A 72,089-nucleotide genomic window follows, 5' to 3' on the forward strand; every position below is an offset into this window, starting at 1 on the left:
TATTTATTACTAATAAGATAAAACACAATGCAAGTTAAAACAAAAAGTGTGGTGATGTCAAGGTTGCAGCCAGATACACTTTTCTGAAAGTTTGTTACTGTTTTCATCTTGAGTTGCTCTTATGGGCTTTGCACTTGCCATATACTTAATTTTCCCAAACATATCCACTCATTCTGCCCATTTACCATTGAGAAAGCAAAGTCCAGAGAGTTTAACAAGCTGACCTAAGTCTCAGAGCTAGGAAGAGGCAGTGCTATGATTTGACTGTTATTGAATTAAGAGCCCTATCATTTTTTTTGGCTGAGCCACACGACATGTAGGATCTTGGCTCCCCGACCAGGGATCAAACCTGCGCCCCCTGCATTGGCAGTGCGGAGTCTTAACCACTGGACCACCAGGGAAGTCCCAAGATCCTTATCTTTTAACATCTACAAGTAGGTAGCAACGCAGGAATTTGAACTCAGGTCTGTCTGAGCAAAGTCTATATTTTTCACTACTATTACTCCTTCAGACATCTTCCCAAGGTGAAAAACCCAGAGTCTGATCAATGTGGTTTCTTTTTGTAGCCACAGTTAACAGGAAAGAAAAAATGGATTTTTTCGCTGACAATCGAACGTCCATTTCTTTTTCCCGAAACGGATGGATTTATAAGATCCTTGGCTACGTTCATGACTTTACTGAAAGGGCCCATTCTAAACCCAGAACATCGATAAAGTGTATCTTCATTTTGAAATTTGTAAGGAAGCTTCCAAAGATACTAAATGACAAGATAATATGAGGGAGATGTGGCAGACAGGTAACACAGAGAGGCAAAAATAAGGCCAATTAACACAAGCATGAAATAATACATTTGCCACTAGCAAGTAACTAAAGAAGAAATGACTTAAAATAACTTTTAGTAGTGCCTAATATTCTAAATTTTTGTAAGCAGAATTTGAAACTCATAATTTTCATTGGGTTACAATTTAATGACCATTAAGTACCTTCTAAGTCAGTTACATTTTGACTTCCTTTGAGTTTTAAAAACTTGTCCCCGAAACCTTTCCTTTCCATGCTTATATTTCCCCTCTTCAAACTTTGGTTTTGCATTAAAAAAAATCTTCTATTTATTTTCATTCAGTTCAGGGTGAGAGACAAGGGATTATTTCTCTCTCGTGGGGTTACAGCACCAGTGTCAAGTTTAATTGAATGACTGAGGAATGAATCGAATGGCAGCAAGTATGAATTAGTCCAACTGCCAAGGAACAGATTATAAAACTAGTCATGTGATTTTAAAGCAGTCCCAGGTTTCAATTTTGGAAAGCTGGATTTAAGAGTAATTGAAATCAATGCCTAAGGACAGATGGAGGAAGAATAAAGTCTTACCTGTTCTGCCTTCATCATATTAAATTTTAAACCCACTATCCCCAGCCTCAATTGCAGGCAAAATTAGCTGGAAAGCTTGAGAATGGGACATTCAGGAGTCTGGAGGAATTGACAAAGAAGGGAGAACCAAAACTCTCATTGGGTCAAACTGTGCAGAGGTGGATGGAGAGTCCACACCGCCAACTTGAGAAGTGTCCCTGTTCCCCTCTGAAACCCATCAGACCTGGACAGAGAGATGCTGGATTTTATTATTGTTTATTCCTGACCTAGAGCCAAAATAAGCCCCCAAACTGAATATCCAGCTTTGCATCTAAGGCATTTTGGTGTCTCCACTGTGGCAAAGGAAAACACATTTTTTTCCTGTTGCTATGTATATTGGCAAATATCCTATCCAAAGAATTGTGCTCCAAGAACTCTGGAAACACCTGCCAGCAGAAAACTTGGGAGCTTTGTTTAAACAAGTGGACCTGCCAACTTTCCAGTACTGTTGACTTTGCAGGACTGAAAAACGTGGACTATTTTAAAACCTACTTGATGGATAACAGGAACTGGGTCATGGAGATGAGGCACAGAATGTGCCTAGAATGATGTTTATCTTTTTTTTTTTAACTTAAATATTGCATAGTCTGAGCCGTCTGCAAGGACACACAGAGTTCATCTCCCTTCGGAACTGAACCCACCATATGCCTGTGAATGGGGAGAATGCTTGGGCCGAATTCAAGATATTTGGCAAAACAGAGTTTCCAGGAAACACTGTGGTAATCCAAAGCACCGGGCTCTCTGACATGTACAGTCATCAAAATGATGTCCTTTAGGTTATCATGAATTCGTAGATTTCTTTTGTGGTATCTTATGCAACCGTATTATCAGTCACCCAGTGTGGACACTCTTAAGTCTTAGTGGGCAATGTAATTCCAAGTCTGAGTCCTAATTGGACTCTCATATGACAAACAGTTCCACTCTCCTCACCCCCTGTCAAGTTGACTACTATAGGTGCTTGCCCAGTAGGCAAGATGCTTTCTTGGAGTAGTAAATAAAGGCATTTGGATGTATACATCTTAATGGTTGGCAAAAAAAATGCCATGCTCAGGACAATAGCATTTAGTGGCATTTGTTTTCATTCCAACAGGCAGTGCACGATTGTTTGAGAGTAACCGAGGTGAGCAGAGGAGGTGGAAAGGATGCCAAATCCTCACCTTGCAGAGTGTAAGGTGGGCCCATTGAACTTCAGCTGTTTCCTTGGCCAAGCATGACATGGTGAAGTTTTTTGGAGGGACCAGTGCTGCTACTCCAAAGGTTCATCGACCTGAGGATTCTGGTCTGCTTTGTGTAATTGGAAGAGTGTTGAAAACCTTCTTCTCAATGTGTCCATCTTCTGACCTGCCATGAAAGTCCTAGCATTTTGAGTTATTCCTTCAGATTAAGTTTCCTTAGGAAAGTCACTTTGCATCTTAGATCCTCAGTTTTCTCATCTACAAAATTAGGGAATTAGACTATGTATCATTTAGCTATCACCATGGTAAGACTTTATACGGAGGGTCCACAGGTCAATTCTGCCCCACCTGCCATTGGCTAAAGCAAGTCACATAAGCAACCCCAGAGTCATGGAATGTGGAAATATGCCCCATCCATGAAGAGGCCATGGCAAGGGTGTGGGACAGGGAGGGAATTGGGGTCAATAATTCAATCTACCACAGACTGGCTTGGTGGGTTCTAAACTTTTGGGTTCTTATAGCTGTAAAAGAGAGTTCTCAAATACATTCTGTTCCAGGATCCCCAAATTTAAAACATATAAAGCTACAACCATTCTGCATGGCCTCTAGGGAATTCCTCGGGCATTGGATTTAAAACTTATCTCATATAAGTCTCATGCTATGAGCTTGTACAAATTAAGGTCCTGTGGCCTCCTATAAGATATTCTGATATAGGAGAACTGAGATGGGGGTCTAGGAAGTTTCATTTTTAATTTAAAAACTCCAGATGATTTGGATGCCAGGGCTTTGTGGAGCCTGACTACTCTAGGATCCCAGGGTTCAAAGGAGCACCTCTGTTTTGACAGCACATGTGAGTATCAAGTACCAGCACTAATTTACTGACTACCAGCACTGCTTTACTGAATTGGGTGATATATGTCAGCTGAAATATATTACTGTTCCCATCCCAGTTGATGCTTTTGGCAGGGACAATAGGTCCACAAGCCAGTAGAGGATGTGGCAGTGGAAAAAGAGCAAAGGCATCTTGTCAAGGTGTGAATATCTCAGATTTTGTTTACAACAACAATCCTAAACAGTAAAGGCAAGTGAGGGTCTTAAGCATTGTTTCCAGAAGGTCAGAGTTAATATACGGTTATCCCTGGCAGTGGGAAACTCAAGCAAAAACTCAGTCATTTGATGTATCATTCAGCATCCCACCAGAGAACAGGAGAACAGAACCAGTAGGATGGGATCCTTTTCTTTTTTCTCTCTCTTTATCACTCTATCTTTCTATCTATCTGTCTCTGACTATTTCTGTCTCTATCTACTTTCCCAATTGGCAGATGTGGGGCGTGGCTATACATATCTGAAATCCATAGGGCAGGCTGGAACTCGGGCAGGATCTGACACTGCAGTCTACAGGCAGAATTCCTTCCCTGCCAGGGCAACCTCAGTTCTACCCTTAGAGCCTTTCAACTGATTGAATCAGGCCCAACCAGATTATGGAGGATGATCCCCTTTACTTAAGTCAACTGATTGTGGATGTGAATCATATCTACAAAATACCCTCATAGCAACACCTGGATTTGTGTTTGATTGAATAACTGGGTACAGTAGCTTATCCAGACTGATACTTAATATGGACCATCAAGGTTGAGGATTCTTCTTGATTTTTGTCACATTTTTATGTTACTTATATTCCTATTTAATATTTTTTATTAAGGTAACTCGTTTCCTTCTAATTTTAGCCTCCTCCTAAGCAATAATAACTATGAAATTCCTGATTTGATCTGCTAGTTATGTAGATTATAAAAATACTAAAATTAATTATAACTATTAAAATGCCACCTTAAATAATTCACCACACCCTGTTGGAAATGCTAGACTAGTCCATCAAATCACCTGCCACAGAGCTGGGTTGAAGAGTTTGCTACGATAAAAGAAGGAATTTTGATGAGCAAAGGAAAGTCTTCAGTCAGTTGCTCAACCTTGGCATGCACGGCAAAGTCCAAGAAGATATTTTCTATTAGAGAAACCCTTGGTCAAAGCACATGTGTGAGTGTCTGGGGAGTGGGACTGAGACATCTCTGCTGAGGAAGAAGGATGGAAGGATGCTGAGGGCTTTCTGACAGTTTCATAGATTTTTGAAGAATGACTTTAGCTACTTATAACTTTAGAAAGGCTATGTTGCAGAGAACTTGAAATAATTTATTTCATCAAGCTGAAGTGACAGAAGATGAAAAAGAAATCACCTTTGCCGTTAAAACCCTTATAATCTAGTGGTAAAGAGGAATATCAAAAGAGGACTGCAGACCAGTGTAGAATATGCTGCTGGAGGCCTGCAGGGGTGATGAGGAAGGGGGTGAGGCAGTCAGGAGGGCTGCCTGGAGGAGAGGCTGTCTAGTTGAGGCTCAAAGAATGACTGGAATTAGCCTGGTGAACAGGACCTGGGTGTTGGGGGTGGGAGGAGCATTCCACATAATGTGGAAGCATGAACAGAATCACAGACTTGAACTTGAATAGTGTGTGTGTGTGTGTGTGTGTGTGTGTGTGTGTGTGTGTGTGTGTGTGTGTATTTAGAGGATAGGGCTAGGGGTGGATACAATACAGAATCTGCATGACCACTGGTGCCTGAAGCACAAAGCATGGGGGTGGGATGATGGGAGGGGAGGGTAGAGAGGTAGGCGGAAACCAGGTCTTCCTGATGAAGTCCATGATGAAGAGCTTTCTCTTCAGCTGCAGGGAAGTGCTAGATTTCCCAATGGTCAGATCAGGCACATGCTTTAGATACCAAGGAGTCAGAAGAAGGACAACTATTTTATTTTGAAACAGTTTGTACATTTTTTAAGTAAAAAGTAGTTATTTTAGGAAAAAATATAAAACATTGGATTTTCTTATACTTTACTATTCTGGCATTGCTTTTGTTTTTGAATTACATCTGGCAGGATGGGGGTAGGTGGGAGAGTGTAAGTCGGGTGTCATGACTGCAGTGTTATAGCTTTTCGGGATGGGTTTTATGTATTTATTTATTTTGAAAATTTTAATTGAAGTATAGTTAATTTACAATGTTATGTTAGTTTCAAGTGTACAGCAAAGTGATTCAGGTATACATATATATTTGTGTATATATGTACACAATCAGATTTGGATGTGTTTTCTCATATAGTGAACAAAGCCATCCTATTTTAGCAACCTCTCCCATTGTCTTAAGGTTTTTGTTTGCTTTTGTTTAGTGGCTCTCTGCTGAGAGCATTAGGAAATGTGTGTCAGTGTTTCAGTTTGTCACAGTGATTGGGATTACTGATGGTTTTTAGTGGGTACAAACCAGGGGTGTTCCTATGGACTCAATTTTGTGCCCCCCCCATTCATATGTTGAAGCCCTAGTCTTCAGTGTGAGGGTATTTGGAGATGGGGCCTTTGGGAGAGAACTGGGTTTAGGAAAGGTCTGAGCCCCCATGTGGATTAGTGTCCTTTCAAGAGGAAGACACCAGGTCTTACTCTCGTCCCTGTGTGAGGACACAGCAAGAAGGCAGCTGTCTACAAGCGAGGAAGACGCCTCTTACCAGATGCTGACATCTTGATCTTGGACCTCCCAACCTCCAGAGCTATGAGAAATAAATGTTTGTTATTTAAGCCACCCAGTCTGTAGCATTTTGCTGGAACAGCCCAAGTAGACTAAGACAGGTGTTATAATCTTCCAGTGTAATGTGCAGGACAGTCCCACATGACTGAGACTTTTTCTGCCCCAAATGCCCAAAGTGAGCCCATTTAAACACTGGTTGTTGGATCTGTACATTTGAACCTGGGGAATAGTCCCACAGGTCAAAGTGTCCGATAAAGCTGAGTTCCTTCAGTGCTGTGGAAGGCTTCTGAAAAATCTTAAGGGTCTACGAGAAAGGAAGAGATAGATAAGGGGTAAGTCTGAGACAAAGGTCAGAGGTCACAGCACCTTGCTTAGTATCTTTACTACCCTCTCACATAGGATGGATATGGAGTTGTCATGGGTATTAGAATACTGGGCAGAGCTGGCTTGAGAAAAGTGATTTTTTAGGCTCATATAAATTGCAGTCAAAAAAAGAAAAAAAAAACACCTTGGAGATAGATGGATGCACTGTCCCACCTGTGCCCCGTATACTCATAGTCTCAAGGATACTGAAATCTTCCTGGTTACAGTTGGTAACATTTGTCTTCAGGAAACTGACGTTTGTCTTCAGGACCTCCAAGTGGTTCCAGTACAGGAAAGAGGGTCCTTGTAATGGTAACAGAATATCTGTGAATGGGTGGGTGAGAGGAGGGAGGCCAGAGTCCACGTCGGGGGACATGGTGGGTCCAGTGAACTCTGTCCCCTTTGTGCCCTCAGCCAGGCTTCCTCAGGTCTGCGCACACTGTGGGCCTCACTGGACAGGAGGTATTTTGCTTCCCTTGGATAAATCATGTGTTTTAAAGCAAGGAGGGGAGACACTGTCCCTTTGTCAGTCACGCCCCTTCCTTTGGTGACTCAACACGTTACTGAGCAAGGGAGATGGGAAAGGTCCCAAGACATGCCTTCAGGAGTAGTGATCCTGGCTGACGCCCTGCCCCTAGAAACAGCCCCTGGAATTTACAAACCAGAGACTAAAGAAGGGGGCAGTAACTCTTTAGAGTTACTCTCACCGCGTACACCTCGGGGAAAGTAGAAATGTTTTCTAAGGGAAAAAGGCACTACAGATCATCAGTCGTGTTGCTAGAGAGCTCCACATCCTGCCGGCCCCAGTTGCCCCCTTGTCAGTGCCGATAAGTGTAGCCCATGCTTTTATTTTCTGAAATATCCACAGTAGTTCAAGCGCCCCAGCATCACGTCAAGTTTATTTTGAAAATGCCGAGGTCTCCGCGGAGACTTGGGGCAAAGAAACATAATTAAAGGCCTTTATCAATTTTCATATCATCTTGTCCTGGTTTTACATAACGCTCTTGATGAAAGCAGAAAATAGCAGTAAGTAATTAGTTTCTTCGGATAGAGAATTCTGTGGGGCTAGGAAATTGCACGGCAGCAAGTTTGAGGAGCCATCTGTCCTATGGTCTCGAAGTCCTGAAAGCTCAGAGAAGAGGTCGGCCACTCAGTCCTTTTCCGGTATGTCTCTGCTTGCGGAGGGGGGGGAATGAGGCCAGTTATGCTGTAAAAGGGCCCCATCAGTCCTTGCCACTTTCTTCTGCTTCCAGCCCACATACACTTCTGGTGTTTCTCGGCTTCGTTATTCGGGTGAGGTACCAGCATCCAAGTGAGCTGAGGGCATCATTTTCAAAGCTGCCCTTTGAGAACAGGGAGGGGGGGATGGTGGCCCAGCCCACAGGAAATGAAGAAGCTGATAGGCCAGGTCTTTGGGCTCCACACTGAGGCCGGAACCAGGACACTTGTTCTTGAGGACAAGAACTACTTTGTAAAGAATAACCAATGTACCCGCAGCCCAGAAGGTCTGTGCTTGAGCACAGCCAAGCCCCGAAACTCATTTTTCCATAAATAAGCCTTGGCCTTAAACATAACTCTCCTTCGACGCTCTGGTGATTTCATGGACCAGGCATGCGGGGTGCCCAGATGTATGACTCGCTCAGCCTCATTCACTGGGGAAACTGACCTTGTCCTTTGATTTCGTCTTAGCACAGATGTCATTTGTCAAAGATGCTCAAGGAGGTTGCTTGTCTGTAATTTATCTCTTAGGACCCCGGCTCATTTTGGGGGTGACTGTCCCTTCCCCCCCATCACAGTCACACCCTCTCAGGCTCCTTCTCAGGGACCGGGTGTTTCTTTAACAAAAACTCAGACTGCCCCTTCGGGCTCTTGGATATTTCCATACCTAAATGGCTTGAGGTTTTTATGACTTGTTATGAAAAAAAAGGAAAAGACTTGCTGTCTTCGCTGTAATCTTTTTAATGGAAGATAATTCCAAAGACAAACAGCAGTAAAACAAGCTTATTTTCCTGCCAAACATGATACAGGTTTGACGGGCATGTCTCATCTCTCCTGCTGTTTGGGAGAAAATGGGGTGATCGCTCAGGAGAAAAGCTGGATCTGAGAAGAAGTGCTTCATGAAATTCAAGGAGTGGAGGGAGGTGCTGAGGCAAGACAGACGTGAGAAAACGACACACTTCCCTAAATTTGACTTAGCTCAGCTCTTTTTGCAGTGGTTTCAGACAGATGGCAGAGGTCAGTCTCATCTTCCATCAGCTGTCAGCCTCTGAGACCGTCGTGAATTCCCTTCTAGATGGTCTGCTAGGTTTTCTATAACTGGGCACCAGATCTTTTGAATTTTTTTAGGCCATCCTAATTTCAGTTGCTCTATCCCGCAGTTTCTATAAATATCTTGACTTTCTATGTTTCAATGTTTGTTCAATTCCGATTCTTTATTAAAGGAAAATGTGCATATAAGAACACAAACCTTAACGTGTGCGTCTTGAGATTTGTACACACGTACACAGACAGAACATTTTCAGCCTTCAGTGAGGTTCCCTTTTGCCTCTTCCCGGTTCCAGAAACAGCCATACTTCTGGCTTTTATTATCATCATTTTGCTTCGCCTGTTTTGAACTTCATATAAATGGGACCACACAGTGTGGAGTCTTTTGAATCTGGCTTCTTTCACCATGAGACTCACCCATTGTGTTGGAAGCAGCAGTAGCTTGTTCCCTTTGACGTCTGTGTAGTATCCTAATTTATAAACATGCCAGGACTTTTGATGGGGAAACACCTTGGCTTTAATGATGGACAGTTTGGTCACCATACCTACAGGATATCAGACATTATCAAAGAGTGGGACAAAAAGAACAGGCATTCAAATATGATAGCGGGGTTCAAACACCCATTGTCTCTGCCATACACTACCTTTGAGCCCTTGGCAAGTTATTTAATTTATCTGAGCTTGCCTTACATGGCAGGGTATGTTTAGTATCTGCTATTACAGAGCATACTCCGAATGGGATTCTGGGAATTGATTCCAAGGATAAGGGCCCCAAAGATTTCTTATTTCCAGAAACACATACAAATTATTCACTGTTCATCCAACAAGTGATTGTGAAGCAACCACGATATCCCAGGTGCTGTTTTAGCAGCGGATCGGACAGTTTGTCCTCATGACAATTAAGGAAGCTAGATAGCAAAGAAGTAGACATTTAATGAACAAGATCATTTTGCTATCAATAAATGTCAGTGTAGAAAATAAAGCAGGCAAAGAGGTAGTGTAGTGGGTGTCAGGTGCTGTTCTAGATCAGGAGGCTGAAAAGACCATGTGGAGGAAGTCATATTTAAGTAAAGAGCTGAACAGTGTATATGATTCACTTATCTAAGTCTCTGGGAAAAGAGACTGCTGAGGGAAAAGCAAGTAAAAGTCCTCGAGGCAAAAACGAGTTTGGCATATTTGAGGAACAGCCAGGAACCCCAAGTGCCTAAAGAGAATGGGAGTGGGGGAGGGGGAGTGAAATTTCTTGAGATGAGAGAGGTAGGCAGGGGCCAGACCCTGTGGATCTCCCCCCTCACCATCAGTGTCTGAAGCTTCCGTAGGTGCCTTCTGGGCTGCTGGGGTGTTAAATGAAGTCACCAAGGTCACTCAGAACCAGAATTGAACACGAGTCCAGGTCTTCTGTGACCTAACTAAATAATATACGTCTCCACTCCATTACCGAAGCTGGGAAATGAATGATTACATGTGAATGACATTTGGCAGCATCCACGTGAATGATTTCTGAGGCTAAAGTTTGTGTGGCCTGTTCTTTGCAGCAGGAGAAGCCACATCAGACCGGATCTGGCCTGCTGCCTGTTTTTATAAGGTCCACGAGCCAAAATAGTTTTTACATATTTATATATTTGAAAACATATCAAAAGAGGAATAATATTTTGAGACATGTAAAATTATATGAAATTCAAGCTTGTGTCCACACAGTTTTATTGGAATACAGCTATGCTCACATGTTTCTGAACTTTCTCCGGCTGCTTTAGGTGCTCTGATGGTGGAGTTGAGTAGTTGTAATGAAGACCGTATGACCCCAGAAGCCTAAAATTTTTACTATCTGGTCCTTTACAGAAAGTTTCCTGGGCTTCCCTGGTGGCGCAGTGGTTGAGAGTCCGCCTGCCGATGCAGGGGACACGGGTTCGTGCCCCGGTCTGGGAGGATCCCACATGCCGCGGAGCGGCTGGGCCCGTGAGCCATGGCCGCTGAGCCTGCGCGTCCGGAGCCTGTCCTCCGCAACGGGAGAGGCCACAACAGTGAGAGGCCCGCGTAACGCATAAAAAAAAAAAAAAAAAAAAAAAAAAAAAAAAAAAAAAAAAAAAAAAAGAAAGTTTCCTGACCTCTTCTCTGTAGTATAAAACCTGACAGTTCAATAACTGACATACCTACCTTCAAAATATCCAACTTTAAATAATGCAAGGTTTTTGGGAAAATCTTCGGGACAAATAAGTTGCAAAATATACTCCTAGACACACGAGTTCACCTTCTGTGTAGCTTGGCTGGCTTTAAGCCATTATAAGCACAATAACGATTTTGGTTATAGAATATTTGATCTGCGTGCCTTCTCTCTATGGGCAATTAGAAAGCAGGTCCAGACTCCTGTAGTTTATTAAGGCTACTACTCATATATCACAGAAAATTCCTGTTAGTCTGTACAATCTTGCTCATATTCCTCTTTTCTATAACAATGGTATTTGCTAGCTAAATGGATCTCAAACGTTGAGAAAGACCAAACAAGGGTGGATGGTGGGGGAGGAAAGAGGGTGCCATGGACCAAATGTTTGTGTCCCCTGTCAGTTCAGAAACCCTAACCCCATGTGGTGGTATTAGGAGATGGGGCCTTTGGAGGCAGTTGTGTTTAGAGGTCATGAAGGTGGGGCCCAATGAGGGGATTAGTGCCCTTACAAGAAGAGTAGGGGACCAGAGCTTGCTGTCTCTGTCATGTGAGGATACAGCAAAAAGGTGGCCTAGAGATGATCATACTAAGAGGAGTAAGTTAGAGAAAGACAAATGGTATATGATATCACTTATATGTGGAATCTAAAAAATTATACAAATAAACTTACAAAACAGAAACAGACTCACAGACAGAGGACAAACTTATGGTTACCGAAGGGAAAGCAAGGGAGGGATAAATTAGGAGTTTGGGATTAGCAGATACACACTACTATGTATAAAATAGATAATCAACAAGGACCTACTGTATAGCACAGGGAACTATACTCAGTATCTTGTAATAGCCTATAATGGAAAAGAACTTGAAAAAGAAAATACATACATACATGCATATATATATATATATATATATATATACACACATATATATAAGCACACACACACGCACACATATATATATGTATATATATATACACACACACATATATATATATATATATATATATATATATATATAACTGAAATCACTTTGGTGTATGCCTGAAACTAATGCAATATTGTATTGTAGGATTATAGTTCATTGAACTATAATAGTTATAGTTCAATGAACTATAACTATAGTTATAATTGAATTAATTATAGTTCAATTAATTGAACTAATTATAGTTCAATTAAAAAAAAAATAGGTGGCCTATCCACAAGCCAGGAAGAGGACCCTCACCAAGAATCATATCTGGGGCTTCCCTGGTGGCGCAGTGGTTGGGAGTCCGCCTGCCGATGCAGGGGACACGGGTTCGTATCCCGATCCGGGAAGATCCCACATGCCGCGGAGCGGCTGGGCCCGTGAGCCATGGCCACTGAGCCTGCGCGTCCGGAGCCTGTGCTCCGCAACGGGAGAGGCCACAACAGTGAGAGGCCCATATACCGCAAAAAAAAAAAAAAAAAAGAATCATATCTGTTGGCACCTTGATCTTGGACTTCCCAGCCTCTAGAACTGTGAGATATAAATGTTTGTTGTTTACGCCACCCGGTGTATGGTATTTTGTTAAAGCAGCCTGAGCTAGCAAAGACAAAGGAAGAGTAAGAGAAAGAAACTAAAGAGAAACAGACAGAACCCATTCCTATTAACTCACTGGTAATTATTTCTAATCTTTCAAGAGACTTCTCACCAACCTTGACTCTTTGATAGTATTCATATGTAGGTTTTGTATAAGCATTACTGCCCTAAGTCCATATTGACTCTTCATGGTTTATCCTTTTACCCGTGTCTGTTAAATGAATCCTGAGAACCATCTCATATACTCCTGACAGCTGATAAAGAGTATGACAAAGTATCCTCATCCATAGAGAAAGGAAGAAATAAGTAATTTATTGAGAGCCTGAACTGGGCTTATCTTTTTCATACATTATCTCTGTAATGTCATTAACAACATTATAAGGTTGGTACCATTATGATTCTCATTTTACACCAAATGGAATTGAGGCATGAGTACACTAGATAAGTGATGCTCAAGGTCACATAGCTAGTAGGTAGCGGAACTGAACTGGCAGCTCAGCTCCCCCTAAAATGAGAGATGCCACCTACAAGCAGTCCCTGGGTCCTCAAGAAAATCTTTCTGCTTTAAGTGCCAGGTAAGAGAAGAGACTTCCTTAAAGTATGCTAGTGCATCTGCTGCAAGAAAGACTAAAAAACTTTAGACTGAGGGCAAGAAATCCCCTACAGAAACAACAACTTTACTTTAGGATCCTAAAAGTCCCTCCTTTGTCTGGAACACTAATGGGTCAGAACAATGGGATGCCTGCAGGGGTCCCTCGAACTGGAGAAAGCACTGAAGGGCCAGACTTTCTCCACTGCCTGGACCCCACTGCTGGTGGGGCACCAACTCTGTATACTTCAGAGTCTGTCATACAACTGAAAGTCAAAGTGAGAGGACCATTTTCTGATCTTTTATTCATCTTCTTTTTTTCAATTTTATTTAATTTATTTTTTTATATAGCAGGTTATTCATCTTCTTTAGGGGACATCTTCTTTAAGAAGTGAGTTATTCTCAAAGCTCTGCCACAATCCTTCTTTGTAAGGCATTGGGAAATCTATCTGCTGTTTGTCTCTCTAGAGAATAAAGTGTTTTAAGTTCTTTTTTTTTTTTTTAAATATCTTCCCTCTTAACTCCTGACCCTTGTCATATTTTTCAGCTGTTTTTTTGTCAAGCACCTATTAAGTACATGGCATTGTACTTTGTGCATTACTAAAAACATGAATGTGAATTAGCGAATGGCCACTCCCACCCTCCAACCCCAGTCAGGAGTTGATAATGCATTGAAATAATCTGACCACAGTATAAGTCTCTTACCAATGTCCTCTCCTCTTCCTTAAACTTATTACCCATCTTGAATCTTACTCCTAGCTTTCCAGGTTGGGTAAGTTGCTGCATTAATCACTGAGCTTGGAGTTCATCTGTCAAATATAGCAGAGACCTAGAAATTACTTACAGACCTAGTGTCTGCCTGGCTCCAGAGCTGGATGTGGGCTTTTCTCTTTCTCTGCATATGGCTTACTTTACCTAGTTATTTACTCTGTAGTGAGGTCGTCCCTTTGACTATATTTTGCTCGGAATGCATTGTATCAGTGATCCACTGACCGCATCCATCAGTGTGTCTTGATCAGGAGCTGCAGGTTCTTGTCTAACTTCCATAGCTGATGAAGTGGGGGATGGGCAGGGATTGCTATTTAAAAATGGAAGGATTGTGAATAAACACCTGATTTTGTACAGATGTGTCTTAGGAGACACTTCATGACTGGAGCGTCTGAAGAGCAAGGTGACATTCTTTCCCTTAAGAAGTTCACATGCTCTTCTTTTTACAGAGGGAGAGTAGTTTATCAGGGGGATAAACATCAGCATTGGAGCAACTCTGACTTGGGTTCAGATGATCCCATTTATTACTGTGTCACTTTGGACAGGGCACTTAAGCTCCCTGAGTCTAAAATACCTCTTTTAAAATGAACATGTGGAACCTAACTACTTTACAGAATCGCCATGAGCTGAGATGACGTCTGTGTTTGGTGCTCGGTGGAGAGTAAGTGCTGACTAAGTGTTGTCAGCAATCTCTATCTTTCTAAACTTTTTTTTTTTTTTAATTTTTATTTTTGGCTGCACTGGGTCTTCGTTGCTGCATGCGGGCTTTCTCTAGTTGTGGCGAGCAGAGGCTACTCTTCGTTGTGGTGCGCGGGCTTCTCATTGCAGCGGCTTCTCTTGTTGTGGAGCACAGGCTCTAAGCGCTCAGGCTTCAGTAGTTGTGGCACATGGGCTCAGTAGTTGTGGCTCACGGGCTCTAGAGCGCAGGCTCAGTAGTTGTGGTGCACGGGCTTAGTTGCTCTGTGGCATGTGGGATCTTCCCGGACCAGGGCTCAAACCCGTGTCCCCTGCATTGGCAGGCAGATTCTGGTGTTTTTTTATTGAATTTTATTTATTTTTTTATACAGCATGTTCTTATTAGTTACCTATTTTATAGTAGTGTATACATGTCAATCCCAATCTCCCAATTCATCCCCCCCCACCCCCACCCGCCACGGCAGGCGGATTCTTAACCTCTGCGCCACCAGGGAAGTCCCTATCTTTCTAATCTTGATGTGAGTTAATTAACTCCTCCAACAAAGCATGTGTACTCCTCAGTGAAAGATCCATTTGGTGTTATTTCCCTCTTCCCTTTCCTTTGTGGAAGAATGCCTAATGTTAAACTTGGTGGAATTCTGGCTGGGTTTTGTTTCCTTCCTTAAACTTTCTTAACTTTTCTAAAAACCCAAACTTTTAGAAAAATAACACATGAATTTGCCTTTCTGACCCTGAATTATATCCTGAATGGTAAGGAAGGAAGCAGGAATCTCCCAAACATCCCACAAATGCCTGCCAGTACACTTACATATATAGTGGACTGATTGATAAGCAAATAAGATGTCTTTTCCAAGCTCAGCTAGTCAGCTGATAAATAAGTTCCTATCCTGGGTTATGAGAACCATCTAGAAAAGAACGGGGAATGAAGGAAAGAGACAAGGAAAGGAAAGTCGTGATTCTGGGCATCCCAAGAACTAGGGTTACCATGGAGGATGCAGAATGCTGGCGAGCATATGTGCTATAAATTCAAAGAACTATCCTGACACTCCTGTGATGAGAGCCCTCCGCTATCATTCTTCCTGGCAAAACAGGAGCTAGCCAAAGTCACAGTGTACTGGGGCGTTTGGGTTATGCTAATGAATTTTATAAATAATGAGCTTTAATCTGTAATGATAACCCCATATCAAGCCCATGATATTTAACAGGTGCCTAGACTATTTACATGTTTCTACTCTGGATCCCATATAAATAGAGCATAGAAATTGCAAACACTCACTGAGCTCCTTTCATAGGTACAGGGCGTGAACACCAAAAACCTATCCTTCTAGTGTTTCAAATTGTGGGTTCTGTTTTTGTTTTTATTTGTTCATTTTGCAATGCATTCTGCCAAGACATGAGTACTCCATTAGAATTAAATATATATAAAGTAAATCAAGCCTTTATAAAAACAGGCAACATCCTGGTAACTTTCTTATCCTTTCTCTCTCCTGGATGCTTCTGGGGCAGCCCAGTATCTCCTGAGTCTATTCTGTGTGTTTCTCTCTGCCTCTGGGTCTTATCAAGGGGACAGCATTTCTGGAGGACATTTATCTGGCTGTCTCTACATTCCACGAACCATCCTCCTCTCTGAGAAACACCTCCTTCCATACAGGCCTGTGCCCCAGGCGTTTGGATTATGCTAATGAATTTTATAAATAAAGCCATGATTCTACTATATGCCCCCAGCCTTTTCCTATAACTTCCTCGGGGGTGAGGGGATGAGGGGGTGGAGAGATCTGACCCTGAGTGAGCCAAAGAGAATCTCCCACCTGGGAAATTGAAACTAAGACCTAGAGCCAGGGAATCTGCTGGAACAGTTAACAGGGAAACTCGGATGCTAAGAGGCCACACAGACAAGAAAGCAGAGAAGGCCAATGTGTAATTCGAAAGTAGAATGAAGTTTTTGAGAGAAAAAAAAAGACAGAAATGAGAAACTTTCTGGATTTTTGCAGCATTCCCTCTCTTAATTTCAGTTCCTTCTTGAAACTTAGCTGTAGTTTGACTTTGGGGTTCTGTGAAGTACCCCTGCATATTTTTGAGGGGTAGTCCTACCCTTCTTCCATTTTTTTTTTTTTAAATAAAGGGAGTTTAAATCAACTCCAGTTATTTGGCAGCCAGGAGGCTTAACTAATATAAACTTTTACCAAAGACATATTTTATTCATCTCATCTCCTTTAGGCTGCCCTGACAAACCTGCCCTCCTTTGGGCTTGCTTCCTTGATTAACTTAAACTTGCACTGTATCGACATCATTTATAACATCCTCTTGTATCAGGTTGTTTGAGCTCCTCTGGAGTCGTAATGGCCTACTGTGTAAACACAGCATCTATGTGATTTATACAACTTGCATTATTTACCCAGCGGACTGTGTAACCGCTCCGAATGAACCATTATGACTGTCATGGGGCGTAAATCCATCTTCAGGCACTTTTGAAAGTATGACTCACTGTGGTCTTTTGTGTAAGAGAATTTATGAGATGTGTATTATCCATTCAGTAGGCTCTAATGTCTGCTTGGTGAGGTGTAAAGCTAAATTAATCTACTGGAAAAAAAATGAAACCTGTGAATAAAGAAGAAATAGTCCCTTATATGAACTGATTCTAGCACCCCTACACTAAGAAAGAGGGAACCTCGAATATTAGCATCTACTTCATCTCTTGACAAACAGTACTTGAGCAGGTGTTCATTAATGTCTCATATGTTCAAAAGATCATGTTTATTTATGTTTCCTTCACTAGATTAAAACCTAGGGCCATCTTGGTTTCCTCCGCAGCCCTGGCAATAGATAGGCACTCAATACACCTTGCTGAATGAATGCCCAAGTAAACTCATATAAATTATCTCATTTAATTCCAGAAACAGCCCCATTTTACAGAGGAGGATCTATGACTCAAGGGTGGTAAATAATTTCTTCAAAGTTGTATACATTTGTACATGGTAAACCTGGAATCCAGTCTGTCCAACCCCAAAGCCATAGTTATTTCAACTAAGTCAGAAAGCAGAAAAAAATGCAGAAATAATAACACATTGCTGCAGTAACCCACATAAAATAATATTGTGGATTCCAAATAAGCCAAAAACAAGGAGGTAAAGCCCTCCAGCCTGGAAGTCAGGAGATCTGTGTTTTACACCATCTCTCCTTTCAGTCTGCTGCATGCATCACATAAATCCCTTTATTTTTCTCATGGTTCCTTTCCTACCTGGTATCCCAATTCATTTTCTAAAAAGTCCTGTTTTGGATATTTATTTTCTCTTCCTCAGTCAGCCTCCCTAAATTTTACCCCGTGGGCCCCTGGCTTGCCTCATGCCATCCCTGGCTCTGCTCCCTCCAGAAGACTAGGAATCTCCTATCCCTGATTCTAACTGAGTAAATCAGTCATTAACCACATCTACCAGAGGACATAGCCTACCTCTCCAAGGAGGCTGAGAACTGGAAGGAATACTTTTTTTTTTTTTTTTTGCGGTATGCGGGCCTCTCACTGTTGTGGCCTCTCCCGTTGCGGAGCACAGGCTCTGGACGCGCAGGCTCAGCGGCCATGGCTCACGGGCCCAGCCGCTCTGCGGCATGTGGGATCTTCCCGGACCGGGGCACGAACCCGCGTCCCCTGCATCAGCAGGCGGACTCTCAACCACTGCGCCATCAGGGAAGCCCAGGAATACATTTTATTAGTGAAATTTTAGAGGTCTTTAATTAATACTCTTTCATTAGTGAAATTTTAGAGGTCTTTAATTAATGCTCTTTTCCTCTGTTTTTCCTTTCTTTTTCACTTTTGCTGCATGTGGGAATCTTCCCAGGCCTCTGACATCATATCAGGTCGATATCCATTAGGATGCCCTTGCGTGGCCCATGGTAAGAACAAGAATACCATCCCTCCTCTCACATGATATTCTCAGATGTGACCACTTTACCCTCCATGAACACTGCTCTGATGAGCATTCCCACCCTTGATCTGACCTTTGTATCCTCTCCAGTGATCTTCGTGTGATCTTCCATTCATATCACCTTCTCCTGAGAACAAAAATGTGTAATGGCCACAGTTTGGGGAAATTTGGGCCTGTGGCATGCAGAGGGTATGGCCATGTGACACACATCTTTTGTTCTTGAATCCACCCGGCTCTGGGACCAGCATAGCTGACTGATTGCTCACAGCTTTTTGTTACAAGAGCAGGGGAAACCCACAGCTGCTGGACATGGAGGCTCTTTGTGGCTAAGCTGGGATGGGTTGAACTCAAAGTCCCATTTGGGGTCGCAAGAAATGTCTCCCAAGCATTTGAATTGTCCTCCAGAGAGTTTTAAGGTAGTCAAGTGGGACAACTCTGGGGAAGAAAACCTGAGGACAAACCCAAAAGCTTTCCTCTCCCTGAAGGGCTGGTAGGTTCCATTATTAGCTATCAAGCAGTGTTCTGAATTTCAAGACTAAAAGTTGAGTATATGTGCTGTGTCTTAAAGTCAGCTGTGAGTAATCAGCTGTTGAGAGGTGTGAGTTATTTTTAGATGAATACAAACCCTGGGTATTATTCAGGGGAAAAAAAAACACCTTGAAGATTAAATTGAAAAAAAAAAAAAAGAAACAACCAAACAAATGAAACATAACAGCAGCAAAAACAAATTCTACACAAAGAAAATCAGAAAAGAAACAAAGTGAAAGCCCCTGAATGGCATTTGAGTAAGGGTGAAAGACAGACTCAACACATTGCCTTGTCCTTATAATTCATTGAAATAGCAGAGAATGATGAATAATACACACAGGGAGGAAAACAAAAATCACTTGCATTGCCATGCTCTCTGGAGTTTAACTGAAATAAGTCCCCGTTCCTATTTGAATGTGGCCTTGCAGGACTTTGAAATCAGCAAAACAATCCCTGCACGTGGAATTGGATGCTCCCTAGCTAGAATTTAAAAATAGGAAATGAAATGAGTGACAAACTAGGCCACTGCAGAAGATGGGGGGGAAAAATATCACTTTCCTATCCTTCTGCTCCTTCACGATCCATTCCATCCCACAGGCATGGGGGAAATGGCTTTGCTTATGGGTTTCCACTGCCAGTTACTGAGAAGTCAAGTCAAGGTTTTTAGATCCTTGTAATTACAGAGCTAAAACGCAATTGGAAAAATATATTCTGCACCTTCAGATGTTTGACATGACTTTCTGGTGACAGAGAGCAGGGCCGCTGAGCTGAGGGATGATTTTCCTATTCAGTTCCTCAACCCTTTCTAGCATCATCTTTCGATTAAGTGAATTCAGTTAATTAGCTTCACAAACAGAGTCCATGCATTATTTAGCAGCAGCCAATTCCTCAAAATTGTCTCTCTGTGGATCTCAGCCAGCCCTTCCCATCACCTCCCCAGGGAAGAAGGACTGGTGCCTTCCTGTAGGATCAGCATTTGAGTCAAAGCTTGTCCTGAGGTAGGGGTTTGGGTGGGAAGACAAAGGACATCCTGACCTGTACTGGGGGAGGGGGATGAGTTGGATGGTGGATGAGTGCATCATTTATGAAAAAGGGTAAAAGAATCTGCCCTTATAAGATCTCATTATTTGGAAAAAAGAAAATAAAAATGAAGTGGTTCATTTGTGGCCTCTCTGAAGTATGTGCCTGGAGAGACATTCCTGCCCCACCACATTCGCTTCCTTGCGACCCAGTCACCCTGATTCATAGTTTTATCTCAGTGGGGCTGCATTACTGGCCCCATACATGCAAGCGAAGTAAGTCAGAAAGAGAAAGACAAATACTATATGGTATCACTTATATGTGGAATCTAAAGTACGACACAAATGAACTTATCTAGGAAACAGAAACAGACTCACAGACTTAGAAAACAAACTTAGGTTTACCAAAGCGGAAAGGGCATGGGGGAGGGATAAATTAGGAGTTTGGGTTTAGCAGATACAAACTAGTATATATAAAAGAGATAAACAAGGTCCTACTGAATAGCACAGGGAACTGTATTCAATATCCTGTAATAAACCATACCAGAAAAGAATATGAAAAAGAATATATATATATATATATATATGTATAACTGAATCTATACAGCAGAAATTAAACACAACATTTTAAATCAACTATACCCAATAAAAAATACCCCCAAGTTGAATACCTTTTACTACCTCCCTTTGGGTGACCTTGGTCCAAATTACCATCATTTCTCATCTGTGCCCCTACTTCTAACTGGTCCCCCTACTTCCTCCCTTGCCCTATATTCTCTTCTTACACAGCAGACACAAAGATTTCTACAAATGTAATTCAGATTATGAAGCCCTTGGATGACCTCCCTCTCACTCAGGCATATCTGCACAATTTTAACAGGTCTCTATATTATTTTTTCTCCCTCACACCTCCCCTACCTCTCCAACACTCTCTCCTCTTTGCTCACTCTGTCCTGGCATCACTGGCCTCCTTGCAATACATTATTTTTTTTGTAAGCCATTTCCTATGTCTGAAATGCTCTTCTATTCCCCTTCCCTCATAGCTACCTGGCTCAATCCATCACCTCCCTCAAGTCTCTAATATAATCTTTTAATGTGGCCTAGCCTGACCAAGTCGTTTTACATTGGAAACCCTCCTCCAACCCTTGGAATTCCTAATCCCCCCCATCTTTCTTTATTCTTTGTTCTCTGGTGGATTCCAACAACTTAGTGTTTGGTTTTTTTTTTTTCTTTTTAAACATAGAATGGCTTTTGGGCAGGTCACTACCACTTCTTTTCTTTTTTTCCTTTTAATTAATTAATTTATTTTATTTTTGTTTGCATTGGGTCTTCATTGCCGCGTGTGGGCTTTCTCTAGTTGCAGCGAGCGGGGGCTACTCTTCATTGTGGTGCGCACGCTTCTCGTTGCGGTGGCTTCTCTTGTTGTGGAGCATGGGCTCTAGGTGCACAGGCTTCAGTAATTGTGGCTCGCGGGCTCTAGAGCGCAGGCTCAGTAGTTGTGGCTCACGGGATTAGTTGCTCTGTGACATGTGGGATCTTCCTGGACCAGGGCTCAAACCCATGTCCCCTGCATTGGCAGGAGGATTGTTAACCACTGTGCCACCAGGGAAGTCCCGAATGAACAAATGTTGTTATAATCCTTGCTAAAGACAATGTGTGCCCATGAGAACAATTCAAGGTAATTTGCAGAGGCCCCCACAGCCCACGCCTGTTAAAAAGTAGCTGTATAATCACCATAAAAACTGCCACAAATTACCACAATCAAAAACCAGAAAGGCTTCCGTTTATGAAACACTGAAGCTTGAAGCCTCATCTTCCTGCCCTGATTGAACCAGTAACCTTTGTGTCTCCATGGATTTCACGGATTATTTCAGCTCTGAATATCAGTACTTAAAACTATCAGAGTTCCCAGTTGATTCACTAATTGGGAGTTTTATAAAATAATAAATGGCATTTCTCTCTTGTCTTTCTGAGTTCAGGAATAAGTAATAGAGAAATGAATTAATTAGATGAACATCAAAATATCAACTTTATTTATGGTGGAGGAGAAAGCGGCTTAGATCTATGGCCACAATCACATTCTCTGAGATAGATAGATATATACACATATGTATATATATATATGTGTGTGTGTGTGTGTGTATATATATATATATATATATATATGTCCTTCTTTCCTTTCTGTTTGTTCATGAATAAAACCACCACATCTCTGTGGGGCAGTTTAAGACTCTAAAGGACTGAGTCCTGAGAAAACAGGTTTCATGTCCTGGTGTGTGATGAGGGAGGGAGAGTGGATGAAAATAAAGATACATTTTATCTATTATCAGCTTTCACTATGGGGGCCCCTGTAGCTAAAGAATGAGTCCTGGGGCTTCCCTGGTGGCACAGTGGTTGAGAGTCTGCCTGCTGATGCAGGGGACGTGGGTTCGTGCCCCGGTCCGGGAAGATCCCACATGCCGCGGAGCGGCTGGGCCCGTGAGCCATGGCCGCTGAGCCTGCGCGTCCGGAGCCTGTGCTCCGCAACGGGAGGGGCCACAACAGTGAGAGGCCTGTGTACCGCAAAAAAAAAAAAAGAATGAGTCCTTCAGAATTCAAGTTTCCATCATTTCCTCGGATGGCATGAGCAGCATATTCCATCCAATAAGAAAATCTTGTAAAAACTCTCTGTGGTCTTGATTTCTTTACTTTTCTACTTTTATTTAGCCTCCAAAAGGGAGAGGAGGAAAAACAAGATAGAAATCCTGGTAGTTCCACTAGTTACTCTCTCCTTCTCCTCCTCCACCTTTTCATTCCCTTTTCCGATTGCAGTCGTCTTCTTTCATGACTAGCAGAGAAGAAAAGGGAGGCTGAAACTTCTGGAGTTTCTCTCCCTCCCCTCCCCCTCCCCCTTCCTCTCCCTCCTCTTCCCTCTTCTTTCCTCTTCCCTTTCTTTCTTTTTTTTTGGGGGGGAGGTTCATTTTTTTTAAAATTTCTTTCCCTCTCCTGTTATCCTCCTCCCCCACCTCTTTCTCTCTTTGAATTTTGGGTAGCTTTCTTTCATTTATTCCACACCCCATGAGCCAGATGTTTCAAAGTTAGTTGCAAAGGATTATGTTTTCTTGTTTCCCATCATCCTTTCCTAGGACGATAAATCCTGAAATTCTCAAGCCCACAAACCACTAACTTACATAAACAAAGACTAAGGAAAGCACACCATGATGGAGGCGTTTTAATGGCCGTGGTTATCCCAGCAGCAAATGTTTTCTGTCGTCTTCTTGGTAGCTGACTGCTGCTTCAGATGCCATTGGTCCATGAAATCATTTAAGATTCAGTTCCAAAGCACAAGCCCAGCAGATGTTTCCAGACATGTTCCTAATATAAAACATTCAAGGTTATTCATTTAAATGTTCATGAAATTTCCAAACATGTCGGCACTTTTATGGTATCAGTGGTGATAGCTATAATGTTACCAATATTCACAGATTGAGGAAATGTGTATCATAAAATGTAAAGCACTCTATTGAATATCTATATGACTTAGCAAGAGAAATGATTCTTACCCCTTCTTCCACCTTATCCTCAGCCTGCGTTTACATCCCCATTCCCACCACAGGCTTAAAAGTATGCATTAAACCACTGTTTTCTCAATAACCTTTTAAAACTATGGGACAGGACTGATAAACTCAACTACCTACAGAAATCAGGGAGGTAAATGAGAAAGGTGTCTGGATATAAGAAAACCAGTAGAGCAAAGTTGATGGTCCATAGTAAGTCAGCTGCAGTGTCAGAGATACAATAGGGAGATGTAGAGACTGTGGACCATTGGAATGCATGCCCTGTCGAAGGGAACAGATGCTCTGTTCATTGTTGCCTGGTGAGAATATAGCCATGCACTGCCAGATCTTCCAAATTTCTGGAGAAGCTGGAATTTGGATATTGATATGGCATCTTCAGTTACCCCAAATGCTAGCAACTTATTCAGATCTCTTTAGCACAAATTCAAATAGCACTATGTGGAACAAAGATCATCTGGAAGGTAGAATTGGCTCAAAACAGCTACAGTTTTCTTATGAAACTATTGAAGCCCAGCATCTCTGACAATTCTGTTACTTTGCCATGGATTCCAAGTCATCAGTTAGCTAATGAAGGAGGAACACAAAATGAAGGAAATAAGATTAAATGGTTCAGACAGAGTGCAAATAACTTCAATACTATTTAACAAATATTGGTTGACTACCTGCTTCATGCCAGACACTGGGTGAAGTGCTTGGGTCACACCAGTGAACAGCACAGACAAAATCTCTAATCTCATTGAACTCATTAACCCTGGAGGGAAGATGTATCATTAACATTAATTTTAGATGAGCCCCCAAATTATGGAAAACATGTTTGAACCCAAGTCTGTGGGATTCCATATCCTCATCTATTCCCACTGTGCCATATTCCATGCTAGTTCCCAGGAGACATGGAATGAGGAGATGGAGAGGTGGCCTTCACGGTAAGGTCGTTGTGTGTGTGTTAAGGGAATGCGGTCTGAGTGACAAATAACATCTCACAGTTGTAATATTCATAGCAATATCATCACACAGCCATTAGGTTTATTCTTTTTTGTTTGGTTTAGCCATGTAGCATGCAGGTTCTTAGTTGCCTGACCAGGGATCGAACCCGTGCCCACTGCAGTAGAAGCACAGAGTCCTAACCACTGGACCGCCAGGGAATTCCCTAGGTTTATTCTTGACTAGGCACTGTGCTAAGTACTTTTCATATATTGAGTCTAACTATAGTGGTATTGTTAGGTAACAGCTAGTATTCTCATTTTAAAGGTAAGGTGACTGAGGTTTAAAAAGGAGTAAAATATATACGCTACCAAATGTAAAATAGATAGCTAGTGGGAAGCAGCTGCATAGCACAGGGAGATCAGCTCCACGCTTTATGACCACCTAGAGGGGTGGGATAGGGAGGGTGCGAGGGAGATGCAGGAGGGAGGAGATGTGGGGATACATGTATATGTGTAGCTGATTCACTTTGTTATAAAGCAGAAACTAACACACCATTGTAAAATAATTACACTCCAATAAAGATGTTAAAAAATATTTTAAAAAGTTAAAAAAATAAAAAGGAGTGAAAAAATAACTGAAGATCACACAGATAATCAGTGGTAGATACACAATTCAAGGTCCATCTGTCCTAATTTAAAGTTCGTGCTCTAAAGCCCAGCCCTGCTCTGAGTCCCACACTTCAGTTCTTTCGAGATCAGCGGAGACAAGGGAGTGAAAAGCTAGACACCAGGCAGCATGTTTGATACCCTGGTTCCATCATTGCCCGTTGGCAGGAAGCCCATGGCAAAGGTCCTTTCTGCAGGAGTGTGGTCAGGGGTTTGAACTCAGCCCTGCTCAGATATGAAGAGTATAACAGCAGGAAAACAAAACCCTTCAAAACTCCTACTCCCAGTCCTTAGCTCACAGGCAGCTGCAGCGGATTTGGCTGTTGTCCACCACTGCGTTCTCTTACTGATGGAGCCAGCTGTCTAAGGAAATTCAGTAGCCCACGTAGATATCAAAATAAGAAACCCACTAAACCATGGTAAGTGGAAGAAGTCATGTTGTAGGCTAGTCACATTAGAGCCATCTGTTCCTAGTATAATATACACTGCAGTAATAATTATTAACAAATACTTTATTTCTCTAATTTGAGGTAAGCTGAAAAAAATCTTAGGGCTATTGATAAATAAATGTCTTCTCCTATTCAAGTATTTATGAACAAGTATTGAGTTCTATAGTTTATGTAATAAACTTCTCCCACAAATCTGTTCCTTGTTTTGGTTTTTCCTTGGTAAATTCATCTAGTGACACAAGTTAGAAATTTGAATTGTTTTAACTTTTCCCTCTATTTTAGTCTTTGTATTAATCATCAAGGCCTATCTATTTGCACCTCTGAAATTTCTCAGAATCTCTTGTTCTTCATTTCTGCTGCCTTCGCTAAGATTATTCTTGTAATCAACTGCTTGGTCAGTTATGATTGCCTCCATACTTACTTCCCGGCTTTCTTTTTTTTTCTTTTAACATTATTGGTTTTAAAACATCTTAGAATTTGATTCTGTTCTATCCACACCCTTCATGAGTGCTTTATTATGGTCTACAGAGTAAAGTTTGAACTCTTTTGTCATGCATAATGTTTAAGGCCTTTATTCATTCAAAGTTTTCATTAAGCTTCTACTGTTTAGTCCCTGGCAGTCAAATAATAAACAAGGACCATTTCCTATCATTGAAGGAAACTACCTAGAATCTAGTGGAGGAGTTGTATGTGTGAAGACAAATACAATAAGTATAATAGGTGTTAGTTAGAAGTTCATTTGAGATGGTATGTGTTCAGTGAAGGAGTGGTTAATTAATTCCTGTGGGTATATCTGTTGGTTGACTTCTTAGCATGTGTGCTGTACTTTCCCATAATCCCAGATTGTGCCATTCTTGGTTTTGGGCACAAAAGGTATGACACAGGCTAAGCTAATTAGTGTTTTCCTCACCCCTGGTCTCAATCAGTGGTTGAGGGATGGACTTGTGAATGAGGCAGATCAAACAAAAAGAAGTCACAGGACTTCTGCAAGGAAATCTGGGTCAGGGATGCTCCCAGTTTCTTTCTGGACAAGGAAACCCAGGAGCTGGTGGCAGCCCTTTGAAAAGTAACAGGGAGGGCAAGGTCATGATGAAGCCAGCACTATGAAAAACAAGGCAAAAAGATGACAGGAAATGTATCTTTGCTGTATAGAGCTGAGGGATCAAGTCTTGCTTACATTTTGCCCTAATTCTGACCTTTTTATTTAGGTGAACCAAAGTATATTGTTTCAGCAAGATTGTATGTGGTTTTGGTCCCAATATTCATTCCTCTTCTCTTAGAAGCTGCCGGGAACCTTACTTCTGGGGGCTAAAGAAAGGCCTCTTCTCGGGTCTAGAGTCTTCCTTGTGGGACCTACATTACTTTTGTCAGCTGTGTTCTTCTGAGTTGAAATGTCTGCTTTTTGCTTCAGGACTCTCATTATTAAGTCTTGCTCTCTCTCTCTCTTTTTTTTTTTTTTTTTTGCTTAAGCACATACTCTTTCAGGTGGACTGTGCCATTGGTGCCTCCCCCAAATCCATTCCTCACAGTTTATCTTTTTTTTTTTTTTTTTTGCGGTATGTGGGCCTCTCACTGCTGTGGCCTCTCCCGTTGCGGAGCACAGGCTCCGGACGCGCAGGCTCAGCGGCCATGGCTCACGGGACCAGCCGCTCCACGGCATGTGGGATTTTCCCGGACCGGGGCACGAACCCGTGTCCCCTGCATCGGCAGGCGGACTCTCAACCACTGCGCCACCAGGGAAGCCCCCTCACAGTTTATCTTAAGGAAACCATCCCACTCCTACTACCAGTCCATGTGGTGTAGGGGTCTCTGACTGGCTCATGGCTCTAGGAGAGGATGCAGACCCATGCTTGGCTAGTGAGCTCCCTGTATTTCTCTGGTAATGAGTATGAGGTTAGCCATTGATCTGTGGCCAAGCCTGGTCAATGTCAGTGACTAAGCACCATCTCTGGGATGTTGATCAGGGTCCAATCAGGAAACAGATATACATGGTAATTTGAACAGAAAGATTTACTATAAAAGATTATTGATGATTTACAGGGAATTAACTAAAAATGGATAAAAGAGAAATCTAAAGAATATTCTAGGGCTGAGGGAGAATACCCAGGGAAGGACCAAACTTAGGTGGGACATTCTCCCTCAGGCCATGATTCAGACCCCTTGGGAAAGGGTATGATTGTAGCCATACAATCATATGTATGGGGAGGTTTCTGGGGATGCTCAGACCAGAGCTGGTCCAATATCAGTGGGACATGGCCAGTAAGCAGAGAACCACCTGCTGGGGTGCTTATCAGATTCCCCAGAAAGCTGCCTATAGGAGTCGCCATGGAAACTGCTGGGAATCAAGTTGGAGTTGAGTGGGGGTGGGGTTTTGGAGCCTGTGGTGGGGGCACTGGGAAGCTTGGACTTTTTAGTATAAAAGCCAGTAAGTCCCTCCTCCTCCCTGACTAAACCAGTTTGAGCTGTATTTAAGTGTCTTAACAATCTAAAGAGCGCTGATCAAATCTTAATAAACCTTTAGGTGTTAAGCTCAGGTCAGTGTTCTTTATCTAATCTGCATGTACTCTTTCCCAGTCTTTGACCCTGGTTCCTGGATACATCATCCCAGGTGATCTGGGATCTGAAAGCTCCATTAGTGCAGGAAATCTTCTTGAACTTGAAATGGAGGCCACCTTTGCACAGTCCCATAAAACTTCCTATGAAACATCCTTAGGCTTCCCGTGTAATTCCCTTTGTGGGTGTATCGCAGGCTGTTATGGTTTAATCATTCTCAGTAACATATTAGTTACAGTGAAACTAAAGAGATTGGGAGGGGTTGAGTGACAGTGATGGGCAGAGTTCTTAATGAGAGAATCCAGGTTTGGGAGCCTTAGCATTTGCTTCCCAGATTTAGGGTAATTCCTGACTGGATGAAGTCTTTACAGTGTGCCAAGATACTAAACAAAACCCAAGGTATTACCTGCCCTTTTTGAACTGAACAATTTCTATGTGAAAGACGAATGAATAGCTGTAGTATGGTCCTGTAAACTTAAATGGTAGCAACTTAAGAAACTGAATTGGTTTTGATGGGTACTTTTTCTTCCTGCTGTTGAAAGGTAATTTGCCTGAAAGTCAAAGACAAGGGGAGAGCATTTTGTTGAAGGCACAGCAGAATGGTTTCCAGGTGAACCATTAGCTGCGCCATGATGATCTCAGGGCCCTTGACTGAGACCAAGTTGTACCCAGAGCAGTCACTCAAGCAACCTGACAGGGGAGAACATTTCCAAACACGTGATAGCCCAGAAACTGCTGTCAAATAAACTGGTGCTGTTCCCAGAGATGACAGCCTCTTTTATATATATATATATATATATATATATATATATATATATATATATAGGTAAAAAAAGATTTCTGCATTTCCTGTATTCCCACAAATTTCGTCCAAGTTAGAAGGTTTGCAGCAGAACAGAGCTTGATTGGAAAAAGAAATAGAATCAATATACCCATCTCATTGATCTTGACAATTTTTAACCTTCTTCATCTTATTCTAAAGGAAACTTCGACCCAAAGCAGGGTTTAAATGTAAAAAAAGAGTATGAAAAAGAAAAAAAGAGAAGAGGTGTGGCAGAAGTGAGGAAGAGCTATTAGATCATCTTCATTCTAAGTGGGGAATTTGACACAATAAAGATAATTGGAGAATCTCTTCTCCCCTAATATCCTTCTACTTTTAGAGGGAGAATCAGGGTATGGATCTAAGCTAAATATTTACCTGGAGATTCTGAAACATCAAGGTAGGTTATTGGGAATCCCTTCATGAATGGACCATAGACCTTCGAGGACAAACAATGAGTATTCTAAGATTTGAGCCCCAAACTCTCTAGTAGGGGAAACATGGTTTCTCCAATCTTTGGGAAGAGAAAGTTCACATTTTCTCAGTGGGCAGAAAATCTTCCCGAGGAGAGAGTGGTTTAAAGATATGTAGTGAACAACACTTCAGTGCTGTGCTAGCTGATGTTTCATATAAGCACAGGCCTTTGGGGCACTTACTATAAGTTCTTGTGAAAGGAGGATCTTTAAAGGCCCTTGGAAGACCTCAGAGAATCATAATTATTGATAAGCCTATCCATCTAAGATAGGTAAAAAACTCTGCTCACTTGTTTGTTTGTTTGTTTGTTTGTTTTTGGTAACATTCAAAATGTAGGAGCAGCCCAATTGTCTAGACTAGATGCGTGGTTAAAAAATTATGGTATATCCATCTAATGGAATACTATCCAGCAACAAAACAAATGAGATAGAGACAGATATAACAATATGGATGAACTTCTGAATAATTATTCTGAGTGGAAGAAGGCAGAACAAAAGAGAGTACATACTACATGATTCCGCTTATATAAAGCTCTACAAATGCAAATAAAACTATAGTGACAGAAAGCAGATTGAGTGGCTTGAGTATTTGGGGAGGGCAAGGAAGGATGGGAAGGAGGAATTACAAACGGACACAAGGAAATTTGGGGGGATGGTGCATATTTTTGCCCTCCTGATTGTGGTGATTGCTTTATAGGTATACATATGTCAGACATATCAAACTGTACACTTTAAATATCGTGTGCCAGTTATGCCTTGGTGACACTGTTAAACAAACATAGAAAAAAACAACTCTGCCCAATCAGTGGCCAGAACAATTAAGTTTGACCTTGAGACCTTCTGGAAAAGAAAACTGCCTTCCAACTTGAGGAATAGGATGTGTTTCATGAAGATGGTGAGAACGTCGTTGTGATACATCAACCATGCAATAGCCATGGGAAAGGTACAATAGTTTCCAAGGTGTCAGAACTACTGGATTTGGAATCTTCATAGTGAGACCAAATGAGAGGTCGGAGTGAAATGAATTAGCTTTGCTATGGACATCCAAATCCTTGGTTATAATAAATAAGACTTGAATTGCTACACAGTGAATACTTCAAAGGGTGAATGTGGACTTGGCATTTATCACCATGAGACCGGGATGCTGGGAAGAGCCTGGAAGGCAGGAAGATCAGTCTCATCGGCCTGGACCAATACCTAAGCTTGTTCTGGTTCAGTCCACAAACAGCAACACCTACCTCTTTATCTTCATTTTTATCGAGAAGGCGTTTACCAACTAGGGTTGTATTGGCCCAGGATAGAGAAAGCAAATAAGGTGGTACCATGACGGTTTTCATACCATGCTATGTGCAGAAGAAACAAGACTTTTCTGTAGTTCCAGAGGACTGATCTTAGAGTCAATGGGTAAAAATTATTGAGGGGTAGCCTTGATTTAATATGAAGAAGTCATTAATAATATGGGGTAATGTTTTAAAAATGAAAAGGGCTGCTTTGTGAGACAGCAGTCTCCTTGTCCGCAAGAGCACTGGAGCAGAAGCTAATTACAGATATTATTTCTACAGTTTGTGCTCCCTTAAGCTGAATTAGGTGTAATTTAATTGATTAATTCAGGAACACAATCTGTATTATGCAGACCACTGTTAGTTATAACATGATAGCATAGGGAAAACAATGTTGCAGGAAGCATAGTAATACACAGATGTTTCAGGTGGCTGCTTGCTTACTTTGCATCCATTCCTTTGTTTAGTATCAGCAGTCATGAACTGTGTTGCAATTTTGTGCATTTTTGCAATCTGATTTATGTCCATTTAAAAAATAGTATGCACTATAGGTGACATGGAGGTATATGTGAAACTGTGGTTTGTTCATTTAATCACTTCTGTGACACACTTTTATTTTAGTAAAGTGAGATTTCTGATGATCATAGCTCTAACAACTATAGGGTCACAGCCCCTATGGAAGGGCTGATTACAATGGGCAATATTAGACTAGAACTTCTAAGGCAATTGTCAGTTCTCCATTGTCTGATTCTAATAATCCTAGAAAGGTTAATTGATCCATTTTCGCCTGGATTCCTCCTTCTTATTATTCAGGTCTCAACTCAGAGTCTCTGGTAGTAAATTTTGGAGTGAAAGGGTCAATAGTTTGGTTTCAGCCCTCTTTCAGTTTTAGATGCTTTGACACCCAAAGAAAGATGTGAGTTGGAGGTTGGGTGCATGAGTCTGGAGCATAGGGAAGAGAGAGCATAGTCTGGGTGGTACCTAGCTCCATGAGATTAGAGAAGACAACCCAAAGAGGGTGTGGATGGAGGAGGGAGGGGAGCAGAGGGCACACTCTGGCTTCTCTGCCATTTGGGGATCTAATAGAGAAGACAGGGATGGAACAGCAAGTGAGACAGGAGGAAATTCAGGTGAGCGTCGTGTCACAACAGCCTGGGGAATAACTTATTTCCAAAGGGAGGGAAGGCTACAACATCATTTCTGTGCTCTTTTTACCAGAGATGCATAACTGAACCAAATCATGGAGACACATTAGACAAAGTCAAATTGAGGGACTGTTTCAAAACTAATAAATGGCCCAGAGTGTTCAACTATATCAAGGACCCTGTGTGATAAGAAAGAATGAGAAACTATTCCAGATTTTAAAAGGCTGAAGAGGCACAATAATGAAATGCAATGTGTAACCTTGGATTGGACCCTGATATAGAAATAACTATTTTTTCCTTTTGCTATTAAAGACATTATTAGGACAATCAGTGAAATTCCGGTGAGGTCTGTAGATTTGCTAATGTTATTATATCAATATTAATTTCCTGATTTTGACACCTCTGCTGCAGTTATGTAAGATAATGTCTTCTGCTGTAAGGAAATTCACAGGGAAGTTTTTAAAGATAAAAGGACCTAATGTCTGCAGTGTGTTCCCAAGTAGTTTAGAAAAATATCTGTTTATCTATCTATCACCTATTTATCTCTATCATCTCTCTTATCTATGTATCTAATTATCTGTCATCTATATCTATCTCTAGAGAAAGATAAAGCTAATGTTAATTTTGGGGAGGGAATATGAGTGAAGGATATATGAGAATTATTTGCACTATTTTTACAATTTTAAAATTATTTCCAAAACAATCTGAAAACTTTAGAAAACTAGAGGAGAAAATGAAAACAGAGGCACATGTTTCTGTCAATCATCATTTTATAGATTGAAAAATGTGGCCCTCTTGGCCCCTAAAACCCACCATATGTTGTATGGGGCTTTTAACCTCACACCTGACTTTTAATATTCTTTCTGCTTCAGAAATTTAGAACAAGTTCTCCAGATTCAAGGTGTCTTTGACCATTTTTTCCCATGGAAAGATTTCTGATGATCTTGGCTAGAATTAAGCCCTGATGAAAGAGGGCTTCAGTACAGTTTATGGGCCTATTCTGCTTGACGTGTAAGTCTATTGAAATGGCTTTTCTCATGAAGGGATGCTTTGATACATTAGAACAACAATGATATTACTGTCACCCAACCATCTTATTCCAAGAGCTAGAGCTATATATAAGTCATAAGAATGCATTCATAAGAGTTGGAAAACACAGCTTTATGAGATTGACAAGAAGACGTTTTAGTATCAGAACAAGCGAGCTTTCTGAAGGGCATTTCCTTGGGGTCAAGAAAATGGCAGCTGGGTTGGCAGGACATTCACATCAGGACTTTTCCCCTTTAACATTTGTAGCTCCATGGAGGCCAAAAGCTCTATCTTTGTTTCCCTCAGATTTTCTTGGCTTCTCAGACATCTGAGTGATTCCTTAGTTTTCACTCACCAACAAAGACTTAACATTCACCAGAGGACTTATGAGCAAATTCCTCAGACCTTCAAACCATGGATGCTTAGAAAAGCCAGCACTTAGTAATTAAGCCATCAAATGAACATGAACCGCGAAGTATTTGGAAGGTTTATCACAGAATGTGCCCAGCAGCTGTCCAACGTGAAGGACTTCTCTTCCAGTTGAAGCCCTTCCGTTTTCAAGATGTCCAGGGGACTCCTCAAGCTATGGTACAGTTTTTCCCTAGCTGGAGATTTTCTAATACTTCTTAATAGTTAATATAAATCACAAAATTTCATAACAGTAGACAGGCCTCCTGGGGTTGGATTAATATGTATCATCCAGCAATTTGCAGTACAACCTACTGGGTAACTCTGCATACATTATTTTGATCAGTTTATGCAGCATAATGATAATGGCTTTTGCAAATTGCTTGTTTTTCCTTTTGTGTGATAGATTTACTGCTCAGCATTGAGAGGGGGCTCAGGGACCCATAAATTTGGAGAAATAGCAAGGCTTCACCCCTCTGTGTTAAAAGGTGAAAGTTCTCACGAATCAAGAAAATGTTCTTTCTTTCTTTCTTCCTTCCCTCCTTTTTTCCTTCTGAACTGAGTGGCTAGCGGGTTGTCAGTTCCCCGACCAGGGATCGAGCCCAGGCCACGGCAATGAAAGCCCAGAATCCTAACCACGAGGCCACCAAGGAACTCCCCAGAAAGTGTACTTTATATTTCCAGAGCTTTTGCTGAGCACATTGACTGTATTTGCTTCCTTAGTGGCATTTCCTAACAGGGTCCCCATGTTGAATGATCATCAGTTTCATTGGTGAAGAGTAATTTTTTTTCAGTCCAACTAGTGATCAGATTTTTCTAGATGGGTGCTCTTCTATCAACTCAGAAAACATGTACCAAAATTAAAGGAAAAATAAATGAAAACAACAGTATGGTAAGCCTTTGTTTAACCTTGCCCAGGGCAAACGAATGAAAAGTATTCCACTTAACTCTGCTTTCCTCAAAGGTATCAATAAATATTCAGCAGATAGTCCCTACAGAGAGGAAAGCTGACACCCAAGTAGCTTAATTCTATCACCCAAGTCAGGATTCCATGAATAACAGAGCAATAATTTGGACTCTGGTGTTTCTACTCTGAAGAACGTCTGGCTCCCTTTTGTGGCTGATTTCATCAGCATTGAGTTTTAGACAGTTATATGCATGAGAGTTGATGAAGCGGTTGAGGCTGCTTCCTGTCAATTGGAAGCCACCCCTTGTGCTCTTGTGAGGATGGAGTGAGATGGTTTAGGGGCCGAGTGCTGTACCACAGGGAGGATCTTGGGAGATTACATGTTATCCTTAGTAGCTGAGCCTCAGAGTCTTCGTTGCCCTGATTTCTGCAGCCTGTGCTTACGTAACCCAGTGTCTCTGTGGGCTCTTTTCCCTTTTAATACTAAAATATCAGCTATGTGAGTTGTCATCCTGACAGACTGTGGAAAGTCTGGTCTGTTATTTTATCCGCTCTCCAAGCATATCTGAGAATGCAAAGGGATTGTTTACAGGTTGGACAATTCCCACGTGGTTTTCACTTGTCAATTTCACCAGCCATCTGTTTCATATCTCCTTCCTCAGTGCTGTTTCGCTTTAACAATGGGGACCAGCATCTCTATTAATTTCCCAAAAGGACAGTTAAGGTCAAGGTTTGGGAACAAGAGCAGGAAAGTACAGTGTAGAAAATATCATTGGATCCTCAACAACTCTTTGGTTTCTGCCACGAGGAGCTTTCCTTGGTTTCAGTTTGCCTTGGTGTATCCGGGCCACCTCACTTCTCTCTACAAAGGTATTTTGGTCAGTTCCACTCTGCCTTGAAGACAGGCTCCCAGCTTTCCCTTGGGCTCAGCAAGAGGGAAAGAGGTTCTTACCTCCCTCAGTTCAAGATATCAACATTTGTGGGTGCTTTTCTTCCCCAGGATTTGTGGAAATGGGAATGTTCACTTCCTTTAGAGGAAATATCCATCTCTACCCCAAGGGTGTAAATTGGCCTCTGTGTCTAAATTAGGCAGTTGCAGTCCTCAGCATTTCATTTCCTGTTTGGCTGATTCAAGTTAAAATAACACCATGGGAGATACCAAACTATGAAGATACTAAGCCTCCAGCACTTCATTCCTCCTGATGAGCCTTGGTCTCCCAATTATTAAGAAGATACTTTTCAAAACACACATACATATTAAGAACAGTCAGTTTTCTTGCAAAGAGAAGTCTAAAGTCTAAACAACATTTAATAGCTTGGGCTGCATTAGGCCTTCCCAAGGACTATGAGTATATATTTAAATGACATCTGCATTGCTCCATGGGCTTGGTAAGCCCATCCTACCCTATCCAGTAGGACTGGCATGTGTTTATGAGTGTGCGTGTGTGTGTGTGTGTGTGTGTGTGTGTGAAGGAGGAACTACAAGATTATAGAAAAAGCAAATTCATCCAACTACTACATTCTTTGACACCAAGTTGACACAATCTATCACAGAAACTGGCAGTATCTCCAAACACTTATTCATAGCTCTTGCTGGATTTAAAGGTCATTTAATTAGAAGCACTCTATATTAAGACTTGGAGAGTGGTCTCCAAAGAGGGTGCACATACCCCAAAGACAAATTTCTCATCTACCTCAAAAGCAAAAACTTTTGGCAATCCATCAAATGGTATTACAAGCTTCAACAGTTTCAATTTTTTTCCTCCATGCCCAGTTGTTTGCCTTGGACACAAGATGAAGACTTTGCATTTATACCTCTGAATATTATTCGGGTCATGTTTCACCACAGAATAAGCTTTAGCTGCCTCCACTGGATAGAGATGGAAGGAGTAGGGAGAAAGAAAAACATGCCACATTATTGAGTGTGCTGCTTTTGAAGATACACACCCTTATGTACCTTGAAGCTCTGGGCCTTAGACCAAGAAGTGCACTCACGGATAACATTGAGAATAGAATTTAAAAGTCTGATGTATTATGTCAAAGCTTTCAAGGACCCCCTCTGTGAAGACTCTTGGTTTAAGATTATTTTAGAGAAACAGGGATGGGTAATATCTTGGTGTCTTTCAGTGGAGGAAAATGTTAATACCTTTTAGAAAGAGGAAGATTTTATACCTGTAAAGAGGAATCTTGGCATCATCTTCTTGCTTCATTCTGAAGCTCCCATGATGGTTTTCCTGAGGCCAACCAAGTTGTTGACCAGATTTATCCCTGCAGTGGTAAATGCTGTATGCCTGCCACTTGAATGGCTTTGGAAAGTGGGTAGGAGCTATAAATCAGTGGTTGAATGTTGCTAGTTCCTGTGGTTTATTCTTCAAAATGGAGCCAAAGACAGTAGCAATTTAGAGGATTTAGTTTCTTTAGTGACCAGGTATTTCCTTTTTCACACATGCACGTACAGGCTGTGCGATAGTGTGTGACAGTCACTCCTGCGCTTTGAACACGTGCAAAGTGTTCTGTCACTGTAACCGACGGAGGCTCTTTAGTGGACCTTTCCTCATGATGGATCTTTTTGCTCCTGGAGAAGGAGTCTTTTGTGGATGTTTTCCAAACCAGAGAGAGACAGAGACAAAGAGAGAATATCACATACATGAGTCAAACTAGGATTGTTGATTTGTGGCTTGTAGGGGATTCTGTGTTTCTCAAAGTGAGGAAAGGCAGGCAGGATGAGATTAGCATCATTTAGATGTTCAATATAAGACAAAAACAATGCTAAATCTTAGTGCCTAAGAAGCTTAGATTGCAAAAGGTGCTTCTCCGAGGTGTAGGTTTTTGGGGAGTAAAATTTTAAGACTCTCGAAGGGTATTTAACCCTTGATTACATATTACCTCATTTCAAACCTTGAAGACTCCAGTATCACTTTATCTCTGATGTAGAAATACCACTCTATACATTATTCAAGTAAAGTCTCAAATGTTAAATGTTAATGCAAAGTAATTGCTTTCATTCACTGAAAACTTGAAGACTCAGCTATTCTGGTCCAAGTTCCCAGCGTGTCTAACCAGGACTATCTCAGCCACCTCCCAGCTGGGTCTTCCTTTTTCTACTCTTGCCCTTCTGTAGCCCATTCTCCACAAAGCAGTCAAGACAACTTTAAAAAATTGATTCTCCTCAAGCTTAAACGTTTTCAGGACGTTGCATTACACTTGGAATAAACTCCAATCTTTCTCCTGGGGCCCGAATGACCCTTCTCAGTGGAGCTTATACTTCCTGCGAATCTCTTTGGGTACCACTGTCTCACCAGCTCACGATGTCCCCACCCCACAAGCTGCTCACTGTGCCTTGAACAAGCCAAGTTCATATTTCTGTGCATCTTCTATTTCCTTTTTTGAGGACGGCTTGTTCTCTACAAATGTGTCTGGTTGCATTGTCTCATTTAAGTCTCTGTTCAAAGTCATCACCTCTGAGAGACCTTTTCAGTAGCGCCCCCACCCTCACTCTGCATCTTGTCATCCTGCTTTATGTTATTTATAGCACCATTCCACACTTTAAAATACAGAATAGGGACTTCCCTGGTGGCACAATGGTTAAGAGTCTGCCTGCCAATGCAGGGGACACAGGTTCGAGCCCTGGTCCGGGAAGATCCCACATGCTGCGCAGCAACTAAGCCCATGCGCCACAACTACTGAGCCTGTGTTCTATAGCCCGTGAGCCACAACTACTGAGCCTGTGAGCCACAACTACTGAAGCCCGTGCGCCTAGAGCCCATGCTCCACAACAAGAGAAACCACCACAATGAGAAGCCCGCGCACCACAATGAAGAGTAGCCCCAGCTCCCTGCAGCTAGAGAAAGCCCATGTACAACAACGAAGACCCAACACAGCCATAAATAAATAAATAAATACATTTATATAAAAAAAATACAGAATAGATTTGTTTACATGTTCATGTTTTACTACCTCAATAGGAACTAAGCTCCCCAAGGGCAAGGGCTTTATCTTACTCAGAGTCCACGATCTTTAACAGTGCCAGTCACAAAAGTAAGTCCTCAGAGAAAGCTGTGTGGACTAATGAATGAATGAAAGAACTCTTTTTCAGTGAGATTTCACGTGCCCAATCTCATTACAGAATAAGGAATGTGGACGGAGGAAAGAAACACGTGCTGTTCTGACTCACCAGATCTGCCCTAGACACAATCTCAAATCTTGCTCTTTTGCGAGCAGATGAAGACATAGTCTGTGATATTTGGGAACTCCTGTAGCCCCCAAGAAGCTTCCACACCAATGATAAATGCAGAGAGAAAACTCTGGAGCACAGCAATGCGTCTCTCCGGATAGAGCAATTGATTGAGTCACTTTAATCTTCCTCTTCATCGTGCACAGGGAAGGGCTTTGGGCTCAGAATCACATATGGACTCAAGTCCAGTTCTTGCTACCCATAGGCCCCTGTGCAGGCTGGGCCTGTTTTCTCATCTGTGAACTGGGAATGGTAATAGGAAGAGCTAACGATTTTGTTGAGTTCTTACTGTTGCAAGCCCTAGGTAAACATTGGCAGGTATTATTTTGCTTTGTTCTTACAGTCACTTCCATGACGTAGGTGTTATTGCTACACCCTTCTCCACCCCATATCACAGACACAGATACTGAAGATCAAGAGGGATTTGGTAATTAAGGAAGGGCACGCATGTATCCAGTGTCAGGGCCAGGATGGAGGCCTTATGAACTTGAAACTCAGGGTCTTAATGGGTAGACTGTAGTGTTTCCAATATGACTGGGAGGACAGAGTGAAGTCACTATGTAGCTCTAAATGAATTGATCATGCTCTTGTAATTGTCATGAACACGTATTGCCTCCACCATTAGACTGGCGGGTGGATCTCAAGGTTACACACACGTCTTTTATCCATCTTTGTGTCTCTAGGATCTAACATGGAGCCTGGCCGATGAAAGATTTCTTTAAATAGCTCTCTCTCCTTGCTCCCTCCCTTCCTCGCTTTCTTTCTCCTCTGACTATAGAAGTTACATTTGACCCACAGGGTCATAACAAAGACGTGCCTGTGGAAGGAGTGAGAAGCAGGGCATGTCCTGGGCACACTCCCCACTTTTCCCTCTCTCAACCTGCTGATAATCCACACTGCTGCTCTGACTCCCACAAACCAGTTCTGCCAAGGACTCTGTGTGATTCCTAGGCAGGTTAGGGTGAGTGCTATGTTTAGAACAAACTGCAAGTAGGCAGGAGTTTTAAAATTCTAAGAAGTATCATTAGCTCTGTCTGAAGCCTAGGGCTTGGCCTCATTAACTGCATAGGCCAGGGACCAAGACCCCTGTCCCTTGTATTTAGTCAATGGTGTTAATTTCACATAAGGAGGTGATGGCTCTGTTATTCAGGACCAAGTGGGGTTGCAACAAATCCTACAGAATACACAAGGTTTAGAAAACATAGATTTTTTAGTGCTGCCTACTGTTGAAGTTATGGGGAAATCATTGAGTTCCTCTTTATTTTCTGGGTTCAATGTCAGGGCCCCGAAGGAAATTGTAAACAGCTGCTCTCAGCTGTGTGCTTTTTGTTTATTAACGTTGCAAGTTCATGATTTGTACAATATGTAATTTCTCTTTGGACACTTTTATTTATATAGACGGTAAATAATAATGCAAGAGTCCACATACCAGGATGTGTTCATCCTTCTCGGCAGATAGAGAATTGCTACTCATTTTGCAGATAGAAGGGAATAACATTTCAAGAACATTAAATGGCATGCGTTGGACCAGAGGATCGGACAGTCCTGAGCAAGATTGATGAACAAAGGCCAAACCTCAAAACTCCCTCATTAATTTAGTAATCAGAATCAGATTACGTGAAGCACGTTGGAAAGAAAACAAGAAAGTAGGCTGATACTTCAAACTAAAAATAAGCTTAGGGAGTTTTGAATTGTTTACCTTGGCTGGCCTCTGCCCTTTCAGTGACCTTGACTGGATAGCCAGTTGGGATCCTTAAGACTGATCTCCTACTCCCTAAGCAAATATGACTTTCACTGCCGTTAGGGGAAGTTGAGTATTAGGAAAAGAGAAAGTGTGCCAAACTATCTACTTTTTTGCTCACTTCACTTCTTGATCTATAAATGGCCATTGCTTGGGAAATGAAAATGGAGACACTCCATTGTGGACAGGTACAAATGATAGGAAGAAGTAAATGGATTCACTTTTTATGTTGAGAGTTGCTTAGGTGATTTAAAATGCTTAAAATGCCACAAATCAACATTGAGGGGACCTCTCCCCCTCAATACTCTGCACAGAATCCTAGGGACAGACAGAATGCTAGGTTACCCAGAACTGTGTTCTAACTGAAAGGACAAGGAAATGGGCCTCTTGAAAGATAAAAAGAAGAGCTTTAGGTAACATTCCTAACCAGTAGCACTACTGTGACTTGAACCCACTTCCCTTGGTTCTTTTTTTTTTTTTTTCCCCTTGGTTCTTAGTATTCTTCTCAAGTCCTCTCCTCCACTTCCACCACCACCACCACTGATGTTCAATCCCGAACATAGAGTCCTTCAACCAGCATATTGCAGAACACAGATTTTTGGGCTCTTAATCCACTGGTCTTTCCACCTTCCACCATCATACTTTGTGTTGGACTTTTTTTTTTAAACAATAAATAAGGAAATGTATGAAGTAAAATTGTGCTATTATACCTTCTTGCCTCTAGACGCTATTCTACAAAATGACATCCTAATTTCTGACCGTAGAATGGAAATATTTCATGGAAATAGTAAGATGCAAGGTGAACTACAGTAAGATTCCCAAGGCATTCCACTGATGGAATTTATTTTTCAGTACTTTTTTTTTTCTGAAAGCAAACAATTGGGCAACAGTCCCATTGGAAATGAGGACCATATTAACTATTCATCATAAGTTATAACCGTTTACACAAAGAAGTAACAAAAGCAGGTTTGGACATGTTTATTAATTGCCAAAACTATTTTTAGTACTTGACTTATTATTATCCTATAGTCACTGTAGGAAATCAGAGAAAAAAATACTTCCCTTCAAGATATACTCAGAAAGTGTTGTTTTAAAATATCTACCAATTCAGAAAGATAACAATAGTATTTTATTTTAAAATCACATCTAGATCTCTCGGCATTTTTTTCTTAATTGTTCTTTAGTGACAACAACTAGAATTATTGAAGAAAGGAAAGCAGAGGGAGATTCCTGTGGGGAAAAGAAACAGGAAGTTGTTTCTAAAATGAAGCTTCCTTTTTATTGCAAGAGAGAACATCATTGGTGGTGTGAAACTTTTTCTTATAGTTTTGTTGAACTCTCTGTGTTCCAGAAAGTGACCAGCACTCTGCAAGGACCCATGGGGTCATTACCACATAGGGAAGAGCTGGTCAGACGGCTGTGAGGTCAAGAAGTACCCATGCTGAGTTGAGTTGGTGATATTAGGGTGTAATAATTGAATCTGTTGACTTATGTTCTTCCTATTTTCAAAAGGAATGTGAGGTGACATGTAATAAAAGACAGATTCATTAAGAGAATCATACAAGAAACAAAGTTAAACGTCATGTGCAGGGTTCTCTGTGGACAGGCTCCCTGGCTGACAGTGCCTGAGGCTGCCTCTCCCACCTGGTCCCTCTGATGACTCTGAAGAAAGTTCCTGTTTCTCTATCTCAGTAAATGGCAAATGTTGTTCATGCCAGAACTGGAGTCTTTTTTCCTTCCCTCCCCTCCTTTTAAATTCAAAGTGCAATTTATATACAGTGAAATGTACAGATCATAAGTATAGAATTTGATGAGGTTGGACAAATGTATGCATCCGTTTGACCCACACCCCAATTAAAATATAGACCATTTCCAGAAAATTCTCTTGTACCCCTGCCTCCTAAGGGATACATTGTGGTTATAAAAATAATTTATTTGCTTTCCTTCATTACATGACAACAGTTTTGTGGCCTCCTTTGACAGATACCAGAGTCAAGAGTACGGAAACCATAGCACTTTCCGTAACCTTGGCTGACTGAGCGTTCAGTGAATTTCTAGGTGGTAATTATCACTGATCATATTATATAAGCTCTGAAAATAAGATGATGTGGTCAGAATACCTAGGTTCTCAACATAAAACCTTTGTTTGGCTTGCTGTAGGAGCGATGTGTTGCTATACATTAAACAGAATGGATTATAATGCCAGGGGAGTTCCTGGGCTGTAGGGCAGGAAGTATTGGGATGTGCCTTTTTATGACTCTCCTGCTGGTTAAGCAAATTCCCGTATCTCTCAAAGGAGTGAACTTAATTTCAGGAAGAAAAAGCACTGGGGAAATAAAGTTTCACATGGCTAACCAGGCAGAATTCTGCGAGCTTTTATAGCTGGCCCTTGAAAAGTCTTTGAGCTGAATATATCATTCACACCCTGGAGTAGCCTGGTCATGTGATGGCCAGGCTGAAAGTTGTTCAACCAACGTTCTGTTGAGAGGCTCCCAAATGCCTGGTAGAGCCTGTGTGGACTTATCAGCAAACAGTTACTGAATATGCTTAGACTTTGGGGACCAAAGCCATATGCAGACACTGCCTACAGAATTCCACTCCCACCACCAGGTTTGTGGAAGCACTTGTTAGGGAAAGGGAGAGACAGAGATTTAGCCTGCTTTTTAAAATTAAAGATGCCTTTCCTATACTAGGGCCTCCTGAGACACATGAACTTCCTTTAACTGTAGTTAGTGCTAGCAGCAGAAGTAGCAGCAGGGGAGTTGTTTAGCTGAGACTGGGCTGAGGTGCTACAGTTTATTTTAGATTAATGGGCTTCTCTGGTTTCATTCCCAAAGTCCCCACCAATAGATGTGGACGTTTCTCCAGCCCTGGAACCATTCTACCTGCCCTGGGTTGCTAGCATGATTCTGCGTACAGATGTCATCATTTATTTATCTGGGGGCACAGGGGTTGTTTTTATTTAGGGATAAAAGCTGAAGGATGAAAGCATGATCATTTCCTACTGGGAGACTGGTCTGACCAAAATTTGTCAGTATATTTGTAGAAACTCCTTGTATAACTTCAAGAATACATTTATTCTCAAGTCACTGCAACTTAACCCTGCCGAAGGAACTTTGAAAGGATGTAGTTATGAGGATGTAGTTACTGAGAATGTGCTGGCATTATTCATGAGGCACTGTGGTATTGGAACCCATACTGGACTGAGAGGCTGGGGACCAGTGTTCTAGCCCCAACTTCATCACTAAGTAGATAGGTTGCTTGCAAAACAGGGAAATTATAAAGAGATATATTCTTAGGCCCTTTCCAGCTATAAATTTCCATGTAGATAGATAGCATCAAATCAGATTCAGTTTTATGGGGGTCAAGTTAAAATTTCAGGATGGGCAATAACGATGACCTGAAACTCTATCTAAAATTTTCCATCAGCAAATGTTTAATAGATATTATTTCTGATTTTTGTAATGATCAAGTAGCTTATACAGGTCAGTCACTCTGCTTAGAAATCTCTAAAAGCTGGGTAAACTACAAACAAAACAAAACAACATCCGGCACCCCCTGCACCCAGCTGCTTGAAGGCCTTGGAAAGCAACTGTGACTTTGAAGAAAAATGCATCATTGTGAGCCCAGTACTCCTGGTTCCTTTTCTCCTTGACGTATTTACTAATTTGTAAGAGGTGTAGGGCTAAGAACCAAGCAGAAAAATGACAGCTCAAGCCTACTGTAGCCTCACTAGCTTGAGGAGACAACATTGGTGCTCAAGGTTATTAAATAGCTGGAATTTGGGGGTCTGTTGTCTCAGAGGAAAGGGAAATCGAGAGAAGCGGTTCTAAAATTTTATTCAGGTTTTACCCTGGAAGCACTTGCAGAAGCGTAAACTGCATGTAGTAAAAGCATCCGTGGAAAGCAGAGAACAGCAGCTAAAAGTTAAAAATTAAGCACAGCTTTGTAGCAAACCCATGGGTGCTGGTGAGACAGAATTTGAATGTCAGGGCACTTCAAAAAGAGTTCCTGGTGTATATGCTGGATCTCATTTGAGAGGCCTGGGAAGCAATATCCTAGGAGTAAATCAAAAATTAGAACTAGGGCTTCCCTGGTGGCACAGTGGTTGAGAGTCCGCCTGCCGATGCAGGGGACACGCATTCGTGTCCCGGTCCGGGAAGATCCCACATGCCGCGGAGCGGCTGGGCCCGTGAGCCATGGCCGCTGAGCCTGCGCGTCCGGAGCCTGTGCTCCGTAACGGGAGAGGCCACAACAGTGAGAGGCCCGCGTCCCGCAAAAAAAAAAAAAAAAAAAAAAAAATTAGAACTAGACCAGCCCTCACAAAGACAAAATCTCAATCTGGAAACATCTCAGTTCTGATTGGATCAGGTGATCTGCCCGTAATCTACCTGCCTATCAGAAGAAAATGAAATTTCCTCTGAAAAAAATAACTTCCCACAGAGCCTCTGTGGTATTTCATTCACAATGCCCAGCATTTATTCTAAGCTACCATATATGTCAGGAGACAGGGCAAAATAAATGTAACTAAGAAAGAAAAAATAAAAACAGTCAAGAGAAACAGGCCCATAGGTGATCCATGTATCAAAATGATTAGTCATGAAATTTAAAATAAATGCAGTTTATTCTTGGAGTGATAAAAATGTTCAAAAATTGATTGTAGTGACATTGTGCAATATGAATATACTTAAATCCATTGTATTTTACTTTTTTTTTTTTTGTGGTATTAGGGCCTCTCACTGTTGTGGCCTCTCCCGTTACGGAGCACAGGCTCCGGACACGCAGGCTCAGCGGCCATGGCTCACGGGACCAGCCGCTCCGCGGCATGTGGGATCTTCCCGAACCGGGGCACGAACCCGTGTCCCCTGCATCGGCAGGCGGACTCTCAACCACTGCGCCACCAGGGAAGCCCGTATTTCACATTTTAAATGAGTGAATTGTACTATCTGTACATATCCTAAATAAAGCTGGCAAAAAATCCCTAAAAAAAACTGACACCAGAAATATACTGAATTTGCATAACACAAAAAGAAAACATCAACATACAGAATACAAAAATTAAGAAAATTAAAAAGAAATAGACAAATCATAATGGCAGACTAATAAACAGATAAAAAATAAAATTTAAAAAGTTGATTTATTAATTGACCTATTGACACATATATAAAACCAGCCAAAACTAAAAAAAAAAAGCTACAGTGTTAGAAGTCAGAAGAGTTGTGTTCTTTGGTTGGTGATGATGGGAGGGCACCATGAAGGTGGCTTTGGGGTGCTGCAATATTCTATTTCCTGTTCTGGGCAGTGGTTGCACAAGTGAGTTCATTTTTTGAAAAAATCACTGAGCTCTATTGATTCATGCACTTCTCTTAATCTGTGCTATACTTCTGGAAAATGTTGACTAAGAACATTCTTATTAAATCTCATAATTTTTCTTGTCAAGGTACATATATTAAGCCCAGAGACAGTAAGCTCAGAATGCACTGTGCCAAGCTGGTAAAATGAAGAAACAAGTGGGCAGGGAGCTCTGTCCAGGGCCAGTCACTCCAGCTCAGCCCATGGTGACCATCTGGGAACAAGGCTAGCCTTGACACACACCTTCTGGTTTTTTCAAGGAAAGTCAGAAATTCACCTTCATATGTGAAATCTCCTGACATTTAATGTTGGCATCAAGTTAGAATTCTTTAAACCACTGCAGACTAAATAAGACATCTTTAGACTAGATCTAGTCAGTTTGCAAACTCTGATCTATAGTGTCAGCATAAAATTGTGGAATTGGAGAGCAAATATTATCATCTCCAATATCAGGTTATATCAAATAATTACTCATTCTCATCCCTGATATGACTCATTGTTCTTAGAAAATTCCACACACGTTCACATCAGCTAACTTTTCAAGCAGTTTCCACTTTAGAAATGTCCTGCTTCCCTCTCTGGTTGTCACTGTTATCTGTCAAAGCCTTACCCAAGTGTCACCCCTCTGCTACTTTCTTTGCTGCCTTACTCTCACGAGAATGAATTGCCCCATAATCTGTACTTTCACGGTGACTGTGTTTGGAGAGAGGGCCTCTATGAAGGTAATTAAGGTTAAACAAGGTCATAAGGGTGGGTCCCTATCCCAGTGGGGCTGTTGTCCTTGCAAGAAGAGAGAGAGACACACACACAGTGGATACACACGCTCAGGGGAAAGACCAGGTGAGGACACAGTGAGAAGGCCACCATCTACCAGGAGTGAGGCCTCAGGAGAAACTAAACCTGCCTGTACCTCGAGTGGGGGTTAGGAACGCAACCTGTGAATAGGTTCGGGGAAGGTGCAATTCAGTCCCTAACACCCGCATTTATCTCTGGCACGTCCATCCTCTTGTGTGAGTCTCTGGCTCAGTTCCACAGTGAGATAGGGCATCATTTATATTCTACGTGGATTGGCAGCACCAGGGCACTAAAAAGGAGGTGGGTAGAGTGTTTGGTTAGATGTAAATGGCTCTGCAAAGATTCTATGCTGAATCTGGAGGATGGAAATGGGTAGTGTGTTCTTTTCTTTAAAAACAACAATTATATCAGTAAACACTTTGATATTCCCACCATCCACTCCAGAACATTGGCTTTTTCTCCAAAGATGTGAAAACTCAAGCATGAAATTCTGTGATTAAAGACCACATTGTACCTCTTCAAATAGCACATAAGACCTGGAAATATAGTTTAGTTATTTAAAGGGGCCATGTTATAAGTAATGATTGGTATATTCCCTGGCTAGAAAATGAAATCCTATTGGTGCGCTTAATTCTGTGGTGTAGTGAGCAGTGACTGCATTTTGATTAATGGTTTCACGTGACACACTTTTAATTTTGGTCTCTGAAACAATAAAGATTAGGTACAATTAGAATAACCTTAACATTTTAACTTGGAGAACACTCTTGGCCTGCTTGTAGCTTCATTATTTAACTGAAAAAACCACATCAAACAAAGGCATGACCTTGAAAAAACAAGACACTGCAATTTTGCCAGGGATTCTTGGATAAAAACAGAAATGATGCATTTTCCTTTTACCTCCATGCAAGGATTGATCATGAAACAGAAGTTCCTGGCATTGCCTGAAACTACTGGTTACAACAAAATGCACCAGCCTTATGGGAGAGCCAACAGTGTCTTGAATGCCACAAACTCGACGTGTCCATGCTGGCTCTGGGGTGGGGATTTTAAGTTGTGTTGGTCTGGGGCCTCTCAATGTGCTGTTCAGAGAGGATGTTGGACCAAGTTTGAGACTCACTGTGAAAAAACAAATTTTTTTAAAGCATCGAACTGAGTTTTGCAGAAGTTTTCTCATCAGACTTAGACTGTTGAAAGGACACTCTGCTTCTAGAAAGTCATAAAGTCATCCTTGCCTCAGTTCCTGGTGACACACCAATATCCTTCCGATCTGGGGTCCTGAGCTTTCCCTGTGAGCTCAAGTTCATCTGGGGGTAATGGGCTTTCCTGCTGCCATCTGACTCTAGTGTCGCTTCGAACACATCCAGACCTGAAAAGGAAAATTTTAAAGAAGGCAGAATATATTTTTGCTCCTTTGGAGTTGGTTTTCAGCTTCTCCTGCCACAGAACTTTGGTCTGAATAGCTAGTTTTCTATGGGAAGGTGGGGATTTCTTCGTTAACAGGAGAGTCAGCAAGACCAGGCAGCAGAAGGAATTAATCCAGTGTCCGTTGAATTCACATATCAGTAGAATCCTCTCGATCCTTCAATTCTTAGATCACTTGAGCTGTCTCTCTTATCTCTAGGTCAGCCATGACTCAAAGCTCAATTTTCCAACCGTTTTCAAGATATACCCGACTCATAAACACTGTGGAGGCTGCAGAAGACTTTAGACATTTCCTTCTCACCCTCCTGCATTCTCCCTCCCAGAATCAAGAAAGATCCCTTTTCTTGTTCATCATGTCGTTGGCATCCCATCATGAACCAAGGGTCCTATTAGAAACAGGGTGGGTGGGTGGGGCTTATCAAAGAATTTCTCTCATGTGAACGCAGTGTTCTCTCTTTCCAAGAATACTTCTGATGAGTAGAATTTTGGCTGATCCTAGCCCAAATATTTATTTCCTCTGAGTCATCTCAAACTTTAGGATAGTGGAAAAATCATGAGCTTTAGAATTAAACATATCTGCTTTCCAATTCCAAAGTACTAGCTGGTAAAAATTAGTTGTCCCCTGTAACTCAGTTTAACGGAGAGTGAATGGTACACCAACAAAGTAAGATATAAAGCTCCCACAAAGAGGCTGGTAGTTTCCCCTTCCCCTTTCCCTTGTTTATATTACGTGCAGCGCTCAGCATATCTCCTGGCGCCTAGGACATGTTTACACTGAAACCAGTTCACAGTGAACTTCAGAAGAGGGACTTCTTTATCCTGGAAGGGCTTTACAGAAAGACAAGTCTGGTATGCAAAAGGAGTTAACTTGAGTTTTAAGTGGCCATTTCAGTGCTGTGTTTCAGAGATAAGATTCTGCAGTGCTTGTGTACACTTATGATTATATAATATTTGCTGCTTCTGGACATTCGGCTGGAGCCTTAACATCATCAGGCTGCAGTGAGATATTCTGAAAAGCCAGCTCTTTAGAGAAGAGCTATGAAACTGAGGGGGAATCAGGCGGGGGATGGAGTCTGTTGGTCGTGGGGAGATAGGATGGGGTGATGGTGAGATCACATTAAGGTTATTATTTGGGGGTTTGAAGAAAATATCTGTCTAACAGTCTTCTCAGATAAATATGCTCATCTCTCTATAGATGCAGAGTCTCTCCAAAGTCCAGTCACACCATTGTACTTTCTATACTTAGCTCCTGTTCGCCTTAATTGTCTAAAAGCTTGGAGTGCTCCCTATTGTAAAATCCAATAAAAACAAAGGGCTTGTTTTCCATCTAGGTTGTTTTCCTAAAGAAATTTCTCCCAGTAAGTTTAATGAGTGTTGATTCAATTTGTAGACAGTGTGATTTCTTCAACAGCCCCCAAATCTATAAAAACCACGAGAGGAAAACATGCTTACTCCAGGTGGTAAAATGTAAATGCAGCTCCCTATCCCACCTGTTTTCATTTAATCTTAGATTGTTTACCTCATTTGTTCTTCCCATGTGGAATGGAAAAGCCTGGTCCTGGAGGAGAGGAGCCAGCCAAATTGTAACATTTCAACTTTGAAATCTCTCCTGAGTCAGTTAGAAAATAAATTCAAACTTATTTTTCTCTTGTTTGGAATTAGATTCACTCCTACCACTCCCACTCCACCCTGGTCTATGCCAAATATATTTTGCAGGTTGAATTTTGCAGTTCTTGACCTCTTCTTTGGCTGTGTAGAATGTGATTTGTATGATAATTTTTCTTTCTCTAAGGTTTTCCAGCTCTAGTCCAAAGATTGCCATTCCCCACCCCCACCCCCCTGGTGTCAAGAGTTTCAAAGCTTGAAAGGAAGCAGTGAGAGAAAGGAAAAAGGTGATGAGGATTTAGAAGCAGAACCCAGAGCATCTTAAGACTCTCGCTCTGGGTTTTTCTGGCCCTGCCCATCCTGGTCCATTTTTCGTTGAGCACATAAGGCTTTTCAAATAAATGAAGCAGACATCTATATCCAGAAGATGCTTCTGATATGATTCCAGAACTGATGGAACGTGGATCAAATAGGAAAGGGAAGAACTATAAGTAAAAGTGCAATGAGAAGGGAGAGTGGAAGCTGGGGGCAGCTGCTCCCCTCTCCTCTCTGGTTCTCTGACAGCAGGTGAGCACACTGGGGGTCCTCTGCACCATCTCCTGTGAGATACTGTCCATTATTCCCTGTAACACTATTATACAATGAAGCGGAAGTTCAGAAAACTTGAGTAACTTGCCCCAAATCACGTGCTCCTTAGGAGGCAGATGGATTTCAACCTGAATCTGCTGTTTCCGTGGCAATGTCCTGTTTCTTGGGTAGGATTAAAAAGGATTAAAAGACAAAGGAGAACAAAGACTAAAAAAATAAAATTCCACCAGATAATTACTATATTTGAGATATTTAATACTTGAAAACATGTGTCTGTATGTATAGGGTCAAAAAATTGGAAAATCCAGTAAGGTATAAAAGAGGAACTAGAAATGATCTGTAATCTCAGTACCCCAAAATAATCACTGATAGTTTTCAGTACATTTCCTTCCAAGACTTAAAAATTTCTTTTTGTATTCAGCTATGTGTTTATATATACAAAACAAAATTGAGATCATCTATCTGTAATCTGCTTTTTGTCACTTATCGTGAACATTTCCCCTTTTCTATACATACTCTCCTTTAATATGATTTTTAAATAATTGAGTAATTTATTCAATCAGAAAAGTTTTATCAAACACATCTTATGTCCCAGACACCATGCTAGGAAATAGGGATTCACAAAATTAAAAAAAAAAAAAAAAAAAAAAAAGCTAATGATGTCCAGGCCCAGGAAGTTCTCATTCAGTGAGAGGAGGCACATAATGAACAGTGAACAAGTAAAGATGATAAATACAGAATTTGATTTACAGAGTATGAAGAAAGTACATTAGGGATATAATAGAAAACAACTCTATCTTAGGAAAGTCAGAACATTCTGAGGATGTGACATTGGAATTGAGAATTCAAGAATAAAAAGGAAGTTAAAAGAAAATTGCGTTCCAAGCGATGGAATAGCAGTCCAGACAAAGGGCCCAGGAGGTAAAAAGACTTCAGACGGGAGGTCTTGCTCTCTTCAAGGGGAGGAAGGGTCTGTGCTGCTGGGATATCTGGAAGGAAGGGAGGGCGATGGTGAGATGAGCTAGGAGGGGGAAGCAAGCAGGGAGGGGCTCACTGGGGTTTGGTGGCCACCAGCTTGGGTTTCATTCCCAGCACACCTGGGAAGCTGTCGAGGATTGCCAAGCCAGGAGAGACCCGATTTGATGAAGGTATGACAGGCATGAATGTCTCAGTCACAGGCATGTAAAAATAGAATCCGTTTCATAACCCACTTTAATTTCTGAGTTTTAGCTTCAAGCTGCCCAGCAGCAGACAATCAAATCTCTCCAACTGCATGTTTCTCTCGCTTCAATCCAGTGATTTTTCAGTAAATCCAGAAGTATATTTCAATCTCATTCTGCCCTTCACCCCTTCCTTTTCCAGGATGTAGGGCCTTGGGTGCGTCCTGCTGAGATGTGCCTGGTGTGTGTGCAGGGGTGATGTCGTCTGTGATGGTTGGACCATTGCTCCTTCTATGGCCTTTGCCACCAGTGCTCAGGCACGCTCCCCATCCCCGTGGACCCCTGGGACTTGTCCAGTCGTCTTGTGCTGGATGTGGGTCCTCAGTTCTGGCCCCACTGATGTGGCTCTGGCCCCACCAGACCTCCAGCTGCCAGGCCCAGGCAGGCTTCCCCTCTCAGCAGTAGGCAAAGGCCACTGAGCTGACCTCCCTCGAACCTTCCATGGCCTCCTTCTGGGATAGGACAGGGTTGGGGATTCTCCTGTGCCTTTGTGAAGCCGGGGGAGGGGCTGTAAAGCTGCTCTCAGGCCCTCAGAAGACAACTAATCCTCTCAGTCTCTTTTCCAGGCGTGTAGTGACCTAGAGTTCCGACAAGCAGGGGTACAAGTTTGCTCTGTCCTCGGATCCCAAATGTAAAGGAAGATTTCCACTGAACACGGGCCCCAGGACAGAGGTGACTAGACATTAGGGGATTGTCTGTTGCCCTTGTTTCATCTTTCTGTCCCTGCTGGAGCACTTTTGTCTGTGGAGAGTGTGGGAAGGTGGCAGAGTGATGGCCAGAACCCTCGACTTCACCGTGGACCCACATTCAGCACTGAGGGTAGTTTCCAGGGTATGGGGCAGTGGTGCCCGCCATGGACCTTTTCACAAGTCTTTCAGGGCTGCCCACCAGCCAGTCCTTCTACCCAGCTCTTACTCTGAGCTTAGGGAAGTAAGAATTCTGTAGAATGCATTTCCTTAGGTGAGTCCCCCAGTTACTCTTTAGGTGACTTTAGCTTTGCTTGCTGGGAAATGAGAATTTTGTTGCCCTTCCTGTAATCTATTCTCACATACACTTAAAGTTTCGGCTGTATGGTTATACATTTTCCTTGTTTCCAGCGCTGATCTATTTCTGTTATTTTTTAACTATTTATTTTCTTTTTATATATTTTTGACCATTTCAGTTAGAATTTGTGAGAGAAGGGCTTAAATATCTACTCTTTGATCAACTTGCTTATCTGTAGGCTTTGTTTGAAGATGTTTACCTACTTAATATATCTGGAATCCATTTAGATGTTTTGTATAAGGTAGGCATCAAAAATTTCCCCCCCAAATAGTTCACCAATGGTCCAATTAATATTTATTGGTACAAAAATGTCACCTTTGAAATTCTTCTTTTAGTATATATAAAAAACATTTTTTTCTGGGATTTAAATTACTTTCACTTAATTACTGTCTATGTGTATTTTCATATTTGGTTGGGAAGTTTCTTTTTAATACTCCATGTTTATTCAAAATATTCTTGGCAAGTATCATCCCTATATTTTTCAAAATGAACTTTCATCATCAATTTGCCAGATTTAAAAAAAACAAACACCTTGAGATTTTTTTTAAGGACATGCATGTTGTATTGATTTTTAAATTTACTCAGTGAGAATTTATTTTCATTCCAGAATATTGTACAAATCAACATATTTTATTTCTCTTATAGAATTGTTTCGCACATTCTTTTCTGTTGAGCATATTCCTAGATATTTAATATTTTATTTTCTATTGTGAAAGTAATCATTTTTCCACTGCAGCTATTGGTTTTTACATATTTGTCTTTGGACATTTTATTAGTTGTATAAAATTTTCCATCCAATTCTCTTCATTTTTCAAGTCAAATGATAGCAACTACAAATAGTAATTGTATCTCCTCCTCTGCAATTGTTAAATATCTTACTTACACCTTTTTTGTGTTATTGACTGAATCTTTCAAAACAAGGTTTAAGAAAAGGAAGTGGCAATGGTTCAAATTTTTGTCTCTTATTAGTTTCTGGTATTTTACTTTTACATGCTAAACTAGCCTTAGATATTATTTTTTTACCATGTTAACTGTTCTATTTCTAGTTCAAGATTTTGTGTATATTTATATTCACCAAATGACTTTTAAACTTACTACATGGTTTTTTATTTGATGTGATAAATTATATTTATATATATATATATATATATATATATATATATATATATATACTTTTTTTTTTTTTTTTCGGTACGCGGGCCTCTCACTGTTGCGGCCTCTCCCGTTGCGGAGCACAGGCTCCAGACGCACAGGCTCAGTGGCCATGGCTCACGGGCCCAGCCGCTCCATGCATGTGGGATCTTCCCGGACCGGGGCATGAACCCATGTCCCCTGCATCAGCAGGCGGACTCTCAACCACTGCGCCACCAGGGAAGTCCTATTATATATTTTCTACTAAGAAATCGTAATGTGAGGATAAGATTTTTAGGCAATGTCCCACTTGCTCCTGATGTATCCCTTTTTAATAAACTACTGAATTCAACTGTTACTTAAGAGCTTAGGGTTTATATCATTAAGGGAGATTTATATTTTTATATTTTATTGAAGTATACCATTTATTTAGAAAAGTTCACATCATAAATTATTGTGAAACAATCACATGAAATTTGTTTTTATTTTGTGTTTTACTTCAACTTTAAATTTTATGTTTTGGTCTTCTCTGTTAGATTTCAGCCTTAGCATTAGGCTCTTTACATAATTGAGCTGTGAAGCTTTCCATCATTTTCAGTGATGGAAAAGTTTATATGATATGAGAATTTTCTGTCCCTTCATACTTTGAAATAACTAATCTATAAAACCATATCTGAGCATTGGTCTTTCTCATGAACCTTATTCTTTGGTTAACATTTTCCATTTCTTCCATAGCTATTCATTTCCTATTTTATCTGTGTACAATTTTGTACTATTTTCTGTAAGAGTTGGTGACATAATTTTTTTTTAAACATTGAAAACAATATCTATTTCTCTGGTTATATGATATTTTTCAATTTAATTTTGTGAATTTACATTCTCTAATTTGTTTTTGAGATTACATTTGCCAGAAAAATTCATTGTCTTCCTCAAGAACGTGTCCTTTGATTTATGCAGTCTGTTTCTCTTAATTATTTATTTTCTGCTTTTAACTTTATTAATTCCCTACATTTCATTAGCTTTGCTTTATTCCTCTTCATATAACTTCTTGAATTGAATTCTTACTCATGTGTGCTATTTTTCTTGTTTAATAATTATAGCATTTATAATGATGAAATACTTTTTAGAACAGGCCACAAGTTCACATATGAGTTTTCTACAATTGCTTTTGATATTCTCTCTGAATCAAGACTGCAGAAAGCTTTAAAGTGTCTAAGTTGGATTTTAGTTGTCTTTAAACATTAAAAAAAAAAAGGTAGAAGTGTAATTCCATTCCATATAATAAGAGTTCTAAGATGATCCATAGCCAGTAAGGTCATTCCTCCCATGGTTGTCCAAGGTCCCAAGATCCATCTCAGGTTTTGCACCAACATCCCTTGGACTTGACCTTTGTCCACGTAAAGGTGATGATGAGCCTTTCTCAGGGCATCACATCTGCAGGTACATTGCTGTCTGACATTAATTGTGATCACCTGCTCGAGGGCTTGTCCAATTTCTCTACTGTGTATTTAGGACTTTTTTCTTCTGGCAACTAAGAAATCCTCTATGTGGAGACACTGTGAGACCGTGCATATATCTTCTTCTGCATCATAAATTTCCTTCTAAATTTAGTATCCATTGATTATTCTTGCCTGGGAACCAATCTTTACTACAGTCATCACAAGCTGACTTTTAACCTGAACATTAAAGAGAACACATGGGCCAGTGTCTAGGCCTCAATGTCTCCTTCCCTCTGATTCCAAAAGTATCTTATAACCTGACCCTTTCCATCGCTTTGCCTCAACCCAACATGACATAAATTCTTCTTCCGCTGTAGTCTTTCCTTTTAAGTACTAATTTAACATTTTAGTAGAATCATATTTCAGTCTCAGATTTAGAGGGGATAATACAATGAGCTCCATTTACCTGTCACTTCAACAGTTACTGAAATTTTGCCACATTTGCCTCATTTATTTTATCTGGCTGAAGTATTTTAATGCAAATTCTAGCCCTTCAGTCACTTTCCCTCCTACACACTTCAGTACATATTACTTAAAAATATGGACACTTTCTTAAAGGAGAAAAGCAAAAAATTACCTTGATGAAAAGAACCAGCAAAGTCCCTTGTTTTCCTGATGAAAAGTCTTTTAAGAGTTCCTTTACCAGACTCATTAAACTGGGCATAGATGACACACATTGCATCCTCCCAAGGAAGGTGTTTGACCAGATAGCCATTCCCCTTACATTTGGCTCAGGTTCTTTTGATGGAGAAGAGCCCAGCTGTATTTTAAACACATGTTCTGCATGGGAAAGGAAATAGTCAATCAAGTCCAGGAAGTGCAGAGAGTCCCACACAGGATAAACCCAAGGAGAAACATGCCAAGACACATATTAATCAAACTATCAAAAATTAAATACAAAGAAAAATATTAAAAGCAGCAAGGGAAAAGCAACAAATAACATACAAGGGAATCCCCATAAGGTTATCAGCTTATTTTTCAGCAGAAACTCTGTAGGCCAGAAGGAAGTGGCAGGATATAATTAAAGTGATGAAAGGGAAAAACCTACAACGAGGATTACTCTACCCAGCAAGGATCTTATTCAGATGCCACAGAGAAATCAAAAGCTTTACAGACAAGCAAAAGCCAAGAGAATTCAGCACCACCAAGCCAGCTCTACAACAAATGCTAAAGGAACTTCTCTAAGCGGGAAGCACAAGAGAAGAAAAGGATGTACAATAACTAACCCAAAACAATTAAGAAAATGGTAATAGGGACATACATATTGATAATTACCTTAAATGTGAATGGATTAAATGCTCCAAACAAAAGACACAGACTGGCTGAATGGATACAAAAGCAAGACATGTATATATGCTGTCTAAAAGAGACCCACTTCAGACCTAGGGACACATACAGACTGAAAGTGAGGGGATGGAAAAAGTTATTCCATGCAAATGGAAATCAAAAGAAAGCTGGAGTAACAATATTCGTATCAGATAAAATCGACTATAAAATAAAGACTATTACAAGAGACAAAGAAGGACACTACATAATGATCAAAGGATCAATCCAAGAAGAAGATATAGCAATTATAAATATTTATGCACCCAACATAGGAGCACCTCAATACATAAGGCAAATGCTAACAGCCCTAAAAAGGGAAATCGGCAGTAACACAATAATAGTAGGGAACTTTAACACCCCACTTACACCAATGGACACATCATCCAGACAGAAAATTAATAAGGAAACACAAGCTTTAAATGACACAATGGACCAGATAGATTTAATCAATATTTATAGGACATTCCATCCAAAAACAAGAGAATACACTTTCTTCTCAAGTGCACACGGAACTTTCTCCAGGATAGATCACATCTTGGGTCGAAAATCAAGCCTCAGTATATTTAAGAAAATTGAAATTGTATCAAGCATCTTTTCGGACCACAGTGCTGTGAGATTAGAAATCAATTACAGGGAAGAAACTGTAAAAACACAAACACAAATGGAGGCTAAGCAATACGCTACTGAATAACCAAGAGATCACTGAAGAAATCAAAGAGGAAATCAAAAAATACCTAGAGACAAATGACAATGAAAATAGGATGACCCAAAACCTGTGGGATGCAGCAAAAGCAGTCCTAAGAGCAATACAATCTTAACTCAAGAAACAAAAAAAATCTCAAATAAACAATCTAACCTTACACCTAAAGGAACCAGAGAAAGAAGAACAAAGAAAACCCAAAGTTAGTAGAAGGAGAGAAATCATAAAGATCAGAGCAGAAATAAATGAAACAGAAACAAAGCAAGCAGTAGCAAAGATCAATAAAACTAAAAGCTGGTTCTTTGAGAAAATAAACAAAATTTATAAACCTTTAGCCAGACTCATCAAGGAAAAGAGGGAGAGGACTCAAATCAATAAAATTAGAAATGAAAAAGGAGAAGTTACAATGGACACCACAGAAATACAAAGCATCAAAAGAGAATACTACAAGCAACTATATGCCAATAAAATGGACAACCTCAAAAAAAACAGACAAATTCTTGGAAAGGTACAGTTTCCCAAGACTGAACCAGGAAGAAATAGAAAAAATGAACAGACCATTCCAAGTAATGAAATTGAAACTGTAGTTAAAAATCTTCCAACAAGGGGCTTCCCTGGTGGCGCAGTGGTTGAGAGTCCGCCTGCCGATGCAGGGGACGCGGGTTCGTGCCCCGGTCCGGGAAGATCCCACATGCCGCGGAACGGCTGGGCCCGTGAGCCATGGCCGCTGAGCCTGCGCGTCCGGAGCCTGTGCTCCGCAATAGGAGAGGCCGCGGCGGTGAGAGGCCCGTGTACCGCAAAAAAAAAAAAAAAAAAAAAAAAAAAAATCTTCCAACAAACAGAAGTCCAGGACCAGATGGCTTCACGGGTGAATTCTATCAAACATTTAGAGGACAGCTAACACCCATTCTCAAACTCTTCCAAAAAGTCTCAAAGGAACACTCCCAAACCCATTCTATGAGGCTACCATCACCCTGATATCAAAACCAGCCTAAGACATCACAAAAAAAGAAAATTGCAGACCAATATCAGTGATGAAAATAGACACAAAAATCCTCAACAAAATACTAGCAAACAGAATCCAACAACACATTAAAAGGATCATACACCATGTTCAAGTGGGATTTATCCCAGGGGAGCAAGGATTCTTAAATATATGCAAATAAATCAATGTGATACAACATATTAGCAAATTGAAGGGGAAAAACCGTATGACCATCTCAATAGATGCAGAAAAAGCTTTTGACAAAATTCAACATCCATTTATGATAAAAACTCTCCAGAAAGTGGGCATAGAGGGAACCTCTCTCAACATAATAAAGGCCATATGTGACAAACCCACAGCAAACATCAATCTCAATGGTGCAAAACTGAAAGGATTTCCTCTGTGATCAGGAACAGACATGGATGTCCACTCTTGCCACTATTAAACATAGTTTTGGAAGTCCTAGCCACGGCAATCAGAGAAGGAAAAGAAATAAAAGGAATACAAATTGGAAAAGAAGAAGTAAAACTGTCACTGTTTGCAGATGACATGATACTATACATAGAAAATCCTAGATGCCACCAGGAAACTACTAGAGCTAATCAATGTATTTGGTAAGGTTGCAGGGAAAACAAAATTAATGCACAGAAATCTCTTGCATTCCTATACACTAACCATGAAAGATCAGACAGAGAAATTAAGGAAACAATCCCATTTACCTCTGCAACAAAAAGAATAAAATACCTAGGAATAAACCTACCTAAGGAGATAAAAACCTGTACTCAGAAAACTATAAGACACTGATGAAAGAAATCAAAGATGACACAAACAGATGGAGAGATATACCATGTTCTTGGATTGAAAGAATCAATATTGTGAAAATGACTATACTACCCAAAGCAATCTACAGGTTCAATGGAATCCCTGTCAAATTACCAATGACATTTTTCACAGAACTAGAACAAAAAATCTTAAAGTTTGTATGGAGACACAAAAGAACCCAAATAGCTGAAGCAATCTTGAGAAAGAAAAATGGAGCTGGAGGAATCAAGCACGCTGACTTCAGACTATACTACAAAGCTACAGTAATCAAGACAGTATGGTACTGGCACAAAAACAAAAATATAGATCAGTGGAACAGGATAGAAAGCCCAGAGATAAACCCATGCACCTATGGTCAACTAATCTATGACAAAGGAGGTAAGGATATACAATGGAGAAAAGACAGTCTCTTCAGTAAGTGGTGCTGGGAAAACTGGACAGCTACATGTAAAAGAATGAAATTAGAACACTAACACCATACACAAAAATAACTCAGATGGATTAAAGACATAAATGTAAGACCAGACACTATAAAACTCTTAGAGGAAAAATAGGAAAAACACTCTTCGACATAAACCACAGCAAGATCTTTTTTGACCCACCTCCTAGAGTAATGAAAATAAAAACAAAAATAAACAAATGGGACCTAATTAAACTTAAAAGCTTTTGCACAGCAAAGGAAACCATAAACAAGATGATAAGACAACCCTCAGAATGGGAGAAAATATTTGCAAATGAAACAACAGACAAAGGATTAATCTCCAAAATATACAAACAGCTCATGGAGCTCAATGTCAAAAATACAAGCAACCCAATTAAAACATGAACGGAAGACCCAAATAGACATTTCACCAAAGAAGACATACAGATGGCCAAGAGGCACATGAAAAGATGCTCAACATCACTAATTATTAGAGAAATGCAAATCAAAACTACAATGAGGTATCACCTCACACCAGTTAGAATGGCCATTATCAAAAAATCTAGAAACAATAAATGCGGGAGAAGGTGTGGAGTAAAGGGAACCCTCTTGCACTGTTGGTGGGAATGTAAATTGATACAGCCACTGTGAAGAACAGTTTGGAGGTTCCTTAAAAAACTAAAACTAGAACTCCCATATGACCCAGTAATCCCACTACTGGGCATATACCCAGAGAAAACCATAATTCAAAAAGACACATGTACCTCATTTTTCATTGCAGCACTGTTTACAATAGCCAGGTCATGGAAACAACCTAAATGTTCATAGACAGAGGAATGGATAAAGAAGATGTAGTACATATATACAATGGAATATTACTCATCCATAAAAAGGAACGAAATTGGGTCATTTGTCAAGAAGTGGATGGACCTAGAGACTGTGCTACAGAGTGAAGTAAGTCAGAAAGAAAAAAACAAATATCGTATATTAACACATATTTGTGGAATCTAGAAAAATTGTACAGATGAACCAGTTTGCAAGGCAGAAATAGAGATACATGTAGAGAACAAATGCATGGACACCAAGGAGGGAAAGGGGGGGTGGGATGAATTGGGGAGATTGGGATTAATATATATACACTAATATGTATAAAATAGAGAACTAATGAGAACCTGTTGTATAGCACAGGGAACTCTACTTTGCCGTACAGTAGAAACTAACACAACATTGTAAAACAACTACACCCCATAAAAATAAATAAATAAATACATACATGTTCTGCTTAGCAGAGAGATAAAGAAACACTGTAAAAAATATTGGCCAATAATTTATCTGAATTGCTGTAATTGTTTATAGTAAGACACCTGGCCCAGTAAATGTGTTTTAGCTCATTCTTGTGCACCCATGTGTACAAACCTGTCAACCTGATAATTCAATATTCACACAAAGTGTCATTAGAACATGAATTCTTATAAATCTATCAGGGGAGACCAGTGCCAAACTATTTAGCTATTTTAAAAATGTGTGCAATTCAGGTACAAACCAGAAGCTTTAGTGCTCAAAATTACAACATCTGAAGCCTGTCAAGATTCCTGCCCAGGAGACAAAAGCTCTTCCAGGGGGATCCCTGAAATGTTTTTTCCCTAATATCCATACTCGGAATAGAGTGGGACCAGCATAGAGCTTTCCCCAGCCTGGAGATGTCAACCTGAAGGAGAACTAGAACCATATTGATCAGTTCTTATAAACCAACATAAAGTCAGTTGGAAGGAGAGATTCAAATGTCCTTCCTTTTGAGAATAGTGACACTAACAAGTCACTAATAAGTGGTATTTGTTTGTAGGTTGGTTTTTCATAATCTGTTCACTAGGTGAAATTAAAAGGTTGCAAGTCTTAATGCCACATCACCCAGTTTTGTTTTTTTAAAGAAGATGTTGGGGGTAGGAGTTTATTAATTAATTTATTTATATTTGGCTGTGTTGGGTCTTCATTTCTGTGCGAGGGCTATCTCTAGTTGTGGCAAGCGGGAGCCACTCTTCATCGCGGTGCGTGGGCCTCTCACTATCGCGGCCTCTCTTGTTGCGGAGCACAGGCTCCAGATGTGCAGGCTCAGTAGTTGTGGCTCCACGGCATGTGGGATCCTCCCAGACCAGGGCTCGAACCAGTGTCCCCTGCATTAGCAGGCAGATTCTCAACCACTGCACTACCAGGGAAGCCCTCACCCAGTTTTTAATTGTTAACTTTCCCTCTCTTACATTCCTAGTCTGGGAGCCTCCATGTAAGGGATGTATCAGTTTCAGTGTCTAGATTCTGGCTCTGTGTCACCAACCCACAGATGTCTCTTGCATGTCACTCTATTGATTTTTCCCCTCTGAGGACATCTCCACAGAAATGATAATTGGCTTCGTCAAAGGTCACACACAGATGGAAGTACAAGTCCCCCCTGCGCCCCTGGGCTTGTCCTGCCAGGAGGGGTCTGAGTCCTCGTACTTCTCCCCTTCCCTTCAGGACCACACCTGGCAAACTGACAGTGGATCAGCAATGCATCAATGACAAGAGGCCAGAGAGAAGTGAGGACACTTAGGATACAAAGAAGTGAAAATATAAGACAACTAAAATATGACACAAAAAACTGAGAACATTTTTTCCTTTGGGTGTAAATGTGTGTGTCTTTTCACTAGAAAATAAGATCACTCTCACTCTTCCACATGTGTTATGACTACAGCCTGTGGGCTGCTGTGCAGTGATGACAGTTAGCACAGGTCCCCTGCTCTCCTTGTCACAGTCCCCATGGCATCATTCTTATCTAAGGTTTCGTTTGATTTCTGACTTTTACAATAATAAGCCACATCAATCCTCTTAAATTAAAGGGCTTTAAAATATTTTATAACCGAGTTCTGGTTTCTGGACGGGATTGAATAGGAATTCTTTTACTCTTGTTCTGGTTTTCCTTTTAAAATCTCTTTATATTTACTTTCTTCCTAAAGGGAAGAAAACATTTTGTCCATAAGGAGTGAATTTAGTTGTATTTTACATTGTCCTATAAAATATATGCTACCGAATTGTGGGCTCTCACACTTCCTAGCGTCAAAATATTTCCAGTGGTTGGGACTTCCCTGGTGGCTCAGTGGTTAAAGAATCTGCCTACCAATGCAGGGGACACAGGTACGAGCCCTGGTCCGGGAAGATCCCACATGCTGCAGAGCAACTAAGCCCATGCACCACAACTACTGAGCCTGCGTGCCACAACTACAGAAGCCCGTGCACCTAGAGCCCGTGCTCCGCAACAAGAGAAGCTACCGCGATGAGAAGCCCGCGTACCACAACAAAGAGTAGCCCCGTGCTCCCCAAAACTAGAGAGAGCCTGCGCACAGCAATGAAGACCCAACGCAGCCAAAAATAAACGTTAAATAAATAAATTTATATTAAAAAAATATTTCCAGTGGTAGAATGATGAGTATCAAACTGGCTCCTGGGGGGGGCAATTTAGAAAGATCCTTCTTTAGTCTTTTTCTGTTTTTTAAAAAATTTTGGTCCAAAAAAAGGAAACTAAATTATCTTGTCTCTGCTTTAGTTTGTATGCATGGAGAGAGTTTTTTGTGTATGCATGAGGCCTGTTGGATGCAGGACAGCACTGGTGAGGTGATTTTGGGGGACAGGGGATGCTTTGTGATATGGGGGGGGGGAAGCGGGGAGGGAGAGACACAGAGAAGGATGGGGATGCACCTGCTCTCAGCATCTCCGTGTGGTACAGATGGCCTCAGAGCTGCAGGCAGGGCGCATACGTGCCTATAAAGGAATTCCTGTGTAAACACCCTGAGGCCCTGTGACAGGCAGGTAGTAAAATCTGTTTAGAGTAAACAACCGCTCTTGCTTCCTGTGGTCCAGAAGTGGAAGAAAATAGTCTATTACAGGAGTCCTTATCACTTCTGGGAAACTGTTCCTGGTTGAGCAAGAGATGAAAAGATCTGCAGACAGACACGTGGAGACGACGGGTGGGTCCATTCTCAGGCTGGAATTTCTGGCAGAGACAGCTAACTACCGCCCAAAGCCATTCTTCTCTTCTGAGCAGATTGTATCATTGCTCTAAATATTTTCTGTCCTTCTATCCTAGTTTGGATTCCCAGAAGGCAACCTCGGAGCAAGGATTCAAGTGCAATTAGTTTATTTGGGAAGCGATCACAGGAAAAACAAACTTGGGAATGAAAAGCAAGACAGAAACAGGACAGATGCCAACAAAGGGCATGTTATAAAGCAGGTTACCATGGAGGGCAACTGGACTCCATCCCACTCCCATGTATCTGAGGGATGAGGGAACTGGAATGTTCATTGGTGGAGGGCTGCCCAAGGGGGCAGTGGGAAGAGGCATTAATTTCCTGGCATTATGGGCCTGTTCTAAACATGGACCAGGAAGGCTCCATGCTAGCAGCTGGACATGAGGCTGATTTGTACCGAAATAGCCAGGCTAAGGGGAATATTCACGGGGGGCTCACTGCATCTGCCTTACCCTCCTCCATGGGAAGGGAGTGCACATCTGCCCCATTGACTTTAAGCTTGAATATGTAATGCGTCATCTTCTCTATCAGAGTATTATGTTTCTCTACTCCACTGCCATGGGAATTTGGCCAACGAAATGTGAGCAGAAATAATGAGTTCAACTTTCTCTAGCAAAAGCTTTAAGAACTGTCACCTTCTCTTTTTTCTTTTACCTTGTACCCAGCAACATCCGGAAGAAGTGCTCACTTAGTCTGAGTCTTGAGATGCAGAAAATATGTAGCTGAATCTCAGCAAGGTGAGAATGAAAAAGAAATAAAATCTGTGATTATAAGCCTCAGAATCTTTGAGATTGTTTATGACAGAAGCACAGCCAGCCCATCTCGACAAATACCTGCGTCTAAAAGTAAGTTGTTGAGAGAAAACAAACAATATATGTGGCATTGACTCTGGGTCTGGCCAGAGAATGGCAAGGAAACTCATGAGGCCAGAAAGATGGCATCCCGTTTATGTTGTAGTGAAACGTTTGATAAAACTCTCAGCACTAATTTGGAAGCCAGATAATGAGCTAAATGAGCTTGTGGTCTTAGGAGTTGCAAACAGAGTATCAGTAGCCTGACTTGGTGCTGTTGGCTGAATTTCACATTAAAGAGATGAACTCAGAAAAATCACTGGGCGGTTTGCAAGTAGGAATAGAAGGGAAAATAGAAAGTCCAGAAATTTGGGGACTTGCAGTGCTGAAAAACTTTGGTTTATAATGACAGAAAGTCAGGAGGGCCCTGGTCCTCCAATGGTATGCTGAAGCCACTGTTACTTCCTAACATACTATCTCATTCAGAGTTATTTTACACCGAAAAGAAAAGCAAACTTTTCTCTTTTTAAAGCCACTGGAATTTCTGGCCTCGATTACAAATATCTGAATGTAATTTGAAGCTGATGTGATATAGTCATAAGGCTCAGAGGAGTGTTTGCTCCAGGAAACTTTGATGCCTCTGGGGAGCATGGTCTGGTTTGGTCAAGGTGTAGTCACCTGGAAGGGCCTAGCTTTGGGGACCGCACTGGGGAGAGAGGGGAAGAGGATGCGCACAAGGGTTGTGGAGGGAGGAGCTTGGGCACCACGGTTGTGCGTGGAGGAGCAGGGACAGGAAGCTGCCAGCTTAGCTGCTGGTGGCCTGACACGTCCGCCATTCGTTGCCCGAGAGTGTCACGTAGTAGGGCTCTGGCAGAGGAAGCCTAAAGTGTCTGCCAGATCCTTCAGGACCAAAGGGTCATGCTCCTCATTATCTGTAGAGCAGTCCTCCCCGTAATTATCTGCAGCAAAATGTGAGCCGAAAGCTCCCTTTTGTCCTTATCTACTCCTTCCTCCTGGTCTCCCCCACGTGGATGGAGTCACCTTGAGTGCATTCTACAGAATTCTGATGGAAAGCCCAGAACCCCAGGGCCTGAAGAACTTGGGGACAATTAGCTTCATGTTCTTGACAACCAAAGGAATGCTTGTTCAGCAAACAGATGGGCTGATCCAGGGCAGGTATGGATTCTTTGTGGATGCTGGACTTCACCTTTCCTTTCCTGAACACAGCCTGCAGCTCTTGGGCTGCCAGGACTGTAAAAGCCTTAACATCATTGTCCAAATGTAAAATAAACCTCCTTTTCCAGGGCCTATTAATCATTTGCCAAAAATGACCATGTTTGGTTAGTAAAGAAAACCTCAATAATTCCAAAAAGCAGATATTATAAAATCAATCTTGTCTGACCATTCAGCAGTCAGACTTCAAAATGTTTGAATTCAATTTTTGCAACAAATAAATGTCATGGAAAAAAAAGTGAGGGATCTACTTCTTTAGATTAAAAAGACTTAAGTGACTTAATATATAAAATGTTGCTCTTATTTAGATTATGATTCAAACAAACCAACTGTAGAATATTTTTGAAAGAGTTGGGTCAAATAAATTATGGACTAAGTATTAGATGACACCAGGGAATTGTCGATTTTGTTAGGGCGATTCTGGCACTAATCATTTCTCCCATAACTTCAGTGCTTCTAATAAAAGAAAGCTCGTTGAGTGAGAATATTCAGCCACTGTAGACAACGGTCCGGCCCTGTCATGACTCGAGTGCCACCTGTAACCGTCATGATAGTATATGTTCCAGCCAGGCAGCTGTACTTGAAATTCCTCAAACACACACACCTCTCAGAATTCAGTGCCTTTCAGAAGCTGTTCCCAGGGGTTTGCCCGCAACCCTTCAACCCTTCCCCTAGCAAAGCTATCCTGGAAGACTCAGCTCAAAACTGCCTTCCTGTATTCCTTCCTCAGCAAATGTGGCACACAAGTCCTGTGTTATCATGTTTTTGTAACACTTACTTCATTAGACTGTATTTATTTCTTAGAACCTCTGTCTTTTCCCACTGTGCCCGGTATATCCCTCCAGCTGTCGCCCCAGTCTGCCTGTTTCCTTCAAAATAGAGTAGTCTCCATTTACTGACTCCATTTTCTTACCTTCCTTTACTCTATTTTATTTTATTTTTTCAAAATAATGAAGTATAGTTGATTTACAATGTTGTGTTAGTTTTTAGGTGTACAGCAGAGTGATTCAGTTATACATATATATACATATTCTTTTTCATAATCTTTTCCATTATGGCTTATTACAGGGTATTGAATCTAGTTCCCTGTGCTAACAGTAGGTCCTTGTTGTTTATCTACTTTATATACAATAGTGTGTATCTGTTAATCCCAGACTCCTAATTTATCCCTCCCCTTTGGTAACCATAAGTTTGTTTTCTATGTCTATGAGTCTGTTTCTGTTTCATAAATAAATTAATTTGTGTCATATGTTAGATTCCACACATAAGTGATATCATATGGTTTTGTCTTTCTCTGTCTGACTTACTTAGTATGATCATCTCTAGGTCCATCCATGTTGCTGCAAATAGCATTATTTCATTCTTTTTCTTGGCTGAGTAATAGTCCATTGTATATATGTACTACATCTTCTTTATCCATTCATCTGTCGATGGACATTTAGGTTGCTTTTCTGTCTTGGTTATTGTAAATAGTGCTGCTATGAACATTGGGGTGTGTGTATCTTTTTGAATTAGAGTTTCCTCTGGATATATGACCAGGAATGGGATTGCTGGATCATATAGTAGCTCTATTTTTAGTTTTTGGGGGAACCTCCATAGTGGCTGCACCAACTTACATTCCCACCAATAGTGTAGGAGGGTTCTCTTTTCTCCACATCCTCTCCAGCATTTATTGTTTGTAGACTTTTTGATGGTGGCCATTCTGACTGGTGTGAGGTGGTACCTCACTGTAGTCTTTTACTACTGCTTCCCCACCCAGCTCTCTGGTGCACTAAGAGTGTTCTCCAAATTCCACTTGATCTTAGCCAAAAGGCCGAGAAGCAATGGTCTCCAAATTTCCTGATCTCACTTGACTCTGTGTAGCATTTGAAAGTGTTTTCATCAATACTTTTTGATTATCTGTGGGTTCATTTTTTATTAATGGTCTCACTTTGACATGTCTCAACATAGCTTTCTCCGGAAAGCAGATGACGAAACAAAGGATGTGTGCCAGGAGTTCATTTTTGAAAGTGATTTCTGTCTAAACATGAGTTCAGAGGAAGTTGGAACCGTAAAGCAGGGAAGGAGAACAAGCTGGTCTGAGGGCATGTCCCTTGGCTAACTAAGAACATCACCACTGCGTCCACGGGACTCCGTCTTGCTAGGAACTGTGTAGGGAGGTATGAAGATGCACCTGAGAATGTTCCCCCTGAGGTTCAGGGGAGGAGAGTATTCACCCACCAGTTCCCATCCCCCACTGGTCAAGGGTTGCTCTCCAGGCTGTTAAAAGCATTTCACTCCAACCTTTGCATGAGTGGGAGAAGAGTCCAGTGGGCTCCTACAGGTGCCCTTCCTGCCGATGGCAGCAAATCCCTGTAGCAAAAATTCCCAGTCACTTGGTATAGCTGAGACAAGATACTTTCAGATTAAAGCTGAGCTCAGCTGGTTGCTCTTCCAAAAACGACAAGATTAAGAAAGTGGGCCAGTAGGATGTGAAGTAGGGCACAGGAGATATTAAGCACTCCATTTTTTTTTTCTGGATCCTTTTCCTCTATCAGTCACTTAAATATGGAGTTCCCTAAGGCTGGTCCTCAACCATCTTCCACATATTCATTTAGGAAGTATTTATTGAGCACCTGTTATTTTCCAAGCACTCGGGATTCAACAAGAAACAACAGATAAAGATTTTTGCCCTTATGGGTTCAACATTATGTGTTATGTAATAAATAAGTAATTTAACTAGTATATTAGAACTGTTATAGAAAAACAAAATAAGATAAAAGAAATCATGAGTTCTGGGGACAGGGGTGGTTTTGCCAGGGTAGAATGCATTAAGGACGTGATATTTGAGTGAAGTCTTAAAGGAAGTTAGTGCATCAACAGTACAGAAATCTGGAGGAAGAACTTTCCCGACGGAAGGAAGAGCCAGTTCAAAGGCCCTGAGGCAGCAGCATGACCAGCATGTTTAAAGAACAGAGAGGAGGCCAGTGTGTCTGGAGCAGACTGGGGAACCCAGAGGACACCCGGAACCCATGACAGATTCTAAAGTAGAGGAGCCTGCTAAGCCACACCTGGACTCCTGATCTACAGAAGCTGTGAGGTAATGAATGTTGCTGTTTCAAGCCACTAAAGTTTGGGAGAAACGTGATGTACAGCAATAGATAACTAATACAGAGGTTATTGCTATGTTCTAGGAGATGATCATGGCTTAAACCAGGGGGTAGCGGTGGAGGTGATGGGAAGTGGTCAGCTATGACTTTAAAAAAAGGGTCAGGAGGATATGAGATATAAGAAAGGGCCAAGGGTGATGTGCGTATGGCTCAAGTGGCATCAGTGACAGATGGCCATTGGGTGTGCAGTTCCCTGTTGTCTGTGAAGGAATGTGCTTGGACCAGGAAGCAGCTGGATTAGCTCTAAGGGAAGGACTTGGTCCCCTCTTTCTCTCCCTTTTACAGGCAAGAGTGAGAACAGTCTTGCCAGAGAGGATAAACAGATCTCTTAGGCAACAGGTAGTCTGAGCCTAGGACAGAGATGTTTACAAAAACTCGCTAGGAGGCCAGCTGCCAATGCCTGACAACGTAAAGGGGAGCTTGGTTTGGTGCAATCCCTCTTACTCTAAGAACGTGGACCAGGAGAAGTTATTTTTAAGATGGAAGAAATGGCAACAGGTTTTTATGCCAATGGGAATGATCCAGTAGAGAGGGAAAATCCAACAAGAAAAGGGAGAGTTGTTGGAATGAGGTCTGCGACTAGGGCATGGAATGGGATCTGGCACACAAGTTTGGTTTAAGCCGGGCACGCACCATGTTCCCTCATTCTCGGTCTGCGTGTTCTCCCGGTAAGGCAGGAGCAATAAAACCAAACTAAGTGTTTCCATTAGACTGTGGGACGCAGGGGAGCACCCACCTTGTCCAGAAAGTCACTTTTTAGACAGCTCATGCTCTAGCCAATTGCTGATGGGTCAGGAATATGTACCCAGCGTTGCCACATCTCCTAATTTTCAGAAGAATCCTGTAACCCTGATTTTATGGGAGAACTCCCAATTTTTAGACGCCCGCAATTAATTCAGAATGAAATTTTAAAAAGCAGTCTGCAGGCCAAAGCACATCATCAGGTTGAATGGAACTGTGGTCCGTACCCTGGGTAATCACATCCAGGCTCTGTACTGTTATTAATCACTCATTCTCCACACAGTGGCTAGAGTGAGTTTTTAAAATACAAATCTGATTGTCTCAGTGCCCTGCTAAAATTCCTCGAGCGGCTTTCTCTTGCACAGTGGATGCAGTTTCAGCTCTACAAAGGAGCTTTGCCACCTCTTGCCTGAGCTAACTTTCCCAGCCTCCCCCCTAGCCGTTCTCCTCTGAGACTGGATGCTCCAGCCAAGAGGACTGTTCCCTGTCCTCAAGAGGGCCACCTTCATGCTTGCTTCCTGGTCATTGTGCCTGCAGCCTCGCCCACTTGGCAAGGGCTTTTCTTCCTCCTTTCCACCGACTCTTCGATTTCTAGTAACTCTTGGGGTTCCTTCTGCATTTTCTTTTTTTCCTAGTCAGCCTGTCCCACTCCGCTCCTCCCACAGCACCCAAGGCCAAGTCTCTGCTGTGAACCCTCTGTATGTTCTCATCAACCCTTGTCTTTCCTCTAACAATGCTGGGTACCCTCTGCTACACCCGCCTTCTTTGTAAATCCCCTAGACAGGGGGACTGCACTTGGGGCCAGAGGCATTTTCCATTTGCCCACTGAGTCCAGCTTAGTGGCTCCTATGTAACAGGCATCATTGGGTCATAAGTGATAACAGGTGGTGCTCTCCAGAGCTTGACACCAGCCTTCTCTCTTGAGTTCCTTACAGCTCTTTCCGATCATCTCCTGGTATCTGGATGGACATTTGCCCCCTCAAATTAATTCCACATGCCCCCTTCTCGTTTTCCTTCTCAGTCGATGACCCCAAACCCCACTCAATTACGTGCGCTAGAGGATTGAGGTCACTCTCAGCCCTCACATCAGGCATCAGATTCTACTGAGTGTTTCATGACCATCTCCCAAGTTAAGCTGTTGTTTTCCTTCCCATTACTACTGTCTTAGATAAACCCCTCCTTACATCTCACTTGTACTATTTCTGTATACTCAAAAACATCCCCCTGAGGCTACTGTTCACTGCCTTCCAGTCTACTTCCAACCCTGCCGGCAAACCCGGTCCTGTTTTCCTCTGCTTCAAAGGCTTCACCGACTCCTTATGGGCATGTAGGTCTAGTTCAAATGCCATAACAGATTCCTGCCCTTCAATTCCTACCCATTCACAATCTACCCGAGCTTACATTTCTTCTGGCCTCCCACTGCACTGCCCCATCGTACACCTCGTGCTCTAAAAATATCAAGACTCCAGAGTACCTAAGAGTCTATCTTCTAAATATATATATTCATGCATACTGTTATGTCTCCCAAAATGCTGTGTAATATCACCAGAGGAAGTGCTCTTCATCCTTTGAATTCAGCTCAAATCTCCCCTTATGCTGGAGTCACTTCTTTAATATTTCCCTCTAAGAGTCACTCACTTGCTCTGAGCTGATGCATGTTTCTCCTTCTGTTGTACTTACTTATACATCTGTTCCTTCTTTGAGACTCTGAGGTCTCTGAGAACAGAGACGGGTCTTCAGTAATCTCTGTTGTCCCACTGATGGACACAGCACCTGAGACACCGTAGTTGTTTGTAGACATCGTCCCACTGAATCGTGTCCATTCTTTGTCACACGCAGCTTGAATATACCAGCGATTCTGAGAGCACTCCATATACCCCCATTTGTATTTAAAGCGTGTACTAAAACATTTAGTTTCTAACTAACAAGGAAATGATTACACAGAAAGGACGTATTGCCCAAGTCTTGAAGTCAACAAGCTCATGTCTGCTGCAGGGTAGCCAGGAAAGTCTGAGCAAAATTCTGAGGAAACTGAAGTCGCCTTGGTACATTCCCAGCTTCCCATTCTGAGCTCACTTCTTCCCTTCTGAAATGTTTCGCCTTCCAGCTTTTTCCCTTGCTCACTCTACTTCCTTCTCCCAAGGCATTTTATTTTCTGTTCTCTAACAGAATCATAGAAACTTTGATCAGCTATAATCTTGAAAGTAAGTTGAGATGCTTTTTTGAACTCTGGGTCTAAAAGGAATGAACGTACTGATGAGAACAAAGGGAAAGAATCTTTGAAATTGAATATGTTTCAAAAATGTATGATATATGCTCCATGTAACCAGAGGTGACTTAACTTCACACTTCTTTTTATCAATGAGAAAGGCAAAGCCCTCAGACGCGGCCCAAGGCCTCAGTGCTGAGCAGTTCTGGAACAGTCTTCCCAGGCTTCCACTCACAAATCACCATAAGATGTGAGGCAAGGAAGGGCAGATAGTTATTCCACCACATTTCAAGAGGGAACTCTTGACATTGGAAGACCATATAGGACTTAGAAGAATAAATCTCCAATGGTGAAATTTTGAACACAAAGTGAGGGAAAATTACATGATGTTTAATTACAGGCACATTACTGAATCAGGAAGGCCATTTGGTAGGCAGAAGAAAACATAGTCAGGCTGACTGCCCATACATTTTTCTGTTCAGCATCTCATAAGGACTAAAAGAATGAGCACACAAAACCAGTTCTTGTTTTCACATGGGTTAATTCATGGTGGAGCATCATGGGAAATACCCGTTATCACAGGGTAGACATGGGAGGTTTTCTTCTTCCCTTTTCAGATGAACAACACATATCATGGGTGTCCTTTGGAGGAGGTCACCAGGGTACGGTCTTGCACAGCTGATGCCCAGGGTGCTGCAAATGGGGATGAAAAAGGCTGCTAAGAACTTGGACTCCTGGCTAATCAACAGGCCTGGCCTTGCTAACTGGAGTGAGACCCAAACTGCAAATTTTGCTGATTGTGGTCTCTG

Source organism: Phocoena sinus, chromosome 11, assembly GCF_008692025.1.
Source record: "Phocoena sinus isolate mPhoSin1 chromosome 11, mPhoSin1.pri, whole genome shotgun sequence".
Taxonomy (NCBI): Eukaryota; Metazoa; Chordata; class Mammalia; order Artiodactyla; family Phocoenidae; genus Phocoena; species Phocoena sinus.